General features: G+C 38.9%; 4 protein-coding genes across 4 annotated transcripts; 2 read left to right on the top strand and 2 right to left on the bottom strand.

Moving 5' to 3' along the window:
* Positions 1–25,551: 25,551 nt before the first annotated feature.
* LOC110876673 lies at positions 25,552–26,097 on the bottom strand. The gene has a single exon (XM_022124838.1). It carries the CDS (start codon positions 26,095–26,097, stop codon positions 25,552–25,554), a length of 546 nt encoding a protein of 181 aa, XP_021980530.1.
* A 19,249-nt stretch (positions 26,098–45,346) lies between these two features.
* On the top strand, positions 45,347–47,562 carry LOC110879387 (low-temperature-induced cysteine proteinase). The gene is made up of 5 exons (XM_022127834.2): positions 45,347–45,868; positions 46,141–46,376; positions 46,459–46,599; positions 46,692–47,141; positions 47,239–47,562. Exons 1-5 carry the CDS (start codon positions 45,403–45,405, stop codon positions 47,317–47,319), a joined length of 1,374 nt encoding a protein of 457 aa, XP_021983526.1. The 5' UTR covers positions 45,347–45,402; the 3' UTR covers positions 47,320–47,562.
* Positions 47,563–50,372: 2,810 nt separating this feature from the next.
* LOC110879385 (adhesive plaque matrix protein-like) lies at positions 50,373–51,146 on the top strand. The gene has a single exon (XM_035977109.1). It carries the CDS (start codon positions 50,373–50,375, stop codon positions 51,144–51,146), a length of 774 nt encoding a protein of 257 aa, XP_035833002.1.
* A 485-nt stretch (positions 51,147–51,631) lies between these two features.
* LOC110879384 (F-box protein At1g47056) lies at positions 51,632–53,557 on the bottom strand. Its single transcript, XM_022127831.2, has one exon. The coding sequence runs from the start codon at positions 53,407–53,409 to the stop codon at positions 51,802–51,804; it is 1,608 nt and encodes a 535-aa protein (XP_021983523.1). The 5' UTR covers positions 53,410–53,557; the 3' UTR covers positions 51,632–51,801.
* Positions 53,558–72,089: the final 18,532 nt, after the last annotated feature.

The following is a 72,089-nucleotide window of genomic DNA, read 5'->3' as shown; positions in this document are numbered from 1 at the left end:
TCTGAAATGATGTCACGAGGCGTACCATGATTACGAATGATCTCGTCGGTGTAGATTTGGGCTAGTCGCTCCGCCTTGTAGTCTTCCCGTATTGGCAAAAAGTGGGCTGATTTCGTTAGACGATCGACTATGACCCAAATACTGTCGTGACCTGATGGCGTGGGCGGGAGTTTTGTTATGAAATCCATAGCTATACTCTCCCACTTCCATATAGGTATCGGCGGTTGTTCGAGTAAGCCAGAAGGTCTTTGATGTTCAGCCTTGACTCTTGCACAAGTTAAGCAGCTTCCAACGTAAAGAGCGATATCCCTTTTCATGCCCGGCCACTAGTACTTATAACGAAGATCCTGGTACATCTTGTCTGCGCCGGGATGAATAGAATACCGGGATTTGTGGGCTTCGTTCATGATAATCTTTCGCAAATCGGTCCGCTTAGGGATCCAAATTCGGTCCAGATAATAGAATATCCCATCTGATTTGCTTACTAACTGAGCTCCATCGTGATAGATCCTCTCTTTCTTCAATGTACGCTCGTTAAAGCAAGCATGTTGGGCTTCGCGAATAAGGGTTTCGAGATTGTGCTGGGCTTGGATGTTTCGAGTACTGAGCACGTAACTCTTTTTGCTGAGCGCGTCAGCAACCACATTCGCCTTGCCTGGGTGATAACGTATCTCACAGTCGTAATCGTTGAGAAGTTCTACCCATCGGCGTTGACGCATATTAAGCTCTCTCTGATTGAAGATGTGTTGTAAACTCCTGTGATCAGTGTAGATTGTACACCTAGTGCCATACAGGTAGTGTTGCCAAATGTTCAATGCAAAGACAACCGCGCCTAGCTCGAGGTCATGGGTTGTATAGTTCTTCTCGTGGATCTTGAGCTGACGAGATGCGTAGGCTATAACCTTGTCTCGCTGCATGAGAACACAGCCGAGACCAAGGTTAGAAGCATCACAGTAGAGAATGAAGTTGTCGCTTCCGTCGAGCAGCGTAAGAATCGGAGCGTTGCACAGCATATGCTTGAGGGTTTGAAAGGCAGTCTCTTGTGCGTTTCCCCACACAAAAGGCTTGTCCTTATGCGTAAGAGCAGTAAGTGGCACAACGATCTTGGAGAATCCTTAATGAACCGTCGATAATAGCCCGCTAGTCCGAGAAAATAACGAACTTCTGACGGGTTCTTAGGCGTAATCCAGCTTTTGACAGCTTCAATCTTCGCAGGATCGACATGGATACCCCGACTATTCACTATGTGACCCAGAAATTGTACCTCCTCCAACCAGAATTCGCACTTGGAGAACTTGGCATAGAGTTGGTTCCCCTGGAGTAACTCGAGAACCAAACGTAGATGTTACGCGTGTTCGGCTTTCGATTTGGAATAAATCAAGACATCGTCGATGAACACGATGACGAAACAGTCAAGATAAGGCTTACACACGCGATTCATCAGGTCCATAAAAACCGCGGGTGCATTGGTTAGACCAAAGGGCATAACTACAAATTCGTAATGGCCATAACGGGTTCGGAAAGCGGTTTTAGGAATGTCTTCCTCTTGAATCCGTAGCTTATGATATCCTGAACGTAGATCGATCTTAGAGAAGCATGCTGCACCTTGTAGCTGATCAAACAAATCGTCAATTCAGAGTAAGGGGTATCGGTTCTTGATGGTTAGCTTATTCAATTCCCGATAGTCGATGCACATCCGGAACGATCCATCCTTCTTTTTGACAAAAAGGACTGGCGTGCCCCAAGGAGAGGTGCTTGGGCGAATAAAGCCTTTTTCGAGTAATTCCTGGAGTTGGTTCAAGAGTTCCCGCATTTCGGATGGAGCGAGTCGATAAGGGGCTTTGGCAACGGGGTTAGCTCCAGGAATGAGGTCGATGCGGAAGTCGATATCACGACTTGGTGGTAGTCCGGGAAGATCGTCAGGGAACACCTGAGGAAATTCACGAACCACTGGAACATCTTTAACTTCAACTTTCTTTTTCTTTCCCTTCTCCGCCACTACGATGTTGGCCAAGAAAGCTCGGTATTCCTTGCGGAGATACTTGCTGGCTTGAATACACGACATAAGCTTGAGACCCTTCGACGCTGTTTCACCGTACACACACAATAAATCACCATTCGCGAGTGAGAATCGAATCATCTTCTCGAAGCATACAACTTCGGCATGGTTTTCGCGAAGAAAGTCCATGCCTATTATGACATCAAAGCTTCCGAGTTGCATTGGAATAAGGTCGATTGGGAAGATGTGATTGTTGAGCTCGAGAGTACAATCACGGAGTACAGAGTTAATGGCAATAGTTCTTCCCGTAGCGACTTCGACTTCGAATGACGAGGACAGATATGAGCGCTTACGACTAAGGAGCTTCTCGAATTCAAACGACACAAAGCAGTTATCGGCTCCAGTATCAAACAAACATGATGCATAAATACCATTCACAAGGAACGTACCATTAACCACGTTGTTATCCGCCTGAGCCTGACGGGCATTGATGTTGAAGGTTCGGGCATGGGCTGCTTGCTGCTGTTGCTGAGGCTGCTGTTGTTGCTCTTGCTGCTGGGGCTCTTGCTTAACCACCCTGTTCGGGCACCTGTTTGCAAAGTGGTTAGGGTCACCACATGCAAAGCAGACTCGAGCATTGACTGCAGGTGCTGGAGCTGCTTGTTGGCCTTGAGGGGCGGGGAGTAGAGCTTGGTTGACAGTAGCTTGAACTGGGGCTTGACGGGGACCATAGCGACGGTTCGCAGTGAAATGACCGTACAGGTTGCAGTGAGCGCAAAAACGACAAGCTAGACCCACTGGATGATGATAAGAGCATGTCGGGCAGAGTGGGTGAGGGCCTGTGTACGCACGCTTTGCTGGCGGTGCATTGATCACTGGAGCTGAGCGAGGGTGCTGCTGCTGTTGAGCTGGTTGTAACACCTCGAATTTTTGTGTCCAATAATGTGTTAACACGTGTCAATTGATTACACGTGGCATTGATATTAAATAAAGGACTAATATTGACAAACCTTGAAAATATATAAATTCGAGGGTTATAAATGTCAATAAAGGGTAAATATACTGTATAGTAACCCTAAATAATGCTTGTACCTTCAAACGAGTAAATCATAGATCGTACGGAAGTGAAACGAGGAAGAAAGTGAGAGATTACAAACCACAGGGGTTAACTGTGGCAACATGTTTAATTATACCTCTGAGTGACCCTTTAACGTTCCCGAGGCTTTGTAACAGTATTATACGCTCACTAGAACATACTGTATAAATTCCGCGAAGTTCCGTTTTAAAACGAGAAGGTTATGATCGAATTCGTATAAGAAGGGTTAAAAGCGTCAATAATGCAAGTTAAGGCTTTCCGAATAATTAATAAACTAACCGGGGACTTAACAACGCGGGTAAATAACACGAGGTCCTTAGTTGTAATTAACCGAGGGCCAAACCGCAAAGTTACCCCTTCAAACCCGAAAGGTCAGGTAAATCATTACGAAAGATTTCGTTATTAATTACCAGATTCTGATAATCATTACAAAAGATTTAAAATTTCTGGAAATCTAACCTCTCGCGACCCGCGTGAAGTTTTGGGTTAAGTTGAGGCGGGCCGCGAGCCACCTAAGATACGCGCCTGAAGTTTGAATCTCAGGCGACCCGCGTACAAACGCATGGAAACTTCCATGCGGGCCGCATTAGACGCCCAGATGCAGAATGTTTGTAGTTTCTTGCCTTTTGAGCTTGTGAATGATCAAAACGCCAATAAATGAGGCATGGGCACCCTATACTCGACCCATAGCTCTATGGGACACCTGCCCATCATCCATGATCAGTATAGATCAATGTGGAGTGATCTTGGAGCTCATTTTTCACTATAAATAGCCATGTTGTGTTCATAACAATCACACAACTCAAAACACACTTCACTGATCATTCTAAGAGCTTACAAGTGTTCTTCTCTGCTCTCTAAGCAAGACACAACTTCTGTAAGTCGTTCAAATCCATTTTGGTCTTGTATTTCCATAGATTTAGCTCATAAACCAAACCGTCGTAACTAACGGTTGTTATAGCGATAATTCACAAATAGTCCAGTGAATTGTCGGATCAAAAGTAGTTATGAGTTGGTATTTATGTGGGTAATAAACCCCTAAAAGGGTTCCCTCTGATCACCATTCTAACTATGTCAAATGTCGAGTCAAACGTGCACTTAAAAAGTCAACAGAAAGCTATTTTGCCGTTTTGTACATAATCTGTAATGTATATGTTATGGAATCTGTTTTGACACTCATAAAACATGATATTAAGTATATAAACTTGTTTACGCTCGTTTGAATCGACCATTTGCTATATTGACCCGGTTCGGAGCCGAATGTCGCAAAAGTTTGACTTTTGCTTTGACTTCAGTTCTGACCTGTTTTAGTAAGGTATAGATATGCCTTAGGACTCTCTTAGGACCAGGTTTCATATGGTATAACCCTCTGTGACCGGTTCATGAATTGTCCGAGTCTTTTACGCATTTCCGTTAATCGCCTAAAGGTTGACCGTAACGGCCTTTTAAAAATAAAACGAGTATTTCGGACACGTGAACGGACCATAACCTTGCTTATAAAATTATAAGCATGTCCTTAAAGTTTCACGCCAATCCGAGGTCTAGAATGAGAGTTATGCTAAATGGCGCGATTAAAGTAAACTTTTGTAATAAACGGCGCAATTAGCATAACGCCCATCTAAACCAAGATTTCGTCACCAAAACTTTTACCCACTGTTACAAAATAATATTTTTGGAATTTTAAAGATTTTTAATAATTTTTACCTTGCTCATAACCTGCGGTTATGGCTACGGTTCGGTAAATACCGAATATGCCCTTTTCGGCCAAAACTTGAGTTCTACAAGGCCTTTTGACCCGATTCCAGTTGCTACTGATTTTAAATAATAAATAAAGTATTTTAGACTTTACAAACTGATCGGGAAACCCAGATTTCCTGTAGAACTCGAAAAGCCCTTTAAAAGTCTTTAAAATGACCGAAAAACCCCTACGGGGCGAAATACTAACTAAAACTCGTTACGGGCGTCTCGGAAGGTATCCTACTGATGCCACAACCTATTTAAGGTATATTGACTTAGGAAATAAGCGTAAGACCCTCATGATTAACCGTTTCGCCTATTGCGCGCACGGTTCGGCTTATGAAACTAGTTTTCATAAATTAGCCGATACGGGTCAAACTATATTATTTTGACCCCAAAATCCAGAGTGTGAACCTTGAACCCATATAAAACAAGTCTCTGAACTTGTTTGGGGCAGAATCACATTCCATTCTCGGCTTTCACCTTTTCGCGCGATTAAACCATATTTATATTCCGGAACCAACCGGTCTAGGCTACGGCCAATATAAAGACCCGTTAGGATTCTAAGAGGTTAATTAAAACCTTCGTTCCAGATTAGGAGCCCAGTAAAAGCTATCGGTGATTTAATCAAATTAAGGAATAATACTTGCAAAGGTAAATACTTTAACTTATTTCCCTTATACGGGCTTGGGTTACGGTATGTTAATACCGCTTGATTGAGCATTATATTTTTCCATCGCTTAGGTGGTTAATTAAATAATATGATCGGCTCATTTAAACAGTTTTGTTTCTTAAAAGCCTTTGGGGGGTTTAATGACCGTTGTCCCGGATATCCTTGGCATCATTTTAAGAAATGGCCACGACCATCGACATCCCGGTGTAGGCGTACACCCGGTATATATTGTCGACATTTAATTAAAAGACGTAGCCGTTGGTTCTATACTACGGTTTTACGCAATGTGGTGTGTCTATAAATCTTTAACCCGGCACGACCCGGGCTACTGAACGCATAAAAGAACATGTAAAACGTTCACAAGATTTTAATAATTTTCCCAAGTTATAAAAGAGTTTGTGCCTTGTGCATTCAAATCAATTTTAATAAACATTTTCAAATGTGTCAGTTGAATGTATTTACCAGTGTAAACTGACGTATTTTCCCCAAAAAGATTAAGTGTAGGTACTATACGAAATTGGCTGGTATTAGCTTCCTAAGCATCACGAATAGTCTCGCAAACTCGATGCCGTATCTGAATGAACAATATTTTATTATTTTGATCCGCTGTGGATACATTCGACTTCTGTAATATATTTGATATTACCACCAGAGGTTGAAGTATATATATTTATCTTTAAAGCTTCCGCTGTGCATTTATATAATTGTGTGGTTTGACTATATTGTTGCCAACTACGTCACGGTAATCCCCCACCGGGCCCACCGGTGATACACGTGGAAAACGGGGTGTGACAGGTTGGTATCAGAGCCAACATTGAGTGAATTAAACACTATCCTAATGTGTTTAATCTCAATGACACAATTGCACATACTTGAGTCTAGACAAGAACATAGGACAAATTCGAATTGTTATTCCAATTTTGTCTTTTTCTTTTATTATTGGTATTTAAAGTTTTATAAAGCAGGAAAAATGCCGCCAGTGATATTTCGCGGAAGAGGAAGGGGAAGAAGAGGCAGAGGAGATATCGTGACACATCACGATCACGAAGCTGGACCGTCAGGTACAAGACCTCCTTCAATGACAAGGAGCGAAGAACCACAACGACGAAGAGATCTTTACGAACCCGCGAGGCATTCCACCTCGCACAGCTCGACGCCATCATACCGGCACTCCTTTAGGCCAAACTCAGAGAATGATCCCAACAACCCACAACCTTCCTTCATACCTCTACAACGTTCGGTATCGCACCGAAATTACGACGACCCTACTCCATACTTCATAGGTCAGTTTAATCCAGCTGACTACATACAGGAACCTTCAGGCTTTGTTCCACTAGGGTCACAAGATCACTTCTCCGAAGACCATATGGATGAAGATACTGATCCAACAGAACCTGCTCGTGGTACGCCCACGCATCCGATAGAAGTCTCTGATGGGTCATCCTTCCATGGCACACCCTATCAGGGACCAGATAGTTTCCAAGCGTTGTTCGACCGACATGAGTGGTACTACACACCACCTCAACAGACATCACAACAACCGCGACATCCACAGGATCCCTCTGAGGATTCACGCTTTGTGGCAGTTACGCCACCACCTCCGCCACCGGCAAACCAGTAATGCCTGATCCGCCAAGGCGTAGGAGGACAAATGCTCGTATGTCCACACGAGGAGGAGGGGGTATCCACTTCAGCACCCCTCGACACTCTAGTAGTAGCCACTATCCGCCACTACAAGAAGAAGGACCTTCAAGTCCTATACAGGAGGCGAACTCCGCACCAGCTGCACCAAATTCGCCACCATTTGGGTATGACCAACCCATACCTGCTTACACGGGTCCGACGGCTTACAACCCGTTCGAACCGTCTCAGGCACATTACAACTATAATTATGAGCGCGACCCATATGTAGTGTCGGCTAGATATAATGCACGCTACCCTGACGGAGCACATGGAAACATGGGAGCTCCGGACTACTCAGCTCATGGGTATCCAATACCTCCCAGACCTCCAGTTCCGCAACAAGCGCCACAACCACGATTCTCTCCTCCTGAGCAGGAAGAGATACTCCATCGACTAGATCATGTGGAGAGAGAGTTCGAGGAAGAGAAAAAGAGCCACCGAGGATTTCTCAAAGGCTTGGCGAACCTACTAAAGGGCAAAAAGAAGAAACGTGACCATTAGCCCTTAATAGTTGTACTAATGTAATTTCTACTTTAAAAGAAGTCCCTACATGGACATTTATCGTATTTCAGTCCCTACGTGGACTTATCTTTTAGTCCTTGCATGGACACTTATTTTATGTTAGTCCCTGCGTGGACTTGTCACTTATTTTAAACCTCTATGGAGGTATGTACTATTTGAAAGACCCGTTTAGGGCAATATGTGATTGTATTTGAGATTATGGAATGTATGTTATGAGTTTTATTTTAATATGTATGAAATAAATCAAAACCATTCCTTTTAAATTAATCTGCCTAAATAAAGAATCTTACGAGTGAAACCTAGCCTGGTGTCTTTTAAGATCCGGTCAAGATGGTAGGACTTAATTAAAAGATTCAGATTCCTTGTTAACCGCTGCAAGCATGTTAACAATCATGGCAGATGTGATTCGTTAAAATCACGCGCGTCATTCTTATACAATAATCCTTTAAGGATTTCAAAACCCAACTAAATGATTTATAAATCATGGGTTAAATCATCAATAAAAATGATCACTTATTAAAACATCCATTAGTGATGTAGTGCCTACGGGCCGATCTTATTAAAACATCCATTAGTGATGTAGTGCCTACGGGCCAACCTTATTAAAACATCCATTAGTGATGTAGTGCCTACGGGCCAACTTTATTAAAACATCCATTAGAGGTGTAGTGCCTATGGGCCGTAATAATTGTCTTATAAAGACAAAAGGCAGTGGTGGTCTATGACTCCCTGTCAGAAAGAGATAAAAGGACTACGGTTCAAATCTCTATGCCTTTGATTCTCTGAAATCTCGGCTAATAGTATAAAACATCCTCGTGATTAGGCTTTATGCCGCCAATATTATTGTTATAGCTAAAATAGGATGTATTCAAATCTTGAAACTAAGTGAGTAATAAGATAACCAAATATGGTCTCTGTTACCATGGTTGACAAATTGTCATAAAAGACAATTATATAATAATCTCCTGAATAAAATTTTGTTATCTTCTGTAACAGATTCAAGTTACAATGGCGGATCCCAATGGAGAGAATAGCCATACTAATGAAGATGACTACGACAATGCGCCAGTGCATCTGACAAGCGCACAGCTAAAGGCTCTAATTGACAATGCTGTCCAGGCAGCTCTTGATCGTCAATACACTGAGTCTCGTAGCAGATCTGTAACAAAACCACCCTCCAAACCAAAGACACACTCCAAACCACCCTCTCAACCCAAGAAGGATGACGACAATCACTCGTCAGCTGAAAATAGTATTCGTCGTGAACGAGAGTACACTGATGCATCTGGTGCCAAGGGTTGCACCTACAAGTACTTCGTGTCTTGTAAGCCCCGGGAATTTACGGGGGAGAAAGGTGCTGTTGATTGTATCACCTGGCTAGATGAGATGGACACTATTGTGGACATCAGTGGGTGCGCAGAGAAGGATGTGGTGAAGTTTGTGTCCCAGTCATTCAAGGGCGAGGCCCTGGCATGGTGGAGAGCATTGGTGCAGGCATCAGGTAAGTCTGCTTTGTACAAGATGACATGGGAGGAATTTATTGCTCTCATTAAGGAAAACTACTGCCCTCAGCATGAGGTTGAGAAGATCGAGGCTGACTTTGTGTTACTGGTGATGACGAACCTGGACTGCCAGGCTTATTTGACGAGCTTCAATACGATCTCTCACCTGGTTCCGTACCTTGTGACACCAGAATCTAGAAGAATCGCCCGTTTCATTGGGGGCTTGGAGCCTGCGATAAAAGCGAGTGTAAAGGCCTCTCGGCCGACGACCTTCAGGTCAGTTACTGACCTCTCCTTGTCTCTCACTTTAGATGCTGTTCGTCTGAGGACGCTAAGGAGCAAGGAGGCTGAGAAGAGGAAACGGGAGGATGATACCTCACGAAGATCTGGAAAGAAGCACCGTGGAAACGGTGACGGCAAGAGAGGGGCTGAGACGAAGAAAGATGGGCAAGCTGGTGAAAGGCCCAACTGCAAAATCTGCAAGAAACCCCACTCTGGGAAGTGCAGGTTTGCATCGAATTCACAGTCACAACCAAAGACTCCTTCCTGTGGACTATGCAAGTCCAAGGATCATAAGACGGTGGATTGTAAGAAAATCAAGGACGCAACCTGCTACGGTTGCAATGAAAAGGGGCATATCAAGAGTAACTGCCCTAAGAACGCCAAGAAGACGGAGGAGACCAAGAAGACAAATGCTAGAGTCTTCCGCATAGATGCAAAGGAGGCAGTACAGAACGACAATGTGCTTACAGGTACTTTTCTCGTAAATAATATATTTGCAAGAGTACTTTTCGATTCTGGCGCTGATAAGTCCTTTGTAGACCAAAAGTTTTGTAAACTATTGAACATGCCGATCAAAACCCTAGATATGAAATACGAGGTAGAGTTAGCAGACGGCACGATAGAAACCGTCTCCACTGTGCTAGAGGGATGTGAAGTGTCCATTAAGAACCATTCTTTTCCCCTATCTCTACTTCCCTTCAAACTAGCGGGTTTCGACATTGTTCTAGGCATGGACTGGTTATCCAGCAATCAGGCCCAGATCATTTGCGAAAAAAGGCATATAGTGCTAAAGACTCCGAGTGGTGAATCACTTACCATTCGAGGAGATACGCAGTACGGATTGCCTGAGGACGTATCTATGCTCAAAGCTTCTAGGTGTTTGAATAGGGGCTGTGTCATTTACATGGCTCAGGTGATAATTGAAGAACTTAAGCCGAAGATCGAGGATCTTCCTGTCATTTCTGAATATCCCGAGGTTTTTCCTGAAGAACTACCTGGTTTGCCACCAGATAGACAAGTGGAATTCAGAATAGATATCATACCCGGAGCAGCTCCCATAGCGAGAGCACCCTACAGGCTAGCTCCGACGGAAATGAAGGAACTAAGGACCCAGTTGGATGAACTGTTGGCAAAAGGTTTTATCAGACCTAGTTCGTCTCCCTGGGGAGCACCTGTCCTATTTGTAAAGAAGAAGGACGGATCGATGCGGTTGTGCATCGATTATCATGAGCTGAACAAAGTTACCATAAAGAATAGATATCCTTTGCCAAGGATCGACGATCTGTTCGATCAGCTGCAAGGAGCGAGCTACTTCTCAAAGATCGACTTGAGGTCGGGCTACCATCAGCTAAGGGTCAGAGATGAAGATGTACATAAGACTGCATTTAGGACTCGCTATGGTCATTACGAGTTCCTAGTGATGCCTTTTGGGCTCACAAATGCACCGGCTGTGTTCATGGATCTCATGAATCGCGTCTGCAAGCCATATTTGGACAAATTTGTCATAGTCTTCATCGACGATATCCTTATATATTCCAAGAACCAAGCTGACCACGAGAAGCACCTCCGTTGCATTCTCGAATTACTACAGCGTGAGAAACTCTACGCCAAATTCTTGAAATGCGAATTCTGGCTACGAGAGGTTCAGTTTTTAGGTCACGTTGTGAGTGAGCGTGGTATCCAAGTGGATCCCGCTAAGGTAGAGGCGGTCATGAACTGGCAAGAGCCAAAGACGCCTACCGAAATTCGTAGTTTCCTGGGGTTAGCAGGATACTACAGGAGGTTTATTGAAAATTTTTCGAGGATTGCTGCACCCTTAACCTCCCTAACCAAGAAGAAAGAAAAGTTCAATTGGGGCCCAAAGCAGCAAGAATCCTTCGAAATCCTGAAGCAAAAGCTGAGCAACGCACCTGTGTTGACCTTACCTGAGGGTACAGAAGAATTCGTAGTTTACTGCGATGCATCACACACAGGCATGGGGTGTGTGCTTATGCAGAAGGGCAAGGTTATTGCCTACGCTTCACGACAATTAAAGGTGCACGAAAAGAATTACACCACCCATGATTTGGAGTTGGGTGCCATTGTATTTGCACTAAAATTGTGGAGGCATTACCTTTATGGTATTAAGTTTGTGATTTATTCTGATCACAAAAGCCTCCAGCACCTGTTCAATCAGAAGGAGTTGAACATGAGGCAGCGCCGTTGGATGGAAACCTTGAATGACTATGATTGCGAGATCAGGTACCATCCCGGCAAGGCGAATGTAGTCGCTGATGCCTTAAGCAGGAAAGAAAGGGTAAAACCTATTCGAATCAATGCCAAGAGCATTGAGGTCAAGAACAATTTAATTGAAAGGATTTTAGCTGCACAGCGAGAGGCTGTGTTGGAAGCTAATTATCCTAATGAAAAGTTAGGAGTAACTGAGGAGCAGTTGACTCTTAGCAAGGATGGAATCCTTAGATTAAACGGACGAATATGGGTTCCGATTTATGGAGGACTACGAGATGTTATCCTCCAGGAAACCCATAGTTCCAAATATTCTGTCCATCCTGGTGCAGACAAGATGTATCAAGATTTAAAGGCGAACTATTGGTGGATAGGCTTGAAAAAGTCTGTGGCCGCCCATGTAGCAAAGTGCTTGACTTGTGCTCAAGTCAAAGCCGAGCACCAAAAGCCGTCTGGCTTGCTACAACAGCCTGAACTTCCCGAGTGGAAGTGGGAATGTGTAACTATGGACTTCATAACCAAGTTACCCAAAACCAGGAAAGGAAACGATACAATATGGGTTATAGTCGATAGGCTGACTAAATCAGCTCATTTTCTACCCATCAAGGAGACGTATAGCTCCGATATGTTAGCCCAACTCTATGTTGATAAGATTGTAGCCTTACACGGCATACCTGTGTCTATTATCTCCGACCGGGATACTAGATACACGTCTCACTTCTGGAAGAGTTTCCAGCAATCTTTGGGCACGCGTTTAAACTTCAGTACGGCTTACCATCCACAGACGGACGGTCAGAGTGAGCGTACTATCCAAACGCTAGAAGACATGCTTCGTGCATGTGCGATCGATTTAGGTGGTAACTGGGATAAGAATCTACCCCTGATCGAATTCTCCTACAATAATAGCTACCACACCAGCATAAAGGCTGCGCCTTTCGAGGCATTATACGGTAGGAAATGTAGATCGCCTGTTTGTTGGGCGGAAGTAGGAGAGGTCCAATTATCGGGACCAGAGATAGTTTTCCAGACGACGGACAAGATTGTCCAGATCCGGGAACGTCTCAAGGCTTCCCGTGATAGGCAGAAAAGCTACGCTGATCCGAAGCGTAAGGACCTTCACTTTGATGTAGGTGAAAAGGTGTTGCTTAAGGTGTCGCCCTGGAAGGGGGTGATGCGTTTCGGCAAGAAAGGCAAACTGAGTTCGAGATACATAGGACCTTTTGAGGTCATTGAACGTGTCGGGTCAGTTGCCTATAAGTTGAACTTGCCTGAAGAGCTCAATGGAATTCACAACGTGTTCCACATCTGCAATCTCAAAAAGTGCTTCGCCGATGAATCATTGGTGATTCCACACACAGATGTGCATATAGATGAGAGCTTAAAGTTTGTAGAAAAACCTTTGTCGATTGAAGATCGACAGGTGAAGAAGCTTCGAAGAAAGCACGTACCGATTGTAAAAGTCAAATGGGATGCTCGTAGAGGTCCCGAATATACGTGGGAAGTCGAAGACACAATGAAAGAAAAGTACCCCTATTTATTTGAGTAAATCTCGGGTCGAGATTTATTTTAAGGGGGTGAGGATGTAACACCTCGAATTTTTGTGTCCAATAATGTGTTAACACGTGTCAATTGATTACACGTGGCATTGATATTAAATAAAGGACTAATATTGACAAACCTTGAAAATATATAAATTCGAGGGTTATAAATGTCAATCAAGGGTAAATATACTGTATAGTAACCCGAAATAATGCTTGTACCTTCAAACGAGTAAATCATAGATCGTACGGAAGTGAAACGAGGAAGAAAGTGAGAGATTACAAACCACAGGGGTTAACTGTGGCAACATGTTTAATTATACCTCTGAGTGACCCTTTAACGTTCCCGAGGCTTTGTAACAGTATTATACGCTCACTAGAACATACTGTATAAATTCCGCGAAGTTCCGTTTTAAAACGAGAAGGTTAAGATCGAATTCGTATAAGAAGGGTTAAAAGCGTCAATAATGCAAGTTAAGGCTTTCCGAATAATTAATAAACTAACCGGGGACTTAACAACGCGGGTAAATAACACGAGGTCCTTAGTTGTAATTAACCGAGGGCCAAACCGCAAAGTTACCCCTTCAAACCCGAAAGGTCAGGTAAATCATTACGAAAGATTTCGTTATTAATTACCAGATTCTGATAATCATTACAAAAGATTTAAAATTTCTGGAAATCTAACCTCTCGCGACCCGCGTGAAGTTTTGGGTTAAGTTGAGGCGGGCCGCGAGCCACCTAAGATACGCGCCTGAAGTTTGAATCTCAGGCGACCCGCGTACAAACGCATGGAAACTTCCATGCGGGCCGCATTAGACGCCCAGATGCAGAATGTTTGTAGTTTCTTGCCTTTTGAGCTTGTGAATGATCAAAACGCCAATAAATGAGGCATGGGCACCCTATACTCGACCCATAGCTCTATGGGACACCTGCCCATCATCCATGATCAGTATAGATCAATGTGGAGTGATCTTGGAGCTCATTTTTCACTATAAATAGCCATGTTGTGTTCATAACAATCACACAACTCAAAACACACTTCACTGATCATTCTAAGAGCTTACAAGTGTTCTTCTCTGCTCTCTAAGCAAGACACAACTTCTGTAAGTCGTTCAAATCCATTTTGGTCTTGTATTTCCATAGATTTAGCTCATAAACCAAACCGTCGTAACTAACGGTTGTTATAGCGATAATTCACAAATAGTCCAGTGAATTGTCGGATCAAAAGTAGTTATGAGTTGGTATTTATGTGGGTAATAAACCCCTAAAAGGGTTCCCTCTGATCACCATTCTAACTATGTCAAATGTCGAGTCAAACGTGCACTTAAAAAGTCAACAGAAAGCTATTTTGCCGTTTTGTACATAATCTGTAATGTATATGTTATGGAATCTGTTTTGACACTCATAAAACATGATATTAAGTATATAAACTTGTTTACGCTCGTTTGAATCGACCATTTGCTATATTGACCCGGTTCGGAGCCGAATGTCGCAAAAGTTTGACTTTTGCTTTGACTTCAGTTCTGACCTGTTTTAGTAAGGTATAGATATGCCTTAGGACTCTCTTAGGACCAGGTTTCATATGGTATAACCCTCTGTGACCGGTTCATGAATTGTCCGAGTCTTTTACGCATTTCCGTTAATCGCCTAAAGGTTGACCGTAACGGCCTTTTAAAAATAAAACGAGTATTTCGGACACGTGAACGGACCATAACCTTGCTTACAAAATTATAAGCATGTCCTTAAAGTTTCACGCCAATCCGAGGTCTAGAATGAGAGTTATGCTAAATGGCGCGATTAAAGTAAACTTTTGTAATAAACGGCGCAATTAGCATAACGCCCATCTAAACCAAGATTTCGTCACCAAAACTTTTACCCACTGTTACAAAATAATATTTTTGGAATTTTAAAGATTTTTAATAATTTTTACCTTGCTCATAACCTGCGGTTATGGCTACGGTTCGGTAAATACCGAATATGCCCTTTTCGGCCAAAACTTGAGTTCTACAAGGCCTTTTGACCCGATTCCAGTTGCTACTGATTTTAAATAATAAATAAAGTATTTTAGACTTTACAAACTGATCGGGAAACCCAGATTTCCTGTAGAACTCGAAAAGCCCTTTAAAAGTCTTTAAAATGACCGAAAAACCCCTACGGGGCGAAATACTAACTAAAACTCGTTACGGGCGTCTCGGAAGGTATCCTACTGATGCCACAACCTCTTTAAGGTATATTGACTTAGGAAATAAGCGTAAGACCCTCATGATTAACCGTTTCGCCTATTGCGCGCACGGTTCGGCTTATGAAACTAGTTTTCATAAATTAGCCGATACGGGTCAAACTATATTATTTTGACCCCAAAATCCAGAGTGTGAACCTTGAACCCATATAAAACAAGTCTCTGAACTTGTTTGGGTCAGAATCACATTCCATTCTCGGTTTTCGCCTTTTCGCGCGATTAAACCATATTTATATTCCGGAACCAACCGGTCTAGGCTACGGCCAATATAAAGACCCGTTAGGATTCTAAGAGGTTAATTAAAACCTTCGTTCCAGATTAGGAGCCCAGTAAAAGCTATCGGTGATTTAATCAAATTAAGGAATAATACTTGCAAAGGTAAATACTTTAACTTATTTCCCTTATACGGGCTTGGGTTACGGTATGTTAATACCGCTTGATTGAGCATTATATTTTTCCATCGCTTAGGTGGTTAATTAAATAATATGATCGGCTCATTTAAACAGTTTTGTTTCTTAAAAGCCTTTGGGGGGTTTAATGACCGTTGTCCCGGATATCCTTGGCATCATTTTAAGAAATGGCCACGACCATCGACATCCCGGTGTAGGCGTACACCCAGTATATATTGTCGACATTTAATTAAAAGACGTAGTCGTTGGTTCGATACTACGGTTTTACGCAATGTGGTGTGTCTATAAATCTTTAACCCGGCACGACCCGGGCTACTGAACGCATAAAAGAACATGTAAAACGTTCACAAGATTTTAATAATTTTCCCAAGTTATAAAAGAGTTTGTGCCTTGTGCATTCAAATCAATTTTAATAAACATTTTCAAATGTGTCAGTTGAATGTATTTACCAGTGTAAACTGACGTATTTTCCCCAAAAAGATTAAGTGCAGGTACTATACGAAATTGGCTGGTATTAGCTTCCTAAGCATCACGAATAGTCTCGCAAACTCGATGCCGTATCTGAATGAACAATATTTTATTATTTTGATCCGCTGTGGATACATTCGACTTCTGTAATATATTTGATATTGCCACCAGAGGTTGAAGTATATATATTTATCTTTAAAGCTTCCGCTGTGCATTTATATAATTGTGTGGTTTGACTATATTGTTGCCAACTACGTCACGGTAATCCCCCACCGGGCCCACCGGTGATACACATGGAAAACGGGGTGTGACACTGGTACAGCTTGTAGAGGAGTGGCATTTGTCGCGGCAGCACAGCTCTTGTTGCTGGAGCTGTTGTTGTTCTTCTTCTTCCTTCTTGATGACTTGGAGGATTGAGCAGATGAGTCGGTGGGTGCTGCAGTGGCTTGGTGCAGAGACTTGGTTTGCTTATCCCAGAAACCAGACTTTACCCGCTTGTCATTAATCTCAGTGGCTAGCAGGTAGGTTTCTTCGATCGTTGCTGGCTTGGCGGCGTGAACAAAGTCGGCTACACAGTCGGGTAGGGCTCGAATGTATTTCTTGATGGCTTGATCTGAGGTCTTGACTTGATCAGGACAGATGATGCTAAGCTGCTTGAAGCGAGCAGTGAGAGCAGCGTTGTCTCCATCCTTCTGCTTGATTCCCCAGAATTCGTCCTCCAGCTTTTGGCGTTCATGAGGAGGGCAGAATTCGTCGGTCATAATTGCCTTCAACTCCTCCCATGTTAGCTCGTAAGCTGCATCATTTCCGCGCTTGTTTCGTTCGGCCGTCCACCAGTCTAGAGCACGGGACTAGAAGACGCCTGTAGCATTGAGAGTGCGGAGATGTTTAGGACATCCGCTCTGGCGCAGAGTGACTTCGACTGAGTCGAACCAGTGAAACATGGCTGTAGGACCATCTTCGCCAGTGAACTCTTTTGGTCCGCATGCCTTGAACTGCTTGAAGCTGAAAGCAGCCTTGCTTGAATCCTTAGGGTTTTCAGCTCGGGACTCTTCTGACGTCTTGCTGGCATTTTCATACACCTCACTCACGGCTTTCGCCACTTACTTGGAGATGATAGCAGCGAGGCGTCGGTCTCTCTTTTCTTGGCGAGTAAGTGGGGTTCGGTGTCCGGACGACGACATGGTCTGCACTAGACATCGTCACGAGACTCAACACAACGAAATCGAATCTCACCTCACACGTCTACTATTATCTAAAGCTTAGAATCACGTCGAAGCACATATCACATAAACACACAGATTCACAGATATACCTAATCATGGAGCACAGAAGCACATAGAACACATAGGTCACAGAAGCACATAAGCACGTAGAGCACGAAACACAGAAGCACATAAGTACTTAGAGCACAAAACACAGAAATACGTAAATACCTAGGCACTTAATCACTGAAGCAGTCAGAAAACAGAAACCTATCCTTCAAAGCTCGCGAGTCGTTCGAATAGTATTTCTTATAGCATCGTATAGTATAGCCCAACTTAGTCGTATAGCATAACACATCATGATATCGTCTAGATTTGCGACAACTGGATATCGAATTGAGATAGAACAGCAATTGCGAGTCGTGTGTGTCGATTGAAATTGATAGCGAAATCGAATAACATCCCAAAACATAAGCACAAAACAGAGAAAACACACATAAACACATAAAAAAATCAACGAGTCATCAGAGTACGCGGTTGCGGTTCTCAGAATCGAACACATAAAATCGAGAGATAGATTGTCTGCGGCTACTAGACATCGACAACCCAAGGCAACTCGACTATTCGCAGTAGACTTGTCATCACTTTCGACTCTAGAGGTCGTGTTTCTGCCTCGATTCTTGGGCATTCCACACGCGCTTCCTAGGTCATACTTGTGAGTTCAGGTCGTTGGAGTCCATCGAGGCCTTGGTGAGATAAATAAAGTCCAGAACAAACTGCCAAGGTCAGGGTTTCACCCCTTGGCTTAGCAATTTCTTCCTTGTTTTTAATAAAATAAAGGAGATTATTCATCAAAATATGGATTTCACTCCTGATTTGGTATAATCTCCCTTGTTTGTTGGTGGAAATAATGAGATAAGCATGAATAAACGAATAAAATCAGCATAAGTCAGGCAGTTTGGTCAGCAGTTTGCGGCTTTCACACCTATTCCTAACTAAATCTCCCGACTTTATTTGAAAACTCGAGTGCAGTGATAGTGAAGGATTGCAGAATAAGCACATAAACTTGGTCTGATGGCTCCTAACTATAGTCTAGGTCTCTAAGACAGCGACCCGGACTAGGTCGTGTCTAACCTAATTCCCTATAGTTATGGCTCTGATACCAATCTGTCACACCCCAACCGATGGCGGAATCATCGGGGCGCGGCACTGAGCGAAACAGATTGTTTAGAAGTTTCCATAACAACTATTTATATAATCCAGTTAAAGATACGTCCCATACCGTATCCCGAATAAACAAACATATTATTACAGATAATCATCCAAACAAGAAGTTCTGTTCCGACAACTCAGATTTATTATTACAGACAATTGTTTATTATTTCTAGACTCCCTAGCCTCGATTTCATCACCACGCACCTAAGCATCCTAGCAACTTAAGCACCTGTCACATACGTTAAAATAAAGTCAATACATGAAATGTAAAGGTGAGCATACAAGTTTGATAATAGCATATAGAGTTCGAATAGTTTACGCGTAACCAGCATGTACACAAAGGAAAACGAAGCATGTTAATTATCGACATGGACCTATCGATACCAATGACTGCGGGTTGATCGTCCGAGACGGTTCACAATACATGATTACCACCGTAATCCATGCAAGTAATTGTCCTTAACAAGCCCCGTGTGAACGGGTGCTGAGTCCAAACTATAGTACTACGTCGTTAAGGCAGGTAGACAGCATTCCACGTGTAAACACAATCAACAAGCATTCATTAAGTCACGTAATACATGCATATTGGTTAGCGTTCAAATAGTTTGAGTAGTGTGATCGTTTGTGTTTTGATATAAGCAACGTATGTAACACCCAAAAGTGCTAAAAGCAATAGGGATCGAGTATACTCACAGTGATTGGTTATGGATTGAAGGGAGCGCTGAGAGTAGGGTTAGCCTGAGTAGTTCGATAGCACAACAATGAGTAACGTGGAAAAATAAGACAAGTGTGAATGGATCGAATGGGCTGGTCGATCGAATGGCAGGTTCGATCGAACGGGCTGTTCGATCGGCTGGTAGGTCCGTGAACAGTCCTGTTCGATCGGCTGGGCCATTCGAGTGGATTGTTTCTTCCTCTGGTGTGTTTGTGTTTGAGGATTTGAACTTTTGAAGTTTTCGTTGTAGTATATGAGAACACAAAAATGTCCTTACCTTTCAGGTCGATCGATCGAACGGTCCGTTCGATCGGCCGACTTAATCGATCGGCTGGGAACTTTAGAGTGATTCTCAACAGAATATTGCTCGATCGAACAGCCTGTTCGATCGGCTGACATTCCCTACTACGAATGGGTTGTGAAAACGATTAAGTGTTGAAGAGTAGTATCTCATGATCCGAAGAGTAATGTTCACCAAACGCAGTTCGATCGAACATCCCTCCCTCGATACTATGCTTCATGAAATTAAGTGTGGGACCATGTGCTAGCCGACCGGCTGGCCCGGTCGATCGGCTGGTATGTCCGATCGGCTGGGCTGTTCGAACAGCCTAGCCGTTCGGCCAGCATCTCTCACCTGGTCGGCCTTTCGTCTAACACTTGGCTGTTTGGTTACTTGTCATTATATCGAGGTAGTTTGATAACGAGTTGAACTATGATACCTTCGTTCTTACTCGTCTCTCCGGCTCGGGTAGGGATCACCCAAATCCGTCCGTTGAGCGGTTCGGAACGTCGGTTTGGAGTTTAACCCATTGTCGGTGAACCTCGTAGATAGAACCCGAATCATGAACCATCCAACCATTGGAATGATCGGTGGGTTGGCTCAGGCTCCGTTTCTACCGGTTTGAAGGCATTGAGTGTAAAAGAGTTGAAAGAAAGTTGGGATTCTTTCTTTCAATCCTTCACAACTTGTGGATGTTTAGATCTTTGATAGATCTTAACTTTTTTATGTGGAAATCGGTTAGATCTAAGCTATTCATGGTTGAATGAGGCCAAGGTTTGATGTTCTTCAAGAACACCATGATGACATCACCCAAGAACACCTAGATCTTGGTGATTTCACGGTTAGAATCCAAGTTTTGAAAGATAGAAAGGTGTAGAATCAAGTAATGATAAAAAACGTACAAGAATCAGAGTGAAAACTTACCGGAGTTGAGAGAAATCTGAGAAAAGGGGAAGAAGATGGCTGGTTCGGTCAGAGCTTTTCAAAAATGGAAAGTGTGACAATGACAGCCCTATTTATAGGCTTCAAAAGAGGAAAGTGGCAGCCGATCGGCCAGGAGATCCGATCGAGTGGGCTGCTCGATCGGCTAGGAAGATGCTAGCCGATCGGCTGGCCTGTTCGATCAGGATGCCTCCTGTTCGATCCGCGACACACTTTGAGTATTTTGCGATGATTTTCGACGTTTCGATTTCGATGGACGATGATACGAATACGATAGAGTTCCTAGTCAAATTACTTTCAGTCCCAACTACTATATCTAACATACAATCTTCTATAAGTCACGTTTCGATGTCGGTTTCGATTGAGTTCGATTGCTTTCTGAGTTTCGATTTGATTTTCGATTGATTCGCTTGAGTACCACACCAAACATATAAATAAACACGCACAAGTAACACATAAGGCACACACACACGTATAGCAATACCAGAGTTCGCATAAATCGAGTCTTGAGTTTGATGATTGTTAGATCGGTTTGATTACTGATTAGTTAACTTTACCGCGTTGTTACTTCCTATCATTCACAGTCGTAGATCGGTTCGCGTTAAAATATTCGATTACTTCGATTTTTGCTGATTACAACACTTATTCCACATAATACAACTAAAACATAAAATAGACTATCTACAGTCAAGGAAAGCCAAAGTTGACTTGGACTTTGACTTTGACTTCGACATTCGAAAACACGGGGTGTTACATGTACCATTACGCAAATGTTCGAACTGCAGGCCGAGACATAATTTTTTTTGTACCAAGATCTTTCATCTCGAATTCTTTCTTTAATATATTAGCAGTTTTTTCTATCTCTTCAGGAGCTCCGATGATGTTTATATCATCAACATAGGCTGCTATATAGTGAAATTTGAGTGTGATCTTTCTATAAATACACATGGGCTGATTACATCAGATTTGTATCCTTCCTTTTCGAGATATTCACTAAGTTAATTGTACCACATACAACCAGATTGTTTGAGACCATATAAAGATCTCTGGAGCTTTATAGAACACATATCTCGAGGTGTTGATTTTAATGCTTCAGGCAATTTTAATCCTTTAGGGATTTTCATGTAGATGTCATTTTCAAGTGTCCCGTATAAGTATACGGTTTAGTCTCATATGAAGTCCTTTAGAGATTGTGAGGCCGATTAGGAACCAAAGGGTTATCGCATCCACTACAGGGGAATACGTTTCCTCATAATCAACTCCTGGGATTTGGGAAAACCCTTGTGCTACAAGTCGAGCCTTATATCATACAATCTCATTCTTTTCATTTCTCTTTATTACAAACACCCATTTATAACCTACTGGTTTGACGTCTATGGGCGTTCGGACTACAGGTCCGAAAACATGTCGCTTTTCGAGCGAATTCAATTCGGCGTTTATGGCTTCTTGCCATCTTGTCCAATCATTTATGTGCATGCACTCTTCTAAAGTTTTAGGTACGTAATCATTTTCATTGATTACATCCGTTGCTATAGCATATGCGAATATATCATCAACACGTGTTTTATTCCGGTTCCATATTGTACTATTTTGTACATAACTTATAGAGATCTCATTTTCGTTCGGTACTGATGTTTCTTCTGAAACTTCATTTTCCTCTGGATTCATAATTGTCTCTTCTGGGACATTTACCTCTACCGGGGTTTCACTTATAATCTTTTGTGAGTTTTCACCAACTGCGTTACTTTGCTCTTTTCGTTTCCATGGGTTTTTGTCTTTGGAACCGATTGGTCTCCCACGCTTTCATTGTATAGTAATCACTTCTGGGATTACTTCAATTCGAGCAGGTGCATTTGATGCTCGTACATGTGACTTTTTCACTCTATTAGTGTCTGTGAACGCATTTGGTAATTCATTCGCTATTCTTTGCAAATGTATAATCTTTTGGACTTCATATTCACATTGGCCACTTCGGGGGTCGAGATTTGATAGCGATGATGCATTCCACGTTATTTCTTGTGTTACCAGTCTTTCTTTGTCCTTATCTCCCCCTAAGACTGGGAACATTGTTTCATCAAAAATGACAGTCAGCATACCGTGCTGTAAACATGTCTCCCGTCATTGGTTCTAAATATTTAATTATGGACGGGGAGTTAAAACAAGTATAGATACCCAGTCTTCTTTGGGGTCCCATTGTAGTATGTTGTGGTGGCGGTATTGGTACATATACCGCACAACCAAAAATTCTAAGGTGGGACAAACTTGGTTCTCGTCCGGAGACCAATTGCAATGGGGAGTATTCATGATCAGCAGTTGGTCTCAATCTAATCAGTGCAACGGCATGCAAAATAGCATAACCCCATGCAGAAGATGGTAATTTAGTCGGGCAAATGCTACATTTCGAGTAGCTAAAAGGCTCACGTGTGACCACCTTGAGGATGCGTTAATTAAGACCAAGAAATAGCGGAATGGTCCACACGGAGGATGAATAGGCCCACAAATATCCCCTTGGATTCTTTCTAAAAATGATGGGGTTTCATGTATCAATTTACTTTGTGAGGGCAACTTTTAAGTTTTTGAGAGGGTGCCCGGTTGCACTTTTGATTATTCGTCTCATCATTATGCTACCAGGGTGACCTAGACGGTCATGCCATATATTGAATGTGACTTTATCTAACAGCTTTTGGTTACTCACCATGTATGATTCGATAGGATTGATATTATTACAATATAATCCAGAGGATAAGGCTTCTAATTGTTCAACAAGTGTATCTTTGCCATTTTTGTTGGAAGTAATTTGAAGATATTCAATATTATTTTCAGATATTGTTTTTAGGTGGTAACCATTTTTTTCGAATATCTTTAAAGCTAAGTAAATTTCTTCTGGATTTACTAGAATATAATGCATTATCAATAGTTAATTTGGTACCCGAAGATAATGTTATGTGTGCTCTGCCGGAGCCTTCGATAAGGTTACTGACACCAGATATAGTACCAATCGGTGTCTCTGCCAGAGACAACTTAGAGAAAAATTTCATATCTTTGAGAATAGTGTTAGTACTACCGCTATCTACCAGACATTCATCACCAATAATAGCTCTACTGGAGCTAGCATGCATATTTCTTCAGGAACTAAAAATAAATAAAAGTTAATTCAAAGAAGTAAGATGAAACATTGCAAGAGTTTATAACAAATGCGTTGATATGCCTCAATGAGGTATTTAGGGGTGCGACATGTGCGGGACCAATGATTTGACATCCCACATTAATAACAAATGTTGCTTTGGTTCCCGCTACTTTTCCCTTTTGAAGGTCGCCCCGTATTATGTCGACTCGATTCACCACCGCTATTTTTTAGTGTTCTGAGACTCTGGATGCCATGTATATCCCCGTCCTCGACCACGAACTCTGCTGGGGTCGCGGCCTCTACCTCTACCTCGTCCGCTTTGAGAATTGGCCACATTTGCTTCAGGGAATAGGCTTGCACCGGCGGGTCGCGATTGACGGTTTTGTAGTAGGAGCTTGTTGTTTTGCTCCACGACCAGAAGACATGATATCAGTTCGGAATATTTAGTAAATTGGCGTTCCCTATATTGCTGCGACAGGAGCATATTTGAGGCATCGAACGTTGAGAAAATTTTTTCAAGTGTGTCTTCATCGGTTATTTTTTCTCACCACATAATTTAAGTTCAGAGGTAATGCGGAACAGGGCAGAATTATACTCACTGACGGTCTTAAAATCTTGTAGTCGTAAATGAAGCCATTCATAGCGGGCTTTGGGGAGTAAGACCAACTTCTGGTGGTCAAAACGTTCTTTGATGTTTGTCCATAATTCAATAGGGTCTTCAACGGTTAGATATTCTCGCTTTAGATTTTCGTGAAGATGATGGCGGAAAAATATCATAACTTTCGCTTTATCTTGATGTGAGGTCTGATTATCAACATTAATTGTCTCCCCCAAATTATTTGCCGTCAAATGAATTTTAGAATCAAGAATCCATGGGAGGTAGTTGTTACCCGAGATGTCAAGTGCGGTGAATTCAAGCTTTGATAAATTCGATGTTTTATCCACAAATGAAAAAAAAATCAAGGATTTAAAATTGAGCCGCAATATAAAATATATTCATTGTAGGAGAACTTCAGGTTCTCTAAAGGTAGAACTTCGGGTTCTATATGTTGGGCCATTGTTATATAATAATTATTAATATATTAATATTCACATAACAGTTTTGATATAATACAGATGTAACGCAGAACAATTTTGTATATGAATATAATATTATTCTCAAACATAATAGTATATTAATATTATCTTTAAAAAAAATATTCTCACTTAATTAAATTTTCTTTTTTGGGTTAAAGTTGTATCCCATTTAAAGATCGTATTAATTATGCACACAAGGAAGCGTATATTAATATCATCTGTACCAATAACACATCTTGAATAAAATTATGTATCGACGTTTTTTTTTTAACACTACAAGGTATGGTGATGGACCATCCTTGGAGGATGATCCGCCACGTAGGCGCCACGTCACATTCCTCTCTAAGATGGTCCATCCTCCAAAACTAGAGGGCATGGTAGGATGGTCCTAGTCATAGTCCTCCACCACTTTTTATGTTTTTTTTATTTTTTTTAGTATTCTATTTTTTTAACATTTAACAAATATACTAACAAAATATTTTCATTAATATTAAACCCACATTACATAAATATAAAAAAAACATAAACTTAAAAAAAAAAAAACAAAGACTTAATAAAAATAAACATAGAGTTAAATAATTTGATGTTTTTTCATGATGTCGTGTTGTAATTTTTTCAACATCGAACGTTTCGGTTGGGTTCGTCCTCGACATTCATCGTCATTATTTCCCATTCCTTGAGCCGAATTTTTTCATCGGAAATTCGGATTTTCTCATTCGCCAATCGGACCTTCTCTTTTAACTTTTCTTCCGATGCACGACTTTTTTCTTCGATGCCCCGCTCCTTCGCCTTCGTCTTTTGGGCCGTGACGTCGTTGTACATTTTTAGGTGTTCCATAAACTCAACCATGTTCGGGTCCACCTTTTCCTTTTCTTTTCCCTTGGCCCGCTCCTTCTTTGTTTTGTCTCGGCCCGGTGGACGCTCCGGTTCACGTACGTTATACTCGTCTTCGTCATAGTCGGCGTCATCATTTAAGTTTATGTGACAACTCGCGTCCAATCCACCGGCGCTAAAACTACCCGTTTCCGATGTTTTTTGGCGTTTCGCCATCGCCACCTCGTTGGGAATAGGCCTATATTTTGGTTCGTCTTTTACAACCATCCACGCGCGAACGTCAGGAAAGTTGGAACCATTCTTTTCCTTATACTTTTCCAATGCCATTTTGAACACATCCTCGTCGTTCCACCCGCTACGACGGTCACTTGTATATAATTTGTTATATTCCTCGCAAAACCTATTGATGGACGAGTTCAATTTCCGCCACTTTGAGGAAACCGAGTCGAGATCTCGATACGGGCCTTGGTCCATCAAGGCGAGAAACTTGGCCAATACCTTGGACCAAAACCCCTCACCCGATTGGTTATTACCTATAAAAAACAACCAAAATACGGGCCTTGGTTTAAACAGAATATTGCGAGAATTGGTTTGGTTCTAGCGTTGGATAATATCCCGGAACCGAAAAAACATTAGGTTGGGCCGCACCCCAGACCGACTAGCCTAAGTGGAGAAATATTTGGTCAAATTTGGTATTGATGTTCGCCCATTTCAATAGTTGACCGTTCATAACTTACTATGAAAATGTCCATGGCATTTTATACTATAAATTATTCAATAATATCTTTCTGTATGTATCATTTATACATATGATGATATCAAATATAGAATTATTTATATAATATTATACAGTTGTAGAATTTGAGAAGAAATTTAATATAAGAAAAAAAAGAAGAAAGAACATATTAGTAAAATGTTATTTCATTTATAACTCATATCATTAATTTTTCTCTCTTTAATTAATTAGTCAACTATTTATTAATTATCGTACATATAATCTACAAAACCTACACATATCAAAATTTTCCTACATATACCCTACATATTATAGAATTTTATCCTACACAGTCGAAATTTATCCTACACACCTCGAAATATATCATACACAATTCGTGATTTATCCTACACAACTAGTAATTTATTCTACACTTTAAATTAAGTTGTTTTTTTTTTAATTTGAAAAAAGTATATATTTTGAAAAGGAGTTACAAATTTAATTTAACAAGTTATTAAATGAGAAGAATACACATTAATGATTTAGTAAGTTTACCAATATACCCTTATATTAAAATTAAATACAAATATTAAATGAAGCATTCTTATTGGTTGAAACTTCTTCTTTTTTCTTCTTACAAAAAAATTCTTCTCATTTGAACTCTCCACTACAGTTGTATGCCTTTTATGTATGTCTTTTATCTTTGCAATTAAGAGAGAGAAAAGAAAGACTAATTAATTTCCAACCATTGTTCATCTTCACCTCTCTCATCACCAAAAACTCATAATTGGTATCATATTACTGCCGAAAATCTAGTGGGTCTCTTTCTCTTCAACAACGTTTGAGAAATAGAAGAACAAGAAGTGGTTGTGGTTCCATCAACGTTACAAGTTCTAATAAGCCACTGACCGGCGGCGGCGGTTTTTGACGGCGAAATTTTGAACGGATACGACGGAGATGAGGAACAAGAGGATGGGGAGAAGTTTGAACTGAGGTGGCGACGGTTACATCGGCAACGGCGGCGGTGCACGTGACCTCCGGCGACTCTCCGGAATAATATCCACACTCTTCCGCGACACCGAAACAACCTCTCTATCTCCGCTAACAAAACTGCTGTGTCTCTGGCGATCAACGGTGAGGGGTCTCCGGTAAGGGTTTACCATATGGTGGTAGTAACCACCGGACATATAGGGTAACAATATGTATAGAGTGTTTATGTATGATTTAGTATAAACAAATGATATAAAACACACTTTATTGTGCTCTGTACTAATATATGCTATCTAATAAGAAACAAGTATGTCATCCAAATAAAATAAACAGGAGATTTAAGGCTGTTACATACCTGAATGGATGAATTTGGAATAAAAAAAAAAACCGAACGTATGATGAAAAAAAAATGGCGTCAAGGAGAGCAACCAGCCAACCAACCACCAAATTAGAGAATGTGGGATCTTCAACAATCAAAGAAGTATAGAGCAGTCGTGTTGATAACGTGATAAAAACCAAAGAGAAATAGTGACAAACTGAATTTTAATCCTTCATTCTATTCAGCATTACAATATATAGAGATAACATAACTATAAACCCTAAAACCCATAAATAATGAGTTGGGCCTAAAATGTCTGGTTTATAACAATATATTACATGTGTTAATTTAAAAAAAAAAATTATATAGGAGTTTTAAGGAGTTTCTCCCTAAATTCGGTTTCATGCCAATACTAATACTATATATAATATAGGGAAATGTTATATATGAAACCCAAGTTAGGGAGAAAACTCTCGAAACAGTTATGTAACAACCTTTTTTTTTTTAATTAACACTCGTAGTATACAAGTTGTAAGCGTTTTGAGCCAAAAAAAATATCAAAAAAAAAAAAAAAACGCCGAGAGGATTGTTTAAAAGGATTTTTTTTCCAGTTTTGTGTAACATATGTAACAGACGTGTTATGCACTATTATGCATAACGTGTTTTTTTAATTGGCTCAACGTCTTTTTAATTTTTTGATGCAAAAACTTTAAAAACATGTATATTATATGTGTTAATTTTTCAAAAAAAAAAATAATAATAATAATAAAATCGTTACACAGGAGTTATGAGGATTTCCTCGTTATACCAATATTAACACTCATATCTATTTTTTATGATATTAACACATCATATATATTTTTTATGATAATGACGGATAATGACAAAGTAATTAGCTTAAAAGATATAGAATTAGAAGCGGAAGGATATGAAAGTTACCTTGAACCCTTTAATGTGCTAATCAAAATTATTATCCATCACTATTATTGTCATTGTCACTAAAAATATAAATGAACTATAAAAATAAAACGTGTATAAATTCACTATTGACGTCTAAAATTTTACTTTACACTGTTATATCGCCGACATCGTGCAAATTTATATTGATTAATCTTTGCTAAAATTATATAAACCAAATACATATTAGGTTTGAATAAGTAGATGAGATTGTTGGGGAGAAAAGAAGAATCCAGAGGTTAGAGCAATGGGATTTTATGGGAAGATGATGATACACGCTGTTCACTTTCTAATCATTAATGCTTCAAAATATCTGATTACATTTTTGAATGTTTTGTTGCTGCACGCTTTTACAACCAAACTTTCTCATAGGTCATGTCCCCACCATAACATGTTATAAATGTCATAGCTTTATAAATAGGGTAAATTACACTTTTCGTCCTTTATCTTTGTATCGGATTGCAATGGATATCCTTTAACTTCAATAATTACAGTCACAGTCTTTTATTTGGAAAACTCGGTACACCTTTCGTCCTTTAGTAGTAACCAAGTTAATTTTAAACGTTAAATGATGTCACGTGGACCCCACATGAGGGCATTTATGTCCTTTCACACCTGATCATTCCCCTTTATAAATCTCCTCTCTCACACAACTCTTTTCTCTCTCTCTCTCAATTCCATATCTCTCTTTAGAAAAATCAAGAACCAGATGTTTAAACCCTAGATCAAACCCACCATTGAAACAACCGCTATCCACACAACCAAATTCTAACTTACTGAATCCTCTAGCGCCGTTTACTTACTCAACTTTCGAATCTCCTTCTATTGACAAATCCAAACCAAATCTTAGATCTCGTTCAAACCTGCAAGAAAATCAATGGGAGGGTCGTTTAAAACCTTAATCCGAACTACGGTGTTGGATATTTTGGATCGAGATGGGTTGATTTCGCATAGATTGTCTAGTGATTCGTGTAAGAAAATCAATGGGAGGCGTGTTAAGGATTTGTTCGCCGCCTGAAACAAACTCATTCAAACCTACAACAAACTCGATTATTTCTACTCCTGAAACATGTTTGCCACCAGTTTATTTGGGGGAAACAACTTCCGCCTGAAACATGTCCTCCAAAGTTGATTTCGCATAAATTGTCTGGTCTTTGGTAGCGTAGGCGTTATCAGACGCTGCCAACCTTTCCAGATCTGTTTCTCCCCAATAACTCCGATCTCACCTCTTCAACCCCCCAAAAGCCTCAAATCTAAAACCCTCGTTCACCCTCTTCAACCGTCAACAATCAGACCTGTGTCAACAAGTTTTGAATGAAGAAATCATAGATGATGGTAGTAGATTGCAGAGGTGCAACGATGGTGGTGCTTCACTGGATATGAAGTTCGTGGCGACGGTGGTTGTAGTTGATGCGTAGATCAGGTGCTTCACTAGATAATTTTTTTTTTGTTTAATTGGTGGTGATTAAATTATTTTTGTTGATGGGTAGATCTGGTGCTTCATTGGTGATGTGGTGGTTAAACTATATTTGTTTTATTTATTAAAATTATTTTTAAGTTAAAAGACTAAATTACCCTTAAGTGACCAAAGTTAACTGAAAAATTTAACCTAGTTAGTGGTAAAGGACGAAAGGTGTAATGAGTTTTCCAAATAAAGGATTGTGACTGTAATTATTGAAGTTAAAGGCTATCCATTGCAATTCAATACAAACATAAAGGACGAAAAGTGTAATTTACCCTTATAAATAAACAAAATAATAAATAATTAGATATTACATTAACTAAAAGTTAATATTTGATGTATTAGGGTTGTTTTGCTTATTCTAACAAGCTAATTAGATTGTATTTTGGCACCAAATAACATATGAAACTGGAAAATCTCATCACAATCAATGAGCAAAGAAAACTTATTAAACTTATGACAGTCAATGGCATCCAAGATAAAACATAAAATAGCAATAGCAAGTCTAGGTGTAGCCATAGCTACTGTTGAGTTTGACATTATGCTATGAAAACAATTACGTGAAATGGAATGATCAGAACTCAATTAACTAAAATAAGAAACATTAAGGTAGCGTTCGTTTCATGGAATGGAATGGAATGGAATTAGGAAGTTTTTCTTTGTAAAATTGATCTTGATTGGGGGAGGGAGGAATTTGAAATCCTATGAATTTCTTTAATCAATGAAATTTGTGACTATTTCAACATTCCATTCCATTCCTTCATTAAAGTGAAGGATTTCTAAGGAATGTTGAAATAGTCTCAAATTTCATTGATTAAAGAAATTCATGGGATTTCAAATTCCTCTCTCCCCCAACCAAGATCAATTTTACAAAGAAAAACTTCCTAATTCCATTCCATTCCATTCCATGAAACGAACGCTGCCTAAGAGTTTGTTAGATCAATTATGTTTTCTTAAATTCGTTTATGTTACTCAAATGATGGTCTTTACTTGTTATCCCAACCGTCAATTTTTTCTTGACCCACAACCTTGAAGCAAAAGTATCACATAATAGCTACACAATTTCATGTTATACGTAAAACTCTAGAAGTTGATTAAAATAAAACTAATCCCAAGAGAAGTTCATAACTATACCTTGTTGGATCTTTTGGTTGCCATATCCAACCAATTTAATAAACTTGCAGTTTTTGTGTTAACATGTTTTGATATACAGGTTATGTTCAAGGTGACATATTTAACCCTTTAGCTAAAGGTGCTAAATAGGTCGACTAACCAATCTATTTAACCTATGTTCTACAACCAGTTGACCCGATTAGTACGTCTACTACTTCATTACTACCCATTAACCAACATTTAGATGAAGGGGTTATACGGATCATGTTTAATTTTACATGATTTTAAATGCATATCAACTACAAATATGCGTGAGTTAGCGTTTAACAATTGAACATTCTAACGTCAATCCATAATTCTAACAATCTAGCACAATTCACATCGTACTTGGAGTCCAAACATGCATATATTGATTAAGTAGGCGCTTTTGTTTTTTTAGACTTCGGTTCTTTAATTATTTTATCATATCAAGTAACTTAAAGTGTTTTCTTTAACGGCCAACATAAGAAATCTATTAGAAATCTAGGGGTATAGGAAGTAAAAAAGTAGGAGAATTTTATTAATTGGCAGGGGCAATTTAGGATCAAAAATAAAGATTTTTTTATTAGAAATCTAGGTACAATTAAAGTAAATTTTGGGCAGAGGAAGTCCAATTCGTAGCTCACATTATAAAACAGGGGCAATGGAAAGATAAAAAAAAAACACAAATAAAATAAAACATTTTTAATTAAACAAGATAAGTTTAAAATTTGAAAGAGGCGAGGAGAGATTAAATAAATGTATAATAGATGTTAGTTTGTAATTTATAAAATCGCCTTGAGGCTAGTAAATGGTTTTCAATAGCAAGTACAGGGTTAGGTTAAGTGTACCTCTCTCCTTACTTATCGTATCCTCACTCATTAACTTTTTTAAGATAATAACTTTTTTAAGAGCTTCACAAACACTTTATTGGAAAAAAATAATGATACATAAGCCTTTTTAATAACCTGCAAATATTCTTGTTAATGTTAATATTTTTTGTGGAATCCAAGTGACAATTGTTTATAAACTAATGGGATTCCTCACGTTACACGACGGGTCTCGATCTGTACCAGCTCGGCTTGTTATATAGTATTTGTAATGAGTTGATATGATTTGAGAACCATAATCGTATCGTTATGCTTTAATAAATCATAGATGTAACGTTTTATTGAATCGAATATGTTTTAGAGACAGTTTTCGGAATCATATAACAAACTATGTAGGAATAACTATCACACCCTGATTTTCTGGTGGGCCTGGACTTGGGTTATATGCGTGACGATTGATATCAATAATCACAATGCACAGCGGAAGATGGGATTTTAAATTACATATTACAAAAGTACAAACAAAAAGGAAAATACAAAATTATTACAAGTTGTTTGTACTTAAAAGATCCTTAAGCAGATCGAATCATATAAATAACACTTGAGACTAATAGGGTCTTTTTCTGTGGAGTCGCAAATTCCAATATTTAAAGACCGAGCAACTCCAGGATATTCCGTACTTGCTATGTAACATGCGCTTAGTCTTTTGAAAATACCTCAGTTTTCACTTGTTTTAAGCATTGTAAATGATTACAAGAAAAAAAAGTACGATGTTGTCGACACTATGGTGTCATGTGTTACTTTTCTTTTTCACTGTTTGTATGTTTACTTTTTTACATTTGAAGTTCGACAATAATCTTCTGTACATATGATGTTTTTATATAAAATGTAACCTTGTTTTATCAAGTAAAAATTCTAATTCTAGCGAAGTTTGGGATTTAGATTTGTTTCTTCGACTTAAAAGCATGTCAATACATATATAAATCATCATCATCATTATACCCTGTATGAATAGAGAGACTGCTTCTAGTGAGACCCTCGACTCGATAGTAGTTTTGCATCAAGCTTTGGACACAAGGCACATAACAATCAACAATTGAAACAAATTCTGATTAGTGCATCCGCCCCTTATCTTTTGGCTATCAACACCACCACATGATGCATGATTAACCATCACCCTCTTTTAATGTTATTTTTACGAAATTAGTAAAATAACGTTAAAAGTTGTGCATTTTCACTTTTGCTCCCCAGACGCTCACACATATATACATTATATGTGCATACAGCAAACAGGGCGGTGCATTCCTCTTTGACGATGCCCATCCGCAATGGCTAGTCATTTAATCTTCCTCTTCCTATACTAATAAACGAAAATCTTTTTTTTTTTAACATGTGTCACTTTCTGGTGCTTTCTCATCTTATTTTTGCTATTTATCTCTCATCTTAAATCTTAAATAATAATAAATTTTAACAAAATATTAGATACGAATAAATGTTTAGATAAGAATAAACGTTTATTTTTATTATGATCATACTAAATAATAATAATAATAATAATAATAATAATAATAATAATAATAATAATTTTAAAAATCTTTTTTGAAAACGTGTCACTTTCTGATGTTTTCACACCTTATTTTCCTATTTATTTCTCATCTTAAAAAATAATACTTTTAAACAAAATATTAGATACGAATAAATATTTAGATAAGGATAAACGTTTTTTTATTATGATCATATTAAATAATAATAATTTAAAAAAAATAGATAAGAATATAATGTTTATTTTTATCATAATTATAGTAAATAATAATAATAATAATTTTAAACAAAAAAAAATTCTATACTCCATTCAAAGAGAATTTAATTCTTGATTTAGTAAATTACAAAACTCGTCCTTTATGTTGACACCAGATTGCAAAGTGTGTCTTTTGTCTTAAAAAACTACAAAAAACGTACTCGATGTGTGCAAACCCTTGCATATTACGTCCTTTAGCCATAACTCGGTTAGTTTTCTTGGTTAAATCTGGCCAAGTAGACCCCGCATAAGGGTATTTTAGTCATTTTACCCTAGACACTTAAATAAATAATAAAAATACCCCTTTCTCTTCCAAATCTCACTCTCCTTCCTCAACCCTCTCTATCTCGCTGTCTCTTTGTAGAATCTGGGGCACCACCGCCATTACACCACCACTGCCATCACACCATCACCGCCCAAAGCTCCTCCGCCATCACACCACCACCATCTCGTTCTTCTTCCCCTGCACAAACGGTGGCACAACAGTCTCCGCACAGCAGTCAACGACAATCCCAAATTCATTTTCGCTTTCCCACACAAACACTCACTTTCATAAACCCTAATAATCCAATTTCATCACACACCCACACAAGCAGTCTCCGCAACAGCGACGACTGTGCGAACAGTTTTCCAGCGTGTTCGTTAGGCGGCAGAGAGATCCGGTCGGGTGGCCAACGATGTGCGTGTGGTGGCAGTCAGCAAGACCAAACCTGTATCTTTCATTCGACAAGTCTACGATGCCAGACACCGTTGTTTTGGGGAAACTATGTCCAAGAGTTTATTGAAAAGGCCCCTCATGTCCTTTTTCTAATCTATTGAATATGAACATTAATAGTATAGTATAGTATTTTTGCTTCCATGTATGTAATCTAGTGAGGTTTTTGCAGCTTCCTCAAGACATTGACTGGCACTTTATTGGGCATCTACAGAGCAATAAAGCAAAATCCCTAATTGGTAATCATCCTTTGGTAGAGAGAGATGTATCTATATAAAATATTAGCTTTGCTTGAATCTTGAAATTGGTCCATCTATATTGAAAGTGAGTGTTTGTGTGGGAAAACGGAAAGGAATTTGGGGTTGTCGTTGACTGCTGTGCCGCCGTTTGTGCAGGGGAAGAAGAACGAGATGCCGGTGGTGCGATGGTGGTGGTGCAACGACGGAGGAGCTTTGGGCGGTGGTGATGTGATGGCAATGGTGGTGTAATGGCGGTGGTGCCCAGATTCTACAGATAGATAGAGAGGGTTGAGGAAGGAGAGTGAGATTTGGAAGAGATATGGAGAAAGGGGTATTTTTATTATTTGTTTAAGTGCATAGGGTAAAATGACTAAAATACCCATATGTGGGGTATACTTGGTCAGATTTAACCATGAAAACTAACCGAGTTAGGGTTAAAGGACGTAACGTGTAAGGGTTTGCAAACGTCGAGTACGTTTTTTTGTAGTTTTTGAATATAAAGGACACACTTTGCAATCTGATGTCAACATAAAGGACGAGTTTTTGACGTTGCAATCATAAATCTTGACGTTGACGTTGGAACACGCGATGGTGAAATTGAGTTAACGACAAACTTAACACACGCCTTACAATATGTAACTTTGACGTTGGAACGGCGTGACGGTGAAATCGAGTTAAAGACATCAGCGATACTATCTTTATGTTTAGGTTTGCTCGCTCTAGAGCATAAAACGTGTCGCCGATTCGTAATTATTTTGTCACCTATTTTTTCTTTTTGTGAAGTACCCAGACGGGTTCCAAATCCTGCTAGTTGTGCGTACTCCTCATACATCGCAATTGCTTGTTCTATCGTACTAAATCTAGCTTTCACATGTGGTTTGAATCCGGGAGGGACAGTTGGTGTCCAGTACCTAGTCACATTAGGAGTTTTGTAACACCTCGTAAAAACGTGTCCAATTATGTGAAGACACGTGTCCTAAACCCTAATCATGTGAAATGGGTTTGAAGGACTAAAGTTGTAAAACGATGAAAATATGAAACCAAAGGGACTAAATTTGTCACCATGCCAAACTTGTGCCTCTGAATGACCATACATAGAGAATATATTCTTAAACGAGTGATTAATTGGATATAAGAAGCCGTTTATGAAAATAATCGAAAGATTAAAAACTACAGGGGTTAAACGTGTCAACATGTTAATTCTTACCTCTGAGTAACCTTTTAACGAACCCGAGGCTTTGTAATATTCAAATATACTCCCAAGAATAAGTGATATAAATTTCACGAGGTTTCATGATCGTTATGTGTTGTTTACGCGAATTCCCAAGAATTAGGGTTTAAAGCGTCAACGAGACAAAACTTTTGTTTCCAGAGATCGTTTAACAAAACCGGGCCTAACGGTGTTTGGTTGTACTCCCTAGATCATCTACAAACTAACTACAAGGGCCAATTGTGCTTAAAATGAAAGATATATTGCATTAGAAGGTACAGGGACTGAAAGTGACAAGTTTGAAACTTGTTTTGCTGGTAAGTGGTGTGGTGGCATTGCGCCACAGCCCCCCTTTCACCGTGGCGCGCGGCGACGGCCTTAATTTGACAGAATTCCTTGGCCAGGTGCAGGTCACCTTCTTCCTTGGCCTCCAAACAAGTCTAACTCGAATTCTATGGACATTTGATGCTTTTTAATACCACTTTGGACACTCGTGAAGATCCTAATACCTCCCTAAACACTTGTAATGATCTGGTATATGTCCCAAACACTATAAATAGGCTCATTGTGCAGCCATTTCACTTGCACCATTCAAACAATCACTTCTCTCTCTAAGTTCAAGTGTTCTTGAGCATTTCTGGAGGTTCCTGATTCAAAAGGAAGCTCATCTTAGTAGAAAAGATAGCTAGGATCCTTTGTAAGTGTCTTAGCCCCCTTCTTTAGTTTAAAAACCGAAAAGTCAAAGTTATCATAATCTGACTTTGACTTTTGGTTTAAACTTAAATGGTCCAGCCACTGTCCGAAATAAATGTGGTTATGTGACCATAATTAGGTAGGTGATTAACCCTTAAAAGGGAACCTTCTAATTATTTCGTTTGCCTAGTTAATTGTCAGGTCAAACCATTAAGTTAAAAAGTCAAACTGACCAGAATTTGAAATAATAATCATAACTAACAATGCAGAGGTTATAAATTATATTTTATCACTCTAATAACTTGATAATTAGTATTAGAACATGTTTAAGCATGTTCAACCCGACAATTATCAGTTTAGGGTCGGTTTACAACCGAAAGTCGCAAAAGCTTGACTTTTGCTTTGACTTTCAGTTCTGACCCGATTGAGCTTAATTCTTCCATGTTTTAAGCTTCCATTAGGATCACCTTATGTTGTAGTATAACCCTCTGGAGTTATATTGCCTAGTCCTTAGTATTCTGAATTATATGCTAATCTCCGTTAATATGCTTATAAATGCCCATTTTACCCTTTTGACATATAAACGAGATTTTTGAAAATGTGAGAGGACAAAAACCTTCATTATTGATATATAAGTATGTCCCGAAAATTTGACATCAGTTCCTGGTCTCAAACAAAAGTTATGTTCGATATCGTAAATTGAAGCTTTTTATTAATTTAATTACGCTATCTTGCATAAGTCATATTTAAACATAGGTTTTGACCCAAAACTCATTACCTACTGTTAAGATATTATTTTTAGGGATTTTTAGGATTTTTGGTCATATTACAACCTGTCACACCCCGATTTCGACGTGTCTCACCGGTGGGCCCGGTGGGGGATTACTGTGACGTAGTTGGCAACATTATAGTCAAACCACACAATATATATGAATGCACAGCGGAAGCAATAAGATAATGTCTTTCAACATTTAGTGTAATATCAGTGTATCACCATTGTTGAAATAATAATCCACAGGGGATCAAATAATAATATCAAAAATATTGTTCGACAGACTTCAGGCATCTTAAGCTTGCGAGACTTCTAATGATGCTAAGGAGAAATCCCAGCCAATTACGCCTAGTACCTGCATTTAGTCTTTTTAGGGAAAATACGTCAGTTTACACTGGTAAAATACATTCAACTGACACTTTTGTAAAATGTTTGATAAAATTGGTTTAAATGCTCAAGGCACAAACTCTTTATAACTTGGGATAATTTATAATCAAATCTTGTAAAGAATTACATGTTACTATGCGTTTGGTCGCCCGAGTCGTGTCGGGTTAAAGTTTAATAGACACACCACATAGCATATAACACCGTGGCGGGTAACCAACGGCTACACTTTTATAGTTATAGACATAATGCCGGGTGTACGCCTACACCGGGATGTCAAGGTCGTGGCCATTCGTAAATGCTGCCAAGGATATCCGGGACATGGTCATTAAGCCCCCAAAGGCTTTAAGCCAACAAAACAGTTTTTAAACAGGTCACATTGATAATACCCAACTACTAATGAGTTGGGGTCAATTGCCCGACCAAGCGGTATTTTAGATACCGTAACCCAAGCCCGTATAACGGAAAATAAGTTAAAAGTATTTACCTTTGCAAGTAAAATCCTTAATTGAGTAAATCACAGATAGCTTTTACTGGTCTCCTATTCTGGAACGAAGGTTTTAAAATAACCTATTAGAATCCTAACGGGTCTTTATGTTTGCCGTAGCTTGGACCGGTCGGTTTCAAAGGATAGTTACGGTTTAATCGCGTGAAAGGCGAAAACCGTGAATGGAGTGTGATTTTGACCCAACAAGTTTGAAGACTTGTTTTATATGGGTATAATAATCATACTCTGGATTTTTGGGGTGAAAACCATATTGTTTGACCCGTTTCGGCTAATTTATGTAAACTAGTTACATAAGCCGAACCGTGCGCGCAATAGGCGCAACGGGTAACCGTAAGAGTCCTACACTGTTTTCCTAAGTCAACATGCCTTAAAGAGGTTGTGGTATCATTAGGATACCTTCCATAATGCCTGTAACGAGTTTAAGTTCATATTATGCCCCGTAGGGGTATTTTGGTCTTTTTAAAGATTATAAAAGAGGTTTTAGAGTTCTACAGGAAATATGAGTTTCCCGAACAGTTTATAAAGTCTAAAATACTTTATTTATGATTTAAAATCCGTAGCAACTGGAATCGGGTCAAAAGACCTTGTAGAACTCAAGTTATGGCCGAAAAGGGCATATTCGGTATTTACCGAACCGTTGCCATAACCGCAGGTTATGAGCAGGTTAAAAATAATTAAAAATCCCAAAATATTATTTTACAACAGTGAGTAAAAGTTTTGGTGTTGAAATCCGGGTTTAGATAGGCGTTATGCTAATTGCGCTATTTAATTACTAAAGTTTCGCAATTTGCGCTATTTAGCATAACTCCTATTCTGGACCTCGGATTGACATAAGGGACATGCTTAGAAATCAGTAACCAAGGTCATGATCCTTTCACGTGTCCGAAATTCCCGTTTTAAATTAAAAAGGGCGTTACGGTCAACTTTTAAGCATTTAACGGAAATGTGTAAAAGACTCGGACAAACAACGAACCGGTCACAGAGGTTTATACCATCATGTAACCTGGTCCTAAGAGAGTCCTAAGGCATTTTCAAACTTTAACGGGTCAGAACTGAAGTCAATGCAAAAGTCAAACTTTTGCGACTTTCGGCTCCGAACCGGGTCAAAACAATAAATGGTTGGATCAAACAAGCTTAGACTAGTTTACATACTTATTATCATGTTTTATGAGTGTTCAAACAGGTTACATATCATCTACATTACAGATTATGCAAGAAATCGCAAAATGACATTCCTGTTGACTTTTTCTAAGCACGTTTGACTCGACATTTGATCTAGTTAGAGTGGGAATCAGAGGGTGCCCTTTTAGGGGTTTAATGCCCACATGATTACCATCATATAACTGTCTTTGATTCGACAAACCACTGGACTATTCGTGATTTATCGCAAAGTCAATCGTTAATTACGACGGATTGACTTTTAGGCTAAAACTATTGCAAAATGAAACCACAAAGGGTTAGGCAACTTACAGAAGCTTAGTGCACGACTTAGAATGATAGAGGAAAGCTTTGGAGCTCCAGAAGTGAGTTAGAATGCAGGTTTGAGTGTGATTTCACTTATGTGCAATGTATGTCCTTTTATAGTGAATTTCCAAGCACAAGATCATTACAACTCAACCTACAAGGGAGTATGGATGATCAGCAGGTGGCCCTTGGTGCTAGGAGGCAAGTAGAGGGCGCCCATGCTTCATTTATTGCACTTTTGATCGTTCACAACTCCAAACAACAAGTCTGTCCAAAGTTTCTGCATCTGGGTGGTTCACGCGGCCCGCATTAGATTTCATGCAGCTTGTACGCGGGCCGCATGAATCTTCATGTCAGACGCGTATCCACAGGTGGCTCGCGGCCCGCTTCAACTTATTGTTTCACTCAGGCGGGCCGCCTGAGGCCTGTTTTCAAAGATTTTTAAATCTTTTGTAATGATTAACCGAATCTTTGTAATTAATAACCTGACCTTTCGGGTTTGAAGGGGTAACTTTGCGATTTGGCCCTCGGTTAATTACAATTAAGGGCCTCGTGCCATTTACCCGCACTGTCAAGTCCCCGGTTAATTTAATTACTATCCGGAAAGCCTTAACTTTCATTGTTGACGCTTTTAACCCCTCTCGTACGAATTTGATCATAACTTTCTCGTTTTAAAACGGAACTTCGCGAAATTTATATAGTACATTCTAGTGAGCGTATTTTACTGTTACAAAGCCTCGGGTTCGTCAAAGGGTCACTCAGAGGTACAATTAAACATGTTGACACAGTTAACCCCTGCAGCTTGTAATCTCTCACTTTCTTCCGCGTTTCGCTTCCGTACGATCCATGATTTATTCGTTTGAAGGTACGAGCATCGTTTAGAGTTACTTTAGAGTATATTTACCCTTTGTTGACATTTATAACCCTCGAATTTACATACTTTCAAGGTTTGTCAACTTTATTCCTTTATTTAATATCTAATGCCACGTGTAAACTCATGACACGTGTTAACACATCATTGGACACAAAATTTCGAGGTGTTACACAAACTGACCATATCATTGAGTTCTTGTGTAATTCGGTAAATGACGATAATACCCTTTTCATGCATAAAATGAGATTAACGAATGATTTGAATGCCAAACCTTTTCCTACTGATCTTATATATTAAATAAATTATTTTAAGCATTTAAGACTGATCAAAATCTCAGATTTCCATAAACATCTTAATTATCGTCAGTTAGCGATTTTTACGCTAACTAAGTGCATAGTATGGTTTCAAACCATATTTAACACCTAAGACTTGTTACCTACTGAATTTTTAAATAAATTTTAATATTATTACAGTAGGTATAAGTCATGAACTCAGACTTCCAAAAATGTCCTTAAAAGCATATGTGAAATGACCAAAATACCCTTCCGGGGCATAGTTTGGCCATAAATGGTAAACCTCACATACGTCTGATATCTTACTAATGTAATGTGATAAAATAAATATTTTTACTGAATGTTTTAGACCAGAACCTCAGTTTATTATAAAATCTCTTTTATAAACATTAAAATGACCAAAATGCCCCTACGAGACTTAAATTGGTTTTAAATACTTTTTGGGCATATATATTAACATCCTACTGATGTATTAACATATTCTAAGCATACTAACATATGAGACTCGTATGTGATTCATTTGGTTGCCCGTTACGCATTTACGCGTTCGGATCGGTTTATGTAACTAGTTTACGTAAATTTGCCGAAACAGGTTTAACCTTATCGTTTTTATCTCAAAATCCAGAATGCGTTTAGTTTACCCATATTATACCAGTATCCAAACTTGTCGGGTCTAAATCACATTCTATTCCGGTCACCGCTTAATCTAGCATATCGTACCGTTTCTAAAACTTTAAGTTAGCCGGTCTAGGTCCATGACCTAATTAAGACACGTTAGCATTCTGAATTGGTTGTATATTACCATCATTCCAGACTAGAGCCACCCGGTAAAAGCTACCTGCATTTAATTAGATTGGATACGACTGAGTTATTTTGCTGTGAATCAAGTATTAGCTCAGGTAAATACTTTTAACTTATTTTTCCCTTATACGGGCTTGGGATATGGTATTATAATAATACCACTTGGTCGGGTATGAAATCATTTAATCGGATTGTGATTAATAAATTTACATAACCCGTTTTAATCTGTTTTATTTGATAACATAAGCATTGGGGGTTAATACGACCGTGTCCTGGATATCCTTGGCTCATTTCATTCGACCTATGCATGGGGTGTAGGCATACACCTGACAGATGCAAATGCTAATATAACCCACATGTTGGGGATAACTCATTTGTGGGTTCTATAAGTGGTGAGTCGGTTAATCATGACCGGCTTCCAAACCGGCCCCATATGTAAGACAAACATGTAAAACTGTATACAAAATTATCTTAAATAATTGTCCCAAGTATTAAATGGTTTGTGCCTTGTGTACTTAAATCAATTTTCATAAACTCTTTTCAAAAGAGTCAGTTAATTGTATTTACCAGTGAAAACTGACGTATTTTCCAAAGACTAAGTGGCAGGTACTACTCGTAATAGGCTGGGAGTTGCTCGGTGTCGAAATAGAGGATCTTGCAAATCCTTAAAGATGCCTTAAAGTCTGTTAAACTTCACCTTATACATTCTGTAAAGATCCACCTGTGGATTTGATATTACAGTGTCGTCTATATTAAATACTTTGATAATTTCAGACATTTGGGTTTGTAATACTATTTTATATTCCAAGACTTCCGCTGTGCTATTCTGTGTATGTTTGACCATGATGATATCAACTACGTCACGATACTCCCCACCGGGCTTACCGATAATATGTGGAATTATCGGGGTGTGACAAGTTTCATATACGTTACTCGCAACCGACTCTGCACAATTTTATTAAAAAAATACGTTAAAAATGTTATATACATACACACAAGCGAATCAAACTAAAAAACATGAACTGTGCTTATGTGTATAACTAGTGGAGTAAGCTAAAACAATTAATTGTGAAAAAATTACTTTCTTCTCAATCGAACGCTATACACATGAACTGTACATATTTTAATTAACCTTTAAGTTATTTAAATTCAAACTACACTATCAATTATGAAAAGACACCATAAGTCAAACCTGTTCATTAACAAAAATTATGGTAGACTGAGGTGCATCCGATTGCAACAAGGATAACAATGCTGAGTGTCTTCAAAGGTTCATTAACAAAAAATATTCTATTTTCATGCAACCCGCGTACGTTATATACATATGTATTATCACGTTAGCATGTGTAGATTATGCAATACACATGTGTACCTTGTGTACATACACATATGTATTACAGAAACATGCATGTTTAAGCTTAAAATATGTGTAATTCAGACCAAGATAAAAAAGTCATGTGTTAACTGGCATCATGGTATTACCAAGAGTAGAACGTCATGTTTAAGATTAAAATATGTGTAATGGATGCCAAGTGGTAAATATAATGACCACCACTAATTTATGACAGAGGCTACTCGAGTATGTTGGTTCAGTCCCCAAGATTATACACACAACTTACGTACTCAACTCAAGTTTACTGATTGCAATAAGGACAACAATGCTGAGTGTCTTCAAAGGTTCATTAACAAAAATTATGGAAATTAATGGTCATACGATACACACTGGACGATCCATTGTTGTAACGAAAACATTATCGTTAATCGGATCGTTATCCTCATCAACGTTTTCGTCGAAATTGTGATTATTAATTTCTGGGTCGGCCATGAATGAAAGAAGGGAAGAACTGATCGATGATGAATTCTGGGTTTAAAAAGCAACTGCCGACGACGATTAAGGTTCGGCAGAATCCGCATACAATACCCAGTCGACGACGTTAGCAACTACCGGCGATGATAGCAATTGCCGACGACGATTAAGGTTCGGCGAAAGTTATGTGGTGCAACTGATTGATGATGAAATTCTGGGTTTATGAAATATGAAGGTTACGTGCTCTTGATCGATGATGAAATTCTGGGTTTATGAAATATGAAAGTTACGTGCTATTGATGTTAAAAATCGAAATTGAATTTTGGTGAAGATCTTGAAATCTGGTGATTTGTTATTCCTTTTAATAATTATCTTCTTAAAATATAAAAGATATTGTGGATAATGAATTAAAAATAGGAAATATGTAACTGAATTCAATTATTAAAATAATGATTTAAATCTATTTTTTTATATAATTACAATCCTACTCTTAACAACTAAAAAGGAAATCAAGGGTCCAGATCAGTTCACACAATTCACTATGAAGATGTTGTTCACAAATGAACCTAATCATATATATATATATATAGATATATATAATGCACGGTATGAAGATCAACCTAGTGGGTTCGACTCAAGTGAGGACTAAATTATGGTTACGCCTACGTGGCAGAGAATGAAGACATGAAAAAAACAATGTTAACAATCTCAACAATAAGAATGAAAGTGTCACTATCACGACGATTATGCGTTTTGCTGTGCCAACCACCATTTGATAGTGACGAAAACATTAGTTTTGCTAATATAAGCACCCAATGATGTGATAACACATTAGTCGAGAATTACTATTGCTTGCATTTCCTGTTACTTTTTCATAAAAAAAACATATATTTATTATCACACCGAATAGTGATTAGGGGGAACGGGGCACTCTGCGGGGATGGGTGCGGGGAGTCTAGTTCCCGAGCGGGAACACTGCCGCCGTCACTTCGAGGAGGGTATTCGGGGAGGGGGAGCGGTGTGTGTTCACCGCACAAGATTTCATGTTTAAAAGGTTGGGCAACGTGTACCTTGGGCTTACATACTTGTACACACCTAAGAGGGGAGTGCCGCCATCAAATTAAGATGTGAGGGGAGTTTAAAAGGGGAGTTGACGTGACATAACCTGATTGGATGTGCGTAAGAGAGGGAACTCCCCTAAAAGGGGAGTGCCCCTCTCACCCTTACATAGAGACTGACAAGTCTAACAAATTCTCTTTTGTAGAGTAATTCCAGTGGTGATTGACAATTCAAGTCCAAAAAATGATCACCAGATTATTCATTAAAAGTTCATGCCGATGATCAATAATCCAACAGGTATTTTCTTCTTCTTCTTCAATAAGCTATTCGCGATAACAATAATATCAAGTATCTTATAAAAATATCAAACTCATTATTATAAAAAATCAGAAAATACCATAGAGTTCCGTATCTTATGAGATAATGTTTAACACATCATCAAATACGTATATAAAAACATTATACTTCCAATTGTCAATACAAACAAATATTAAAAACAATTTTAAATTTGAAATATCCCAAAACCAATCTACTTTTCCCTTTATAAACCAATACCTCCACCCCACCTTTTCACTTCCATCCATCCTCTCTCCTCAATCCTCACCTGCAACATGAAGCTTCCTTCAATGGCCACACTCCTCCTCTTCACCCTCTTCACCATCTCCACCGTCTCCTCCGCCGTCGACATGTCCATCATCCGTTACGACACCACCAACTGGCGCACTGACGAAGAAGTCAACGCTCTCTACGAGTCATGGCTCGTGAAACATGGGAAAACGTACAACGCTATTGGAGAAAAAGACAAGAGGTTTGAGATCTTTAAAGATAACCTCCGTTTCATCGATGAACATAATTCTGGTGACCACTCCTATAAGCTTGGACTCAACAAGTTTGCCGATCTGACTAACGAAGAGTACCGTGCAACTTATACTGGTGTCAAGATTGTTGACAGTAAGAAGAAGTTGAACTCGGTTAAGAGTGATCGGTATGCTTTTCGGTTAGGTGATTCCTTGCCGGAATCAGTAGATTGGAGAGAATCTGGTGCTGTCACACAAGTCAAAGATCAAGGAAGTTGTGGTAAGTTGTGTTTCATAGGATCTTTGTTTTATTTATTTATTTTTTAATTCTATTTTTCGTTATAAAAAAAGTACATCATGATTAGCATAGTACATATACAACTAAGTAGCATATTGATTGATACCAGTACGTGTCTTTTTGTTTAGATTGATGATGATATCCCTAAATTAGTGAATCTACTTTTTATATACGGATACAATAATACTAACAGATAAAAATAACCATAATTAGATCATATATTTATGGGAAAAGTTATATTTTATGAATTTCAGGAAGTTGTTGGGCATTTTCTGCCACGGGATCGGTGGAAGGGATCAACAAGATCGTGACGGGTGATCTGATCTCAGTTTCTGAACAGGAGCTTGTTGATTGTGATACATCCTACAATGAAGGATGTAATGGTGGTCTTATGGATTACGCTTTTGAATTTATTATAAAGAATGGTGGGATTGATACCGAACAAGACTATCCTTACACTGGTAGAGATGGTAGATGTGACGCTAACAAGGTTTGGATTGTGTTCTTCGTTGAATCCTTTAGCGATTTGTTGGTTTGGTTTGTTTCTGATGATGTGCATTTGCTTTGTGCAGAAAAACGCAAAGGTTGTTACCATTGATGGTTATGAAGATGTACCGGTTAATGATGAATCGTCGCTCAAAAAGGCTGTTGTGAACCAACCTATAGCGGTTGCTATTGAAGCCGGTGGCAGGGATTTCCAGTTTTACACTTCGGTAATACAATATATACATGATTTAGATAATCACAAAACGCATAAACGAATCAGGAATCGTAGTAATATTCGACTCGGTTTTAATGTATGCAGGGTATCTTCACTGGTTCATGTGGAACAGCTTTGGATCATGGTGTGCTAGCTGTCGGGTACGGGACTGAAAATGGTAAAGATTATTGGATAGTGAAGAACTCATGGGGTGCGGAATGGGGAGAATCTGGTTACTTGAAGATGGAAAGAAACATTAAGGACAAAACAGGATTATGCGGTATTGCAATGGAGGCATCATACCCCATCAAGACCGGTGATAACCCACCAAACCCTGGCCCAACTCCACCATCTCCGGCTGCACCCGAAGTGGTATGTGATGCATACAGCACGTGCCCTGAAAGCACAACCTGCTGCTGCATTTATGAGTACTATGGCTACTGTTTCGCTTGGGGTTGCTGTCCGTTAGAGGGTGCGTCTTGCTGCGACGATCACTACAGTTGTTGCCCACATGATTATCCCATTTGCAATGTCCGACGTGGTACCTGCTCAAAGGTAAGTTCATGTCTTTATCAATCTTATAATGTTTTGTTAAATTATAATAAGATGTGACAGTATGATTAATGTGTGATGGATCATTGGATTGTAACAGAGTAAGAACAGCCCATTGGAAGTCAATGCAAGCAAGAGGATTCTTGCAACACCAACAAAGTTGAAGAGGAGCAGTGCCTAAGTTGATGGTTTACACGAAATCCGATGTTACTTTCGTTCATCGGATTCGATATTTGTAAATATTGTTGAAGTATTTCCTATATCACCATTTGGATTCCTGCTATTTGAACAATTTGCTATTCTGGTTGCAATCATAAATCTTGTTATTGGAGTTGTTGTATAGTACATGTCATTTGGTTTGAAATTTGATTCCAAGTTTCCAACTATGTTGATGAGATGTGTTTTATAAATAGATATTTTATCATTTGGGTCAGGCTGCCATGCCCATGTTCCTTTGCTTTGGGTGGTTGTAGTCTTGTAGATGGATTTGGGCTTCGAGGTCATAAACTGGGCCTTTCTATTTGGGTTTCTAGTCTTCAGTTCTAGGCTTGAATTTAGTGGTTTGAAAGCTGACCCGAAAGTGGTCATGCTTTCAAACAGAACCGTCGGTCAACTGGTTTGATATCGGTCTAAGAGCTCCTCTGTTGAAACTGGGTTAAAAACTTAACCTAATAAATTAAACCTGTTGAAACCGAATTAAGAATCCTACTTGAGTTGTCCCTGAGCAAACTTCATAAAGGCTCACAAGGTAATCTCATCATGCCTACCTTCCAAAGAAGATTGTTAATTCATTGTAAAGCAAATCACAATCTCAAATCCATATGGGAAAAAAAATATGGTTACCGGCACTTGGCTAAACATCGCCAAAATCGATCAACACCGATCCAAACATGTCACAGACATTGTACATCAATGCTTGGTTTCACAATGACAGTGGCAGGCAGGATATTCATCATTAATTTTCTCTTGTAGTTGAAGGAAAGTGACTCTATCATCAAAAGAACTAGAGGATCTTCATATCTTAACTAGCATGTTGGAATCTTATCCTTTTAAGAAGACGATTGGGTTGGGGGTGGGGAAAAGTATGGACAAACAAACTTCCATTCAAAGCTTGCAGACGCATACGATTGAGACGACAACCAAGGTATATGAAACTTCCAACATTACATGACTGAAGAGTATCCCGATCAAAAGTATCATGTTTCATATGATGTTTCATTCGAACTTGTTACTAGTCATTATAAGTCTAACGAACAGGTAAGGCTTGTGGGTATGGTTGCCCATCAAACCCATGCACCCATCCTTCACATCATCTCCATAGTGGCGGACTCGGAAATTTTTCTATGGGGTGCGGGATATTTTTAAAGATTTTAGGCCCCTAGGTATATAAAAAAATCCGGTTCATATCGGGTGGGATCGGGTCAGGTCATGTAAAACAAAAGAACGTCAAACTAAAATTTATATAACCATCTAAAACACGTCAAACATCATTACATACATGTTTAAAATTGTGCCTACGGGTTTTATTTTTTTAAATCTATGCAAACCATCATATATAGCTACTTTCCTAATGGTTCCTCTTGAGAGATCCCGCCAAAACTTCACTACTCATGGTTCCTGTCACATATAATTTTCAAGCCCTAGTAAAGTCTAGAACAACAAAAAAAAAAACATCAAAACAACAAAATAATGCTACTAAAGTCTAGAACAACAAAAAAATCATCAAAACAACAAAATAATGCTACTAAAGTCTAGAACAACAAAAAAATACATCAAAACACACAAAAATTCAAACCCTTCTAACACATTTATAACTCTATTTCTCCTAAAAAACCAAATAAAACAACAAAAAAATCATAAAAAAACGAAGATACCTCGTTAAATTTTGAATTCCGGGTGATGGGTGGCCGGAATCAAGCTTTTCCTGTGAGAATACAGTCGCTGTCGTCGTGCCCGTTGACTGCTTACGTGCGTCGGTCACTGCGTGATCAGAAGAGGGAGAGCGGGAGAAAGAATTGGAAGGGGCGCTTGGGTTGGGTTATTTAATTTAACTTCAAATATAATTGGGTTGGGTTAATTGGGCTTGGGTTACAATGGAATATTTATTGGGCTAATGGCTAAATTGTTAAGTGAAAGTTATTAGGTTAAATTGTTAAGTAAAGTGGTTAAAGAATAATTATATAAATTAGGTTATATTTTAATAAAAATCAGTGTTTACAAAATTTTTCTTATAAATTCATAAGATTTTTTGTTCAAGGGGTGTGGTTGAAAATTCCAAGGGGTGTGGTTGAAAATTTTCAACGGGTGCGGTCGGGATTTTGTACGAAATTTAACCCTAATTTTTTTTTTCAAGAGGTGCGGCCGCCCACCCACACCAGTAGGTAGGTCCGCCCCTGCATCTCCACCTAACCACCTTCCCCTCCATCCCCATTAAAGGGGGGTGGTGTTCCATTGTTCCCCTTCATACCCTTCCATAAATCAAAAGAGAGGGAGAAACAAGAGAGATAGAGATGTGTGTAGCCAGGGAGATGGGGGAGAAATCCCCGAAGTCAATTAAACCGAATGGAGGGGGGCGGTGTTTCCCTTCGACACTGACGTCAACTCTTCCCTCTCCGACCCTTGCCGACCCCCATACCCCATGGACTAAAGAGTAAAGACTAAAGAATGGAACTCTAATTCTTATCTTCTTGGATTTCAACAAACAAGCACACTTGCATACTATGTAATTTGAACTCAATCAGGACTAAGCGCATAGTAAAGAATTCTAAAGGATAAAAAAAAAACATGTTAATTATAGTATAACCTAGGGACTTCTTTATAATTTACCCCATATCAAGAACTTTCTTGTCTTGAAGGATCACATTAGGCATTACACGCATGCAACACACAAATTTTGACAAATGTTTGAACAAGTCAAAGCATGAACACGGTATAAATTAAGAATTTATAATTATCGTTATAAAATTAATATATTTAAGATTAAATCTAGAAGAAACTTAGGATTTCGTTATATTTTTAATAATTGTTTTTGGCATTTATAAGAGAAGAACAAGTCAACCATGGAATAAAATTCGACTCAACACCCACTGGATCCAACTTGATTTGATTATTTATATACATGGTAACATGACTAGTTCCTAACTATCAATCTGAAGATCTCTCATCTAAATAAAGTCAACTACCATTTCATCTGATCTGATTTCTTCCAAAACCTCACACAAATCAGCTCCTGCCATGGTCGGTGCACCCATCTCCTCCACTACCACCATGGATACTAAATATGCTCCACCTGCGGGACCATACGCTACCCCAGCCGCCGCACTTTCCACGGTCCAGTCATACAATCCTTCAGCCCCACCAGCAGCCGCCTCTTACTCCGCCATGCCACAACCTGCAGCCCCTTACCCTGCTGCCCCCTACCCTGCATCAACCTACACAAACGCATCGTCTATCTATCCTACAGCTCCAACTGCTTTAACCACATCTTCCCCTTTCCCATCATACCCTCCTAATTCAGTTTTACCATCTTACCCTCCAAATTCAACATATCCTCCTTCTGGATCAAGCCCTTTTCCGGGATTAAACACATACCCTCCAACTTCTGGTAACATAACTTACCCTCCTAGCACTACATATCCACCATCAACCACCACATATCCACCGCAGACAACATATCCACCATCAACCACCACATATCCACCGCAGACAACATATCCACCACCAACCGCCACATATCCACAGCAGACAACATATCCACCGCAGACAACATATCCGCCATCCACATATCCACCACAGACAACATATCCGCCATCAACATATCCACCACAGACAACATATCCGCCATCAGCTGCCACATATCAGCCGCAGGCAACATATCCACCGTCAGCTGCCACTTATCCGCCACAGACAACATATCCAGCACCACAAGGTTATCCTACACAACAAACAACCGGAGCGTATCCACCACCTCCATCTGTTGCAGTGTACCCGCCACCACCACCATACTAAAAATCTTGTTTCTGGTACTTTTTATCACTGAACTGAATAAAATGCTTCTATTGAGGATCACAGTATTTGATTCACCTTTTATTATTTGTGAATATGTTATTTCAATTGATTGGTATGAATTAGTTACAAAGCATGTATAAATTTGTGTTTATTTGTTTCCATCATGATATCTTTTAAATAGGAAAAGAGATTGTTACCGAACAAAAAGCTAAGGCCCTCCTCCCTCATGTGACTTATAATCTATACGATCATGTGAATCATCCATCAGCTAACTTTAGCTTGCAGAACTATTACAAAAATCTAATCATTTAATGGTATGGTAACAACAAGAGGTGAGTGGTTGTGCAAGTGTACGTTCAATTATTCATTGACACTTTATTTCACAAGTTCAACAATCATCATACATTCAAGATATCCTGTTCAAATTTGGATGATTAATTGAGATTAAACAGATTAGCTTATCATATATTATAGTTTATAACAAGTTAACAACAAAGATCAAATTCCATAAGAAAAATGCCATCAATGCAGACCAAATTTAGCAAGCAAACCAGGCAGAATACAGAATACACAAGACAGAAGCATCTAATTATAAAGTTAAAAACATGACTGTATAACAAACCAGCAAATTTCCCTACTCTGGACCATTTCCTGCTCAATGACATGGGGAACCACCGCTGAAGCTTGACCACTTCCTGAATGCGCACGACACTAAATTTCTCCCAGCAATAAGGCCAAATCTAGCCTTGAATGATGTTGATCTACTACTACTGCTGGAAGCAACATTACTAGCTACCTCAATTTGGTTAGCTGCAGCAGGGTTTTCATCTTGACCACCATCACTAACCGCATCCTGACTCTCAACTTCTGTAGTGTCCAAATTCACAGCCAACGACTCCCTGCTAGCCCTCAACCAACCGACACCATCACCCGTCACTCCACGACACTTCTTCACCTTAACTTTCACCAAATTCGGACACCCACCTGCAAGCGCTTCCATTCCAAGATCAGATACAGGGCAACTCTTGATGCAAAGCTTCTTCAAAGCTGTGCATTTTTCAGCAATGCAGGAAATCTCAGCATCCCCAACCGTTTCACTCCCGCATAACGCCAATCGCTCTAGCTTCTGGCAATTCGTAGCTAACAGCTCTAAACTAACACGAGTACAATCAACACCAATAAGCACCAACTCTTGAAGATTGACACAGTATTTTGACACACCAATCAACCCATCATCGTTTATCCTATTCGTTTTCCAACCGTCAATATGAAGCTTCCTCAAAAGCTTACAATTCTCAGCAACAGAAACTAAACCTAAATTCGAACAATCTGGTGTTTTCAAAATATGCAGTATTTCCAAATTTTGACAATGTGAAACTGCTACAAGGCCATCATCACTCATCTGCAGCCTTTCCAGATGAACCTCTACCAATCCATCCACATGATCACTAACCAACTCCAGTAACCTATCCCAGTCTCCAGAACACCTAAACAACTTCAATGTCCTTAAATTTTTCGATCCGATTATCAACGGTCCGAAACACTGTGCATTATACAGATCCTTTAAACAAATAAACTTAAGAGACAAAGCAGCTAAACCTGGTCCAATGGGCTCCACTACACCACCATTACCAACGCCACGTAACCGCTTAACCGATAATTCTTCTAACAACGAGCAGTTATTAATCACAGCGTTGATTCCTTTAGCACCAAAAGCACACGATCCACACGAAAACCTCTTCAAATTATTACAATTCTTAGCAAAAGTTTCCATACCTATATCCGTCAATTTCCGGCACGATCGGAGCTTCAGGCGCGTGAGATTCCGGCAACGCTGAGAGATTAGAACAAGTCCGTCGTCTCCGATGCTTACAGATCTACGGTCGCATTTCAGAGAGAGTTTGGTTACCGAATCGAATCGAGAGAAGAGTGATGTCACGACGGAAACGAGTTCCGATTGTGCGTTGAGAGTGAGACGATGACGACTCTGTCCTTCGATCTCCAGCCACCGGCGGCACACGAGTGAGCATTGTTTCCGGTCGCCGGAACTGAGAAACTGGAAGATGCACGCGAGACACGCGTCTGGAAGAATCGAAATATCTCCGCTAACCGTAACACATTCTTCGTCTTCAACGTCTTTTTCCGTTAGAAATGAACGTAATTCCTTTGGATCTTCGTCCGGCATCGATCTGCGTAGGTGATCGACGGAGTTATCTCGACGTCGGTTGATGACTCTGCCGTTAATTGACTGTGATTGGCCCATCCACGGCGGAGATGAAACAGTAACTGTCTCCGGCGACGGTAGCAACTGCAACCGGCGATGGGTTGTGGAATTGAAAATGTGATTTAAACACGGATTTAAAAAATTATATTATGTGTTGGGGTGGGGGTTGTATAGGAAAGAGAGTTGTGAAACTATGATGAGGGTTACAAATGTATGGTTGGGATTTGAGGAGAAATGCTTAAGGGTGCAAGTGGTTTTGATTATGGATGAGTATGATAAGGTGGTGAAGACGCACACACTGGAACGAGAGCGTGACTAGCGTGACTATGACTGTTTATACTTTATACGGGATTCAGGAGATGTCAACATGTGACGGAACATATTGTCATGATGTTTATAAACATGATTATTTTTAAATTGGGAAGTTTGTTTAAAAAATAAAAAATTGAGGGTTTGAGTATTAAATTATTCTTACGGGGGAACATATAAGTGTTAATTAATTAAGTCTTAAACGGCGGGGTCACACCCCGTGACAATCAAAACGGGTCTAAAATATAGAAGTATCAAATTAAGTATTATAGCTCTCAAATTTGGGTCTACAGTTCTAAGCATACACTATAACATGGTGTTAACGACCATATATACATGTGTTATTATGTCAAGTTGATAGTGTTTTGAAGTTGGCATCGCCTTATTTGTTTAGCGACCATTTTAACACAATAGTGCAACTTTGGCAGCACAACACATCTGAATGTATTGTATTTTTATCAAAAAGGAAAGAAAACGACTACTCGAATAAGTATTTTACTAGGTGTTGATCTGTGGCTTTAGAGGTGGTACGTTTTGAACCATAAAACATTGATGGATGTTATGGTTTTAAAGACTCGATATGTTTGGATCACTCTCATCAATAATAACAGTAAATATATAACAATCTCTCTTTGTATGTGTTTAAACAAGCTGCAACTTGATAATACTCGTTGTGTAGGCTTCATGCCTTGAATGTCAAACCTTTCAAGATGAAAAAGAACACACGCTAGTCCAACTAGCGTATGTATTGAACTATATCAATCGAGCATACGTTTGTTGTAACCCACATCAGGCCACATGCGAAAAATGCACATGGGAAAGGTGCTTTGCACAAGACATGAATTTTAGCTTGGACCGATGAGATTTATGTTTGGTATGTAAGAGAAAGCATAGACGCAATCTTATATATTTGTACACATGAGTACATGCTTAATTAATACATGATATGATTATAGAGGCATAATCCACTGAAAAATAACTAGTTTGATATATATTTTGCTTTATGATGAAGTGTAGAGAGGATATTTTTGCATTAAAATGTTATTAGTAGTAGAGTCACCGCTACTACGTTGAGTCACCCGTCTTTGAGCTATCGAATCAAGTTTGATTTTAGGCTAAAGCGATCAAAAGGAGTCCAAGTTTGGCTCATTTGTAGCTCGTCTCACATCTACATGACTACATCATACAACCAGGGTCAATTTAGCATGGGATTGTCAATGCATAAGTATGGCATCACATCACATAAATTTTACTATATTAGCATTTCAAACGAAGCTAGAAGTTGCACACTTATAACTTTTGATGTATGTTGAAATATTGTGTTGCTTCTTTATTCACCCAGGCTTTGGTAGTATTGCTTCACATGCTCACTATATTCTTATGGGTAGGATGTTTTTTGACAATTGTGATACGGAGACGGTGATGTGCCGTTGGGGTGGTAGTGAGCTAAGGAATTGGTATAACACATAGCCTTAGAGATTTACATATCTTATTATATGATAGACAAATTCTTAAATCATGCTGTTGAGAATCAATGATATATAGGTTGTAATATTTCTTACGCAGAACGCATTCGAGCGCACAATAGATAGAAACACCCCCAGAAACAAATCATCAAAAAGCACCGACTAGTAGGGCAGTCACATATGGTCCTTTTGGTTCAAACCACCCAAGTCTAGTGGTGCTAGATTTCACACAGTTTGTCAAGGTTGATAGCGAATAATAGTGGTTGAAATGGGAACAATTTAGTGAGAGTTGAAAGATCTAATTTTGTGAACTTGTATATATGTTTGTGATCACCTAATGGTGAATCGTTTTTGGATACAAAACATCTTGCAGAAGATAAAAAGGGGTAATTTTCTATATATCCCAACAAACTTGCAAAATATCATATATACCCCTGCAAAATTATAAATATCATATATACCCTTACAAAGTAGTTAAATATCATATATACCTAATTCATTTTTAATAAAAGATAATTTTACTCGTATTTTTCTATAACTTTGAAATCTCGTATATAACCTTTAACTTTAAATATTATATTTACTCTTTTCTAGCTTAATTTATTTAGCTTAAATATTATATATATAGGGAATACTATTGTTTATGGAAAAAAATAAAAAAAAATTAAAACAAAAATGGGTAAAAATAAATTTAAGTTTAAAATGTGTTATATAAAAATATGAAGTTAAAAGATGAGCAAATATGAAAACTTGGAAGTTAAAAAAATAAGTGTAAAATGGATTTTTTAACTTGTTTTTAATAAACTGGGTATATTTGATATTTTAACTATTTTGTAAGGGCATATATGATATTTTTCATTTTTGTTGGGTATATATGAAATTTTTAAATTTGTAAGGATATATATGAAATTAAACCATAAAAAATGGTGTAAGAGCATTCACATTCTATCCATCAAAATATGTGAGGGGAGGTTTTTATATTATAAAGGGTATAAAAAGTGGTTGTGAGTGGAGGAGAGAGAAAAATGTTACTGTTCATCTGTATATTTGAGGGGACACTGTTCACCCACTATAATTTTTTTAATTATATATTAAAAGTGGTTGTGAGTGAAGGAGAGAGAAAAATGTAATGATAATATTATTTAATTGAAAAGGAGAGAGAAAAAATATTTGTTTTTAGTGAAAATATATTGATATAGGAGTTGTTTTTTAGTGGAATGTATGTATAATTTGATGGATTAGATGTGAATGCTCAAAGATCCAACATTTTGGGATCCACGGTACCAGAAGTATTCCATTTTGCTAAATATTTATGGCATAATCATCTCAAAAATAAAATAATATCCTTGATTCTACTTTCTACATGTTAGTTTTACGGCAAGCAAGAAATGGCAAGATTTTCAACAAAACTAGCCCCCGTTAACCTACATTTTCAACACTCAATCATCATTAGCAATAATTTCAACATTGGTAATTCTTTTATTCCAAATCGTTCAATATTTATATTCTGTACCTTAAACTACAAGCTTGTATGAGTGTTGATAATAGGTAGACAAAACATACAATAAAGACGTTGACATGATTATTATGTGACAAAAGGCATCAACATGGATTTTGCATTATGCTTCTTATCTGAGTAGGACTCTTTCACGTGGTTACCAATGGTAGTATGATCACAATTTCATTCTTTAGTTAAGTCATACCTCCAATATCATAATGGTCCAAAATTCTAATAGTCTATAAATCTTCTTTATTTTGTTATAGGATATATTGAACTCTCTATAAATTATGGAAAAAAAGATAAATAATAACAATAAGAATAACAGCAATAATAGAGTGATGGTATTTGGACACCCCCTATACGCCACGTATAGCACTATACGTGGCGTTTAAATTTCATAAACACATGGCATATAAATTTTATAAAATTCCGTTAATCATTAATAACTCATCAGTCACATCAGTCATAGACGTATACGTCACGTATAGGTCTCCACGTGTCGTATAGCGCTATATGTGGCGTATTGTCTCAATGTGGCTATAACTCTATATGTGTCGTATTGTTCTAGTTTTTTACAAAGATTTTTATTAGTATTTTTTCATTCTAACAAATTTTAAGTAAAAGAGAATTATAAAAGAATTGTACGTTGTTTTAGTATAGTACCTAGTATTTATGGAATGTTTGGTATGAGGTAATGAAATGAATCAATACAATTCCATGATCTTTTTTAGTTATCATGTGACAATGAAATGAATCATTATTTTGTTTTGTTTTGTAGGCAGGAAAAAAGGAAGGAATAAAATGGTGGTACGTGACGGCAGTGGACGGTGGTGGTTGTCGTGGTGGGTGGTGGTTATAACAACCCTCGGAAAATGCTCCTAATACACCCCGTATATACATCAGTGGCGGAGCTTGACCAAAAGTTCCGAGGGGGCGTCAAGTGATGGGACCCAAATTTTTTTTTCCTATCGTTATGTTTCGTGTCAGGTCGAGTTGGCTATTCGATTCAAGTCGGGTCAAATAATAATAGTTCTAAATAAAACAAAGTGTATATTTACCAAACTACCCATCATTTATGTACAAAGTTTATAAATATTTAGGATATACAATTTAGGAAAAATAATCGGGGGTCGATCCTATATAATTTTAAATTTTTGGACAAAAAATCGAAACTTATACACTTCTAACCGAAACATTGGGGTGGGCGGGTGCACCCCCGGGCACCCACTATACTTCGCCACTGATATACATAACTAGACCTGTTTAACCTTAATTTTTATAAAAATTAATTAAAATAAACATTTTAAGTCGCTCGCGGGCCGCGACTACCTTAGCCGTGCGAGTCGCGGAGCGCGAGAGCCCTTACTTGCCAGACACACAATTTTGACACGTGTCCCAACCCGTGTCGAACCTACATTATGAGCTGCCAAGTCTAAACCCTATCTAGGGTCTCTCGCTAACTGGACCAAGCCAGTGGCTCGCGGGGCGAGAGCCAGCCCGATTTAGCCTATAAAAGGAGGCCTTCGGCCTCAGTTCAAATTCGTTCAATTCTTATTCTCTCTCAGCCTCTATTATAGCAATATAGTAGCTCGGTATTATACCCCTAAAACACGAAGCTCTGCCTCGTTGTAAGTATTTTAACCCCCGATCACTAATTCATTACCCTACCCGATTGATCTAGGACTCCGTAACGCATGTCGAGGCTCTACCTGACTAAGTTCGTTGGAGTTCTGTCTCGTATTGTATGGCTAAGTGACTTGGTTTATCTTACTAACACGTGTGCATTGTTTATTTTTAATAGAAAATAATCAGGAACACCAACAGGAAGCCGTAGAATTACCTATGTCTACAAAGTGAGTCATTCTCTTTTTCTACCAAACTGTTTTTACAAAACCTCAAATATTTTCAGTTATACTTACAGTGATTGATTCTTTGTATTCTACAATTGTTGCCGGTATAGGGGGTTTTGTATACACTACTAGTAAAGCGTTACTATTGGACAACGAGTTAGCCAATAGTAATATGACCACAGTCATGGAACTGCCAACATGACAAATACTGAATGAGTATATTGGTAAATATAAACATTGTAATCGCTCTCAATACTGTAAAGTTATAAAAGCTTGTTTTGATTAAACTGGGATGCACTCGCTAGTATTTCTTGTTGATAAAATCTTTTTAAAACGCGTTTCAGGTAACTTAATGTGAAGCTATAAGAAGCCAGCTATGGAGCACTGAAGGCTTAAAGAAATGGCTATAAAAGTTACCTAAATAAAAGTTTATGTTTTCAGCAACTAGGGTTTATCCCTATAAATGTATTATCAAGGGAACATGGGTTTTATCTCATTTATTTATTATAAAAGTTTGATGTTTTGAAACTCTGAAATTGTGACAATTGTCAAATTTCCATGTATCCGTACAATAATTAAACAGTAATTTATGGCTTAGTGACTGTGCTGATTTAAATTAATGACATCAATGCTTTCTGATTATTGACATATACATACAAGTGCATCACATATTGCAAGATTTCACATCATTATTGCATGCAACACTTTATGATTCAAAATGATGCACGAAACCAAGTTAGCACAGTGATCAGACAAGCTAGAAGTACTGATGGGAGTTCAGTACTCAGACAGACATGGTATTGAGACACAGAGTGGGCCAGAAACCAAGAGTTACACTAGTATAGTGTGTAGGAAAGTAAGGATCATAAAACTGCCTTCCTAGTGATAGTTTAAGTGCCGAAAAGTGCCTAAGACTCACATAAACTGCAGAATTCTGTAATTTTCAGCAAAAATCAGCATTTTAACAACATAATATTATGCAGAAATATAGTTTAATGGTCCAGAATACCTTCCTAAGTGTCGGGAATCAAAACTGTCACAAAAGGTAACATAAAGCACACTAAACTGCATAGTTTAGCATTTTAATGAACCAGTAACCAACCGAACAACCGGACACTACCCGAAACACCAAATTTTCACTAGAAGCATTGTTTTATCCTTTCCGAGCTAGTTATGGTCCCCGAACATCAAAACACACCTTATAATTGCATAACAACTAATAACACTAACCTTTATACTTAGAATTAAACTAACTAATCTAACTATCCATTTCATCCTAACCAATACACCCCCCCCCCCATTCTCACGGTTACAAGGTGTGCCACCCCACCTTGATTTTTCCCATTTGTTTAATAGATATGTTACATGCTTTAGGAAACATATTATCCAAGAGATTAAGTTGTGTTGGAAGTTTATTTAAGTAACCACAATATCATAACTTATCATTTTCTCACAAACACTCCACTCAAACTCTCTCTTCCTCTCCTCCCCCACTCACAGCTGAGAACACCACACACCACCACCATCACCTTTAAGTCTTGATCATTCAATCCAAGGTGCTACAAAGGTGTAAGGAGCTTGGTGCCATTGTAGATTGAAGGACCTCTCTCAAAAGCTTTTAACCACCAAGTTTATCATCTTGATCATCTTGAATCTCTTCCCTAGCCTTGTGCTAGTAGTAAGGCTCTCATAACCTCATTTTACTTCTTATTATGATGGTTAAAAGTATATGTAAAAGACTAAACATGAAGAACATAAAGAATCAAGAACATAACTCTTAACATAAAGCTCTAAATCATAAGAATCATTGTTGTTTTAGTGTATGTATGCTTCTTGATTGTTGATTAATTGTATTTATGATGTTAAACATTATATGAAACTTGCTAGATTGTGATTAAACACATGATCTAGCAAGTGAGAGGATGATCTTGTGAAAAATCAAGATGAACATCCTTTATGTTCATCATGAACTTGAAAACAAGGATGATTTTGTGTAAGATGGTTATGAATACATGTTATTAGTCTATTACATGGATGATTTCAAAGATGATTTTCTCAAGAAACCAAGTTAAATTACAAGATTTACATAACCATGATTTTTAAAGAAACTAATCACATTTTTATTGTTAAATCAAGTGTAGAAACATGTTACTAACAAGAAAAATTCAAGAAGAAATATATTTAGAAAACCATTTTATAAGTTGTGAAAGACTAACTTTCTCAAGAATGATGTTTATAAACAAATAAACACACTTTAAAGGGTAACTAGGCTTACTTAACAACATACTAAGTTACTACAAGGTTTTACAAAAATTTCAAGTTCATGATGTAGTGTAAATTGTGAGATTTTGGCTTATGGTAAGTGTTGTTTGATTTGTTGTTATTGGTGTTGATTTTAAAAGAAAATGATATGCTTTGAAAGCATGGAAACCTCCATTTTTAAGGGAAAACTATGGCAAAATTTTTCTAGAATTTAAACACTTAGAAAAATATTTTTAAACAAGTGTTTACAAGTATATTTTAACCATGGTTTTTCATATAAAAAATTGACATAATTTTTGTTACAAAAATTATAAATGTTGGAGGTTGTTTTTGATAAATAAAAGTGACTAAATATGTATTTAGGAAAATATATAGTTAGATGTCACAATTTGTGTGATTACTTGTATATTATGCGTATTAGTTATATTATTTTAGGACTTGAAATAATATAACTCACCAAAATACCAAGAATTATAATACAAAATATTACCAAAATTCCAAGAAAATCAATATATAATCTATACCCAAAATTGGACAAACCGAACAAGGAATATGAACCACAACAATATTCCGGAATTAAATTTATATATATTTTGACAAGTGAGTAAAATGGTATTTTGGAAACCAAGGAAACGAAAAATATGATTCTTATAATTATTACAAAAATATATCATATTTTTTTCAAGAAGAAAATATATTATATTTGAGTAAAGAAAAATATATATGTTTTCTTGAACAATTAGAAAATATAATATTTTTGGAGAAAATATATTTTCTTAAATAAATTTAGAACATATTATTTTTGGGGTGAAAAAATGGATTTATAAATATTTTCTAAGTTAAACTTGAAAATATATTATTTTTGAGGTCTATATGAAATTGTAAATATTTTTGCCAAGGAAGGATTGTATATAATTTTCTATAAAAGTTTTCTTAAAATATATATATTTTAAGAATGTAAATTGGTGATTTTTGTTGGATAAAAAAAATAATAATATTCCGGAAAGTATAAATACAAAAATTAAGTGTAAAAATACTTAATAAATACAATAAAAATATGTATTCTCGTACATATAAATACACCGAAATACGCCACCAATACTTGGCAAAAATACACAAGTCTAAGAATACAAGTATAAGTATACCCATCCTTGGGGAAAAATATACAAGTATAAATACATGAGGTGTCAAGTTAGAAAATATTATTTTAACTAATATTCCAATAAATAATAAATATAATTTAAGTTAAAATATTATTATTTTAACAAATAATTATATCTTCGAAATAATATTTATGACACCAAGAAACATAACTCAAAGATAATAAGTCATAACTGTTGGGGCTGGATTTTACTATAAATGATCCTTATACGTGATCCTGACAAGTGATCCTTGTTTCTTTGGCAGATAGTGATCCTCAGCCAGACTTCAGGATCAGGATCATGGGACGATATGGTGATCCTTATACTAACGGTCATTTTCGATTACTACAATATTATTTTGCAGGAATATCTAGCAGGATATGCCCTACATATCATGATCCAGGGACGCGCTTTTATAAATATGGCAAGAGCTGAATTGAAGATGAACGTTGTGCCGGATATGGAAACATGGCTTGATCTAAGGGCAGCAATTTAGGCTAGATTATCTTTATTTCTAAAGGGGTAATGAGCTGATTAGTGGTCTATCTACCTAAAATAAGTTACCTACACATGTATAAATACCCATCTTCCTCATTCGGAAGAACACACACAACATACGACACAACTCTCAACACTTAGACACTCAGTGATCCTTGTACTCAGCTCATTATCATCCGAAGTTGTAACTATATTTTTATTATATTGAAGTTGGTGATCGGTAGTTGCCATCACCCGAGGTTTTTTATGCCGGAGATCATACATTGATCAAGGGCTTTTTCCTCGTATAAATCGTTGTGTCTTTGCATATTCATCACAGAAGTGATCCTTTACTTTCATAGCTAACCAAGCATCATACCCCGTTTACATATAGTTTGGTTACATTATCCTTGTGTGATTTTTGACCAAAACAGTTTGGCGCACACCGTGGGGCAATTGGTGCTTCATTCATAAAGAAAATCTTTTGTTCGAAATCATTTCAAAGAGTTACATGGCTTCATCATTGAAGAACACCTCCACGGCGATGTCTGCAGTCACCTCAGCACAAACCACTCTACCTCCTCCACCGGCAGGATCCCAGAGAAATGCTGAGAAGAGACCAACCCCTTCTTTCTCTAAACCTCCATCTTCTTCTGCTATGAATTCTTCTACTCCCAGTACTAGTGATGTGTTTGCTTTAATTTTGCAGATGAAGGATCGTATGCAGCGGCAGGATGAAACTAATGACAGGATCCTCAGGGAGATTGGAGATCTCAAAAGACAAAAGAAAGCGGCAGAGGATCATTCCCCACTGATGCCAAAATCCTTGAGTTTTGAGACTCCAATGGTCACCTCTCAGCCATCAGGGATCCCAGACGTACAGATCACAGGGGAGACGAGAGGATTACATCTCAAGTCAACAGCAATGACTCAGACATCGGGCTCGTATTTTCAGCCAGCAGGATCCTATCCTCAGTATGTGGGATCCTTCATGAATCCGGAAGCCTATCCGGGGGCACAGCAGTTTCAAGGATCCTACTTTATTCCAGGATCGTTCCAGGGCCAAGGATCCTCCTTTGTTCCAGGATCATCCCAGGTTCAAGGATCCTCCTTCGTTCCAGGATCATCCCAGGTTCAAGGATCCTCCTTCGTTCCAGGATCATCCCAGATACCAGGATCCTTACAGATGCCAGGATCCCTAAAAAGTTTGCAAACAGGGAGTCTAGATGTCCATCAAGGGGACTTCATTCCAATGCAGACCATTGCTTCCACTGGTCCCTCCGTTGTTCCAGAATCCCAGCAATATGGATTCCCTAACTTGAACCCAATGGGAGGTAACACTTTAAATAATTATCCTACTACTAACCTTGGATTCATGCAGGATACAGGTACCAATCATGTTATGGCCAGGGAACTACAGAAACTAAAGGACATGATCTCAAGTGTTCCAGGGGTAGTCAAGCCTATCCCAGAGATTGCAGATGGGAGCCACAAGGTATCTCGCTTTGCACCACCAATCTGTGATGCAGAGGTACCCAAAAGGTTCCATATCCCTACCATGAAGTTGTATGACGGCACAACGGATCCAGAGGAGCATATAGCACAATACAGGGAAAGGATGGAGATCAATCCTATCCCAGAAAAATTGAAGGAAGCATGCCTATGCAAAGGATTTGGATCTACTCTTACTGGATCAGCCCTTAAATGGCTGCTAAGTCTTCCCCCTTACTCTATTACTTCATTTGCTAATTTAGTTAATTTATTCAATAACCAATTCTCTTGTAGTAGAAAATTTGAAAAATTAACCAGTGATTTGTACAGGATAACTCAAAATAATAATGAATCATTAAGGGATTATATAACTAAATTTAGTAAAGAATCCTTGGATATTCCCAACTTGGATATGGCTACGGCTGTTGAAGCCTTCAAAATGGGACTTCTTAAGGATTCATTATTCTATGATGATCTTGTTATGACACCTTGCAGGAATTTAGATGAAGTAAGAACTCGAGCACTCAGGTTTATCCGGCTAGAGGATGACAAGAGGATCCAGGAGAGACAAGTAGGATCCTCAAAACAAGATAAGCAAGGATCCTCCTTCAAAAGCAACAAGTTCAAATCCTACCATAGAAACGAGAACAAGAATGTGCATGCTGTCGACCAAGAGGAGGATGATGAAGAATATCCTCCAATCTCAGAATATTGTTTTTCCGTTGATAATCATGAACTAATCCTTGCAATGCAGAATCTAGGTGAAAAGGCTAGGTGGCCCAGGAAGAATGATAAACCATCCGGGACTAAAGACAAGTCCAAATGGTGTGCATATCATGAGGATTTCGGGCATCTAACTGAAGATTGCATAGCCTTAAGAAAAGAAATTGGATACCTGCTAAGCAAGGGGCATCTAAAGGAATTGTTGGGAAGAAAAAAGCAAAGGACCCAGGATCCTGAAAGGATCCCTGAAAAGGCTCCAGCACCTCCGGCCAACGCACAAGTGATTAACTTCATATCCGGAGGATCAGACATTTGTGGAACATCCTTCTCAGCGGCCAAAAGACATGCAAAAGAATCAAAAATGGATAATGGAGAAAGGCCTATTAGAACCTCAAGCGTCTCAGAAGGAAAGATGATAACATTTGATGAGGATGATCGCATTAACATCCAGGATCCTCATCATGATAGTTTAGTTATCACTCTCTTTATCTCTAACCATTTTGTCCGCAGGATCCTTATCGATGGAGGGAGCTCAGTGAACATAATCCAGCTTGATGTCTTGAAGAAGATGGGAATCCCAGAATCAGACATCACACCAAGATCCTCCGTGCTTGTAGGATTCAGTGGAGAAACGAAGAAAACTCTGGGGGACATCAAACTCCCAATCTACGTGGAAGGATTACATAATTACCAAAAATTTTGTGTTATTGACTGTTTATCTTGTTGCAACGTTATCCTTGGCAGGCCTTGGATACATGACATGAAAGCAGTTCCATCTACCTACCATCAATGTGTGAAGCTCCCTAGCCCATGGGGGATAATCAAGATCGACAGTGACCAGCAAGAAGCTAAGGATTGCTATACCTCATCCATGAAGCCAACCTCGAAGCCAAGGGAGCAATAGCAATTACAGTATCCTCCGAGGAACGTCTTGGAGGCAAGGGAACAAGATGTAGATGAAATCCTCTTGGATCCTAGTGATCCTGAATCGAAAATCTATATCGGATCAGGGATCCTTGGCAAGATGAAAGAAGACATGATATCCTTCCTCAAAAGAAGAAAATCTACCTTTGCTTGGAAACATGAAGATATGACAGGTATATCTAAGGATATTATTACTCACAAACTTGGCATTGACAGGTCTATCAAGCCAATCCATCAAAAAAGGAGGAAGTTTGCACCAGAAAGGAATGCCATTATCCAAGAAGAAGTAGAGAGACTACTTCGAGCAGGTATGATCAGAGAGGTAAAGTATCCTAAATGGTTAGCCAATGTGGTTGTTGTCCAAAAGAAAAACGGAAAATGGAGGGTATGTGTCGATTTCACTGATTTGAATAAGGCATGTCCCAAGGATCCTTTCCCATTACCCCACATTGACTCCATGGTGGATGCAACAGCGGGGCATGAACTGTTAACTTTTATGGATGCATCATCTGGATTCCAACAAATCCAGATGGAACCATCTGACCAAGAGGATACAGCCTTTATGACCCCAACCGGTTTATATTGTTATATTGCCATGCCTTTTGGACTAAGAAATGCAGGTGCAACATATCAAAGGCTGGTAAATATGATGTTCAAGGATCAAATTGGAAAAACTATGGAGGTGTACATAGATGATATGGTGGTCAAGTCAAAGAAAGCAGAGGATCACCTAAGGGACTTGGAAGAAGCATTCGATATCCTTGATAATTATAACATGAAACTTAATCCTTCAAAATGCCATTTTGGTGTTAAGGCAGGAAAGTTCTTAGGATACATGGTAACCCAGAGGGGCATTGAAGCAAGCCCGGAACAAATCAAAGCATTAATAAATATCAAATCTCCTGCCAATGCCAAGGATGTTCAAAGACTAACAGGCAGGATAGCAGCCTTGAACAGGTTCATATCGAAATCCTCAGAAAAGTGCAAAGAATTCTACGATATCCTAAGGAAGAATAAGAAGTTCGAATGGACTGAGAAGCATGAGAATGCTTTACAAGCCCTAAAAGAGTATATGTCCTCAGCACCAGCATTAGCAAAACCGGAAAAAGGAGATGTGTTATCCTTATATCTAGCGGTATCCTCAACCGCTGTAAGTGCTGTCCTTGTTAAGGATCACGAAGGTACACAGTATCCTATCTACTATGTAAGTAAAAGTCTACTTGATGCCGAATCCAGGTACTCACACCTCGAAAAACTTATCCTTGCATTAATCATGGCATCCACGAAGCTAAGGCATTATTTTGAAACCCATACTATTATTGTTAAAACTAATTTTCCAATTAAGAATGTCCTCAGGAAACCGGATATGTCAGGGAGAATGGCTAAGTGGGCAGTGAAGCTTAGTGCCCATGATATAAGATACGAACCAAGAACAGCCATTAAATCTCAAGCACTAGCTGACTTTGTGGCTGATTTCAGTAGTGATCTACAAAAGGAAGCAGAATTGGAGGTCCAGCAGCTGGATGAGACCAAGGATCCTTGGATCCTACACACTGACGGATCCTCAAATATCAAAGGCATAGGGCTAGGGATCCTACTAAAATCGCCACAGGGGGACATAATACCCCACTCCATAGCCTGTGAGTTCCAAGCAACTAACAATGAGGCTGAATATGAAGCCTTAATTGCTGGCTTACAGATTGCTAAGGATATGGGGGTAAGATATCTCGAAGTATATGTAGATTCATTATTGATCACCAATCACTTTAATGGATCCTATGCTGTTAAAGGTGAAAAACTAACCAAATATTTAGAGATAGTCAAAGAATTGGCACTCTCTTTTGTTTCTTTTAGCTTAACACAGGTACCAAGGGAGGATAACACGGAAGCTGATGCATTGGCCAACTTAGGATCATCCTTGAAGATTCCAGAAGATATAAGTATCCCTATCATCCATATCCTGGCTCCTGCTATTGAAAATCAGGTGGCCATGGAAATAGAAGAGGATACTGCAATGATCCCTAGTAAAGAAGCCCAATCTTATTCAGGATCATGGATCTCACCGATCATGAGATACTTGCAACATGGGGAGATTCCAACGGGAGAAAATCCTAGAGCTTTCAGGATTAAGGTATCTCAATTTGCAATCTTAAATAATGTGCTATATAAACGATCCCTTGCAGGACCATATTTAAGATGTATTGAAGATCCTGAAATAGAAGAAGTATTGAGAGACTTCCACGAAGGAGATTGTGGAAACCACACTGGGGGCAGGGCATTATTCTCAAGGATCCTTAGAACAGGATACTACTGGCCAACCATGAAAAGGGATGCTAAAAAGTGTGATCCTTGCCAAAGACATAGTAATATCCTCCATCAACCAGCTGAATTCTTACACCCAATACCATCCTCTTGGCCATTCATGAGATGGGGAATGGATATAGTTGGCAAGCTTCCTAAAGCACCTGGTGGAAAAGTATTTATGCTCGCCATGACTGACTATTTCTCCAAGTGGATAGAAGCTGAAGCCTTTGCTCAAGTCAGAGAGAAGGAAGTTATATCCTTTATCAAAAGAAACATTATAACCAGATTTGGCATTCCCTCTGAAATTGTATGTGATAATGGTTCTCAATTCATTGGAAGGAGAACCACTAACTTTTGTGACAGTTGGGGAATCAAGATGATCACATCAACACCAGTTCACCCACAAGCCAATGGTCAAGCAGAATCATCCAACAAGATCATCATCAACAATCTGAAGAAGAAGCTAGGATCCAAGAAAGGAAAATGGGCAGAGGAGTTACCTTATGTGCTATGGGCTGATAGGACAACTCCCAAGAATGCCACTGGCCAAACACCTTTCTCTTTAGTATTTGGGGCAGAAGCAGTGATCCCAACAGAGATGGTGATCCCAACTGCTAGAACAAGTGCTCGTGATCCTGAAGAAAATGCTACAATCCTAGCTCAGGATTTGGATACTATTGAGGAAAACAGGGATCTAGCTAGGATAAGGATGGCAAGCTACCAACAAAGGATGGCTGGTGCCTACAACAAGAATGTCAGGATAAGGAAGTTCCAAGTCGGAGATATGGTGTTGAGAAAAGCATTTCAAAATACTATCAATCCTGCTGACGGGAAGCTAGCACCAAAATGGGAAGGTCCCTACTTGATTGAAGCTGAAGCAGGAAAGGGGGCATACAGGTTGCTAACCATGGAAGGAAACTTGTTACCAAGAGCCTGGAATGCTGTTCACTTAAAGAAATATTTCATGTGAACATGATCCTTCCTGCATGTGATCCTTACATTGAAGTATCCTTGAAGGATCCTGGAGATATCGATGATCCTTACTCTGGTAATATGCTTATCCTAAAACTATTGCATTTTCTTACTTTTTGCCTAAGGATAAGGATCATGTATCCTTCATCCTCTACTCACAAACCATTTGAGTTATGATAGTTCAGGTATCCTCAGCAAATCGTCAAAGATCTCCAAAAGCACCACAGATCCTTGGGTACAACCCCAGTTATCTTTGGGATTATCCCCAGTTTCCGCCAGCAGCGCACGATGATCCTGATATAGTTCATGTCTTTGGGATCAGTACCCATTTTCGGGGCTGGCGACCTCATCGTACTGGCTATACTTGGGATCCTACGTATAATGGTGGACGCACCATACATCCGTTCCTAAGGTTTCTAACGTTTTCACGTTAGCTAAGGTTTTGACATTTTCATGTCACTAAGTTTGGATAGTTGCCAGAGAGGGCCATACTCCAGTTTACATACGATCCTTTGGGCTTGTCCCCAGTTATCCTATGGGCTTGTCCCCAGTGATCCTCCGGGATCATTCTCAGTTATCCTATGGGCTTGTCCCCAGTGATCCTTTGGGCTTGTCCCCAGTTATCCTTTGGGCTTGTCCCTAGTTACTAACTTATCTTTTATATTGGCTTAGTCCCAAGTTATACTCCATTTTTCAGGTTTTCGAAGTTAAACAATTAAGGATCCTTAATCCTTATTGTTCATTAAGATTTTTACTTATGGTTATCCTGATTAAAGGTTAGGATCCTAACTTGGATCTTCAGGTATGATCCTTAACAACTTTTAATTTCATTATTCATTTGAATAACCTTTAGACCTTGACAACTGAACCTATGATCCTTAAAATAAACTATCTTGAAAACTTTCGATTATAGGATATTTGATCCAGGATCATATCCTAAATTTCTTAAACATAATTTGCTCAAATTTTCAAACAAACATGTGTCAAAACAATTGAAAATCAAAAAGGATAATAACACAAGATAAGCGACAAAAGTTTAGGATTTTATTAAACAAAAGGATCTTTAACCCTTTCAAAAAGTTGTCAAAATCACCTACCCAAAGCATCTACCAGCAATACGTGGCCCGTCCGCTGGGGTAGGTAAAGGGTGTCCATGATAATAGGTTCAAAAGTATTGCAGGGAAATTAAAAGGCGGCAGGATCACAACGGCTTCATCCCCCAAACAGAGGATCCCTCCACCATGTGTAATCCTACCTATTGTTCAAAGGATCCAGGATCCTTAACCCTAAAGAAACTACTGTTCAGAGATTACAGACCATAATTGTTCACAAACCATCAACCACAAACCACTACCAAAAAACCTAAAAATTGGGCTCCGGCCTAGTCAACAATATCCATCATCGCCCAATCATGCAGCTTACTTCTCTGCTGCTCCATCTCCACCAGCATCTTCACCTTGATCCTTGCCAGCATCACCTCCCTCCAGCATTGGGATATCCTCAGCATCATCGTCATCTTCCAATTCTGCTAGCCTTGCCTTCCAACCTTCAACATCCCATGTGCTCCTGTCAAAGGAAGGATCCTGAGCCTCCGTAGCCATCTGCAGTTGTATCTTGTACATGGTTACCGCAGCAGAGACCTTAGCGTCTTGGGTAATGTCATGCTTCTCATAATCAAACTTGATCAACGCTTTAACAGCCTCATCTTTGACTGCCCGGATCTCCTTCTCAAGATCGGCAATCTTAAGATCCTTCAGCCCACACGTCTGTTGAAGGTCAGCAATTTGACGATCCTGATCCTCAACCTGATTGACGTAAGTCTCCATTTCGGAGAATTTCTAAAGAAGACAACAGGAAAGCAACATCAGACACATGTGATCCTCGGACTTGTCGAAGACAATTAACAGGGGCAGTGATCCTAACCTCATCAAAATAGTCAAGGAATTGCTGACGGAGAAGAGGAAATCCTTGAAGGTCATCTGAAGCCTTCCTCTTTTTCCCTTTGCCTCGGGCAGGTGCTTTAGGGGCTGAGACTGAAGGGCTGGCAGCAGGAGCCTTCTTCTTCTTAGAAGACGTGACATTGGCAAGGTCACTTATCCCAAACATGGAGGCAGACTTAACGGACCTGGCAGACTTTCCGGCACCTACACAATTCAAAAACAAGATAAGTTCCCTTGTTAAACTAAATACTTTCACATAAAACTTATTTTCTATGAGGATACTTACTTGACATTGTGGCAGATGCAGAGGATATCTCTTGAGAATCTTGGATAATGATTTGGAAGCTTCTGACTTCAGGATTAAGCTTCTTGAAGGCTAACACTCTTTCTTTGGCAGCAGGGGTCAACTTTAAGTGAGCAACAGAGATAGCTGCAAAAAAGAAAAGACATCAGTGATCCTCATCATAAGAGACAGGACTGATAGAGATCCTTCAAGGATCCTCTACCCTACCATGAGTGGCCCATTCCTTGGGCAGATCCTTTCCATCCGGGATGGAATCCCTCTTAACAAAGAAAAATCGACGTTTCCAGTTGGTATCATTCTTGGTAACCTTGAAGATTGGATGATCCTCCCCAGCTTTCCGTTTCAACAAGTACCGGTGAGAACCAAAGGTGGTGAGATCATAAAGTTCAGCCAACTCTGACATCCCCAAATCAATCCCTTCTTGCTCGATGATCCTCTCGAAGGTATATAGAACCCTCCAGATCATCGGCATAGCCTGGATATATGAGATGCCGGCAAGAGAAAAGAAAGATTGGGTAAATGTCGGAAAAGGATATGAATACCCGATGAGGAAAGGAGTAGCAGGAAAGGCCACCCAAGTGTCCGAAACAAAATCACTCAGAGCAGTAGGATCAAAGGGTTTGAAAACAACATTCGCTGGGAAACAATGGCGAATCTTGTCTATTTGGATATCGGTAAAACAGCACCTCTCCATAGGAGAATCCTTGATAATCCCCTGGCTTTTCAAGGGACTATCCTTCTTAGAGCCTTTGTGCGGTGAATTCCGAAGAAGCATGTTCGAGACAAAAAACAGAGTAAAAGCAAGAAAGAACAGAGCAAAGAAGAGAAAGAGGAGGATGATACCTGATCAAGAGTCTTCAATGATGGTTATAAAGGGAGATACTTCGAATTTAAATACAAAGTGATCCTAACCCTATCTCCTATTTATAATGATGATTCGCAGGGATTGTCACATCAGTGACGTAAATATCATAACGGCTAGTCCATGTGCAACGGCTAGTAAATCGGAATCGTCCGTTAGAGATAAGCTCAAAACAAAATATAACTCATCCAT

This window comes from Helianthus annuus, chromosome 9, assembly GCF_002127325.2.
Source record: "Helianthus annuus cultivar XRQ/B chromosome 9, HanXRQr2.0-SUNRISE, whole genome shotgun sequence".
NCBI lineage: Eukaryota > Viridiplantae > Streptophyta > Magnoliopsida > Asterales > Asteraceae > Helianthus > Helianthus annuus.
This window is presented reverse-complemented; position numbering and strand designations above follow the sequence as displayed.

Excerpts from the sequence above, each read along its gene's own strand:
- LOC110876673 (XM_022124838.1), bottom strand. The coding sequence starts at position 26,097 with ATGGCATTGGAAAAGTATAAGGAAAAGAATGGTTCCAACTTTCCTGAC.
- LOC110879384 (XM_022127831.2), bottom strand. The coding sequence starts at position 53,409 with ATGGGCCAATCACAGTCAATTAACGGCAGAGTCATCAACCGACGTCGA.
- LOC110879387 (XM_022127834.2), top strand. The coding sequence starts at position 45,403 with ATGAAGCTTCCTTCAATGGCCACACTCCTCCTCTTCACCCTCTTCACC. Across the intron at positions 45,869-46,140 it reads CAAAGATCAAGGAAGTTGTG|GAAGTTGTTGGGCATTTTCT; the intron begins GTAAGTTGTGTT and ends TATGAATTTCAG. Across the intron at positions 46,377-46,458 it reads GTAGATGTGACGCTAACAAG|AAAAACGCAAAGGTTGTTAC; the intron begins GTTTGGATTGTG and ends TGCTTTGTGCAG.
- LOC110879385 (XM_035977109.1), top strand. The coding sequence starts at position 50,373 with ATGGTCGGTGCACCCATCTCCTCCACTACCACCATGGATACTAAATAT.